At 38.5% G+C, this 72,089-nt stretch overlaps 2 protein-coding genes across 3 annotated transcripts in view; one reads left to right on the plus strand and one right to left on the minus strand.

Annotated features, from left to right (window-relative positions):
* The first annotated feature begins 12,477 nt into the window (after positions 1–12,477).
* On the plus strand, positions 12,478–45,555 carry LOC143039383 (beta-1,3-glucosyltransferase). 2 transcript variants are annotated; one of them, XM_076209313.1, is made up of 13 exons: positions 12,478–12,566; positions 16,572–16,633; positions 18,510–18,569; positions 19,692–19,783; positions 21,299–21,372; positions 29,099–29,210; positions 31,715–31,845; positions 35,294–35,468; positions 35,839–35,974; positions 37,582–37,723; positions 38,869–39,013; positions 40,106–40,231; positions 41,859–45,555. In XM_076209313.1, exons 2-13 carry the CDS (start codon positions 16,615–16,617, stop codon positions 42,123–42,125), a joined length of 1,479 nt encoding a protein of 492 aa, XP_076065428.1. In that variant the 5' UTR covers positions 12,478–12,566; positions 16,572–16,614; the 3' UTR covers positions 42,126–45,555. The 2 variants fall into 2 exon arrangements, with proteins under 2 accessions (XP_076065428.1, XP_076065438.1); XM_076209323.1 differs by having other exon boundaries at positions 12,481–12,575.
* A 22,376-nt stretch (positions 45,556–67,931) lies between these two features.
* Positions 67,932–72,089, minus strand: part of LOC143039386 (uncharacterized) — a 290,661-nt gene continuing 286,503 nt past the window's right edge. Inside the window, exon 7 of the mRNA XM_076209339.1 lies at positions 67,932–72,089. This exon is cut by the window's right edge and continues 2,616 nt beyond it. Coding sequence (XP_076065454.1) covers positions 71,996–72,089 — 94 coding nt within the window. The 3' untranslated portion in view covers positions 67,932–71,995.

Here is a 72,089-nt window from a genome sequence, read left to right on the forward strand (position 1 = left end):
ACATGTATATATTTATTGTACGAGAGAGACAGCTAGGAAGACCCTGATACAGATGGAATAACATTGTTCAAGATGCAAAATGTCCTATAACTTGTGAAAAACCCAGATAAATGGCAGATCACCGACGACAGAGATAGATGGAAAGGTTTGGTGTATGGGAAAACATGAGAGACAGGGGTGGAGAGGTAAACACAGAGAACAGTTGATTTTTTATTCACTGACGTTCCGTCTTTACCAGGACTATTAACTCTTTTTCTGGTGTAAATTGAATCGCTATACCTCCATATATCGATAACGACAGCATCATGTCGTTCTTTCCTAATGTGCTTGATGCTGGTCTATTCGAGTAGCTGAGGTGTGGTTAAGGATGATACAGAGCGTTGCCATGGTGAGACTGTGTTTGGTTCTTAAATAATAATTGAAACTAGTGTCACGAGGAGGCTTGAAATTCTGCTCTCAGTTGTCGAAAAAGGAAACGGCGAATTCTTGCTCGTTTGTGAACGCATCCTCTCTTGCAATTTATGCAGCTTGTGACAGTTATTTACTTACTCTTACTCTGTTGGTTGTCAGGCCGAACGGCCCTTCACCGCTTTCACTATGCCTCTCCAGATGGTTCTATCCTCTGCCAATTCTCTCCAGTCCTCCCTTGGTGCCACCCTCTCCACGTCCTTCCTTACTCCACCCATCCATTTGTACCTGGGTCTCCCTAATGGTCGCTTGCCCTCTACTCCTTCCATCACCTTCATTGGTAGTCTGTCTACCTCCATTCGGACGCAGTGTCCAGCCCACCTTGCTCTTCTTTCTCATATTTCATCCTGAATGTACGGTTGTCCGGTCTGATCTCTAAATTCCCTGTAGTTACAGCACCATTAACGTGATCATATTTGGATGGTTTTGTTAGATTGTCTTATATTATCCTCGAAAGGTGAAGAAGATGCCACGTACCTTATTATGTTCCTTCATATTTGGGAACTTATCTCACGTGCATTTCTTTAGCCAGATGCTGCAGACTCGTCGGTTTAGCTTAGTAACGTGTTCTTCCATTCCCTTAGTACAGAGTCCTGACCAAGTCCGACTTGAAACCAGGTCACTGAACATTAACAGCGTCTTAGATGTGTGAAACTAACTCAACCGGTTAGTAATACTGGTGACACACCCGTCTCATTGGTTCTCCCGTCTTTTTATTTTCTTATATAGTTCTGGTTCTACCGTATGTAGATATCAGACAATCTTTTGTGGTACTTGGCTTCCCTGTCCACAATGTCTCCGCTAATTGGGGCCGACAGCTTTGTGTTCTCTAATCGCTCTACACTTGTGTGTCTGCTTGAAGATTCTGCACATGGTGATATGATATTCAAGATCCAGGTGAGAGAAAAAGCACAGTGCATTTCTCATACTGTCTATACACGTGTTGTTAGATTTGGTGCGCTTTGTTATCCTAGCTAAAGTGCCTGAACCAGCCTCCTGGTGTGAAGAATACCTCTCTCTTCTGAGTGCGTTCCATCTTCAACTTGTATCCAACCCATTTGTGTCATTTCTCTTGTAGTGTGAACAGCATACATCAGATTCTTTCACCTTCATTAAGACCTTCAATGTTCATATCTACAATTCCTACCAGTTCACGAGAGACAATAAACTGCCAGGAAACAATTTCCAACCTGTCCCTCCTTCATACCTCTCTATTACTGGCTATCATTTGGGGTTTACACCATCCAGTTTTTTTACAATCCACACAACTGCCAGCCAATAACATCACTGTGTGATACATCAGTTTCCTCCGGATATCGTCACTGATGTGGCATAGAGTGGACACACCGTCTCCTGCGTTCATGCATGAGCAGTTCCGCACTGCAAAGTTGAGGGTCCGAGCAGGTACCAGACGCGCAAACCACGGGGAAAAAATACTCTCCATACCTCACCCGCACCCACCCTCAGCCAGCTACTCTCTAACGAACTAAGCGCGTCGCTCGAGCCGGGAGAGAAAAAAAGCGGGAAGGAGCACACTCAACATGCCCCCAACAGATCGCCGCGCCCTCCAGCGCAGGGGATGTAGCTCACAAAAGCGTCTAATCCTTCCGTCGAGAACCCGGGGAACCGGACGATTTGCTTCAGGAACCAGCGCACCCTGTCGAAGTCACATAACTTCTCTCCTCATAACGACTTTCCCGAATTTACGGTAAATAAAACAGAGAATCGAAGAGACACGATAGACATTATGAGGTAACCATTTAAAACAACTAAATGAAATAATTAAATAAGTGCTCACATAAACTTATACTGCATATATATATATATATATATATATATATATATATATATATATATATATATATATAATATATATATATATATATACAACACTGAATGGGTCCCAGTGATACATTTTAACAACCACAATGCACTTTAATTCTAAGCCATCAACATCGGGAGACTAAATGGAAGCCACAACCAGAAATTGAAATGTGGTATTGCCAAGGACTCAAACTCAGCTATCGCATGACAAGTGCGCATTGACTTACCAACTATGCTATCTTGATAGCGTAGTTGGTAAGACAATGCATACTTGAGATGTGATAACTGAGTTTGAGTCCTCAGCAGTACCACATTTCAATTTCTGGTTGTGGCCTCCATTGGGTCTCCGATGTTGATGGCAATTAATTTTAATTACAAACCATTAATCAGATAATAAACATAAGTACTATATTTCATACATTCTATGAAGATGAATATCATTACATTAAACGATTATATATATATCAAATACAAAAAAAAATCGTAAATGTACATTTCAGTCCATGGTTATACATTAGACTAATATTGACTATATTAGTCAAATATATGTTAGATTGAATTAATCAATGTGCTGGTGGCGTAATCGTAAGTGTGCTGGTCTCGTGTTAGCTTAGTCTTGATGTTAAATATAGCCTCCCTCCCATCAACACATGTGATGCTGAACCAGGTGGCCGACCCCTGCATCGGCCGGTCATGTTACCGCATGAGGTGGAAGCACGAAGCAGGAAATGCAGTCGACATGCTAGGTCAGTTCCCGCTTAGGTCCCATGGGGCCATCAGCAGCAGTTCGTTGGTGGTCTTGGCCCCATGCGCCACAACGTATTCATAGATGCAAATCATCTTTGTCACATCTTATACGCTGTCTATTGTTAGAAGTTATACAATAAATTTTTACTTACTTTTGTAGTGTAAAAAAACTTAACCTTCCCCATCAATTGGATACATGAATGTTGCCAAAATATTTTTATAACAACTTCCAATATTCCACATCTTCTATTCCTCTCATGATCTTTGCATCGTCTGCAGACATGCCAATGTAGCATGTCTTACCTTTCATCATATCATTTACATATATCAAGCACATTGCAAGTGCTAGTGCTGACTTTCGTGTGACTTCTCTATTTATCATTCTCCATCCTGACATCTTGTTCTTGATTATTGTTCTCATATATTGTCTTTAAGGAAATAAACACTTCATCCAATCAAGTACATCATCTCAAAATGACCAATATGCTCCAATTTCCACAGTAGTCAATTCCAAGATAGTGATAATCAACACCGTGTGAGATCGAAACCTTTATTGGTACGACGTTTCGCTTGTTACAGCTTTCTCAAGTACAGACATATGGCAAACACCCTTCCACCTACCACTCACCCCTCTCTGATAACCTCTCCCAGTTCCTTCCCCGTCGGCCTATATGTACTCAGAGTGTTTGCCATATGTCTGTACTTGAGAAAGCTGTAACAAGCGAAACGTCGTACCAATAAAGGTTTCGATCTCACACGGTGTTGATTATCAGTCTTGTCGGCTTTTGCCTTTGTGTTTCAATTCCAAGATACCTTGTCGAAGGTCTTCTCTAGGTACAACTAGATACAATCTACTTATCCCTCCTTCTCTTTCAGTGCATCAATGGCCTTTGAGTAAAAGACGAATAGGTTTGATAGTCACAACCTTTAATTTCTAAGACCTAATTAAATTTCTGGTAAAATGTTCATCTTTTCATTTATTGTTTATAATTCTCTCACGCAATTTTGCTGTCATGCTGCTCTGGGACAGCGGTCTGTAGTTCAGTGTCTCTTCACTTCCTTCTTTGTGAAATGATATCCAGTTAGCTATTTTCCAATTACTTAGTACTTTTCCTTCTTTCCGGTCATTCTGGCAGCAGACAGACTTTTGCATCCCTCTCCGTTGTGCTGTTTCGGTAACAAAGGCTCAGTTTCTTGTGCTTCACTGATAAAGTTTCTACAATATATTAATTATATATATATATATATATATATATATATATATATATATATATATATATATATATATATATATATTGTCTGTATTATCTCTGCAAGAAAGGGTTTAGGCCAGTGGATAGGTCGATCTATCACCTGACCTCAGGTACCAAATACTCATCTCCAAGAGTGATTGAGTTTTCGAAACGTTCTTCAGCTACATCGGCAACATTAGACGTGAAGACAGCCTCTCCCGTGCCCTTTTATTTTTATCACCGACAATCTGTTTCAGTCATATTCGTGATTCCTCTCGTTAGCAGTTATATCTTCTCTCTTCCATACTGGGCGCTACTTTCCATTATACATAATCTGTCCCCAGGCTACCTTACTCATCTTTTCGACATGAGAAGAGGTCGAGAGGACAATCTCTTTATGCTAAGCAAATGAGCTTGCAATCAACGGAATAGCTAGGTGATTTGCCGCCTGGGGTGGAGTTTCAACTTCGTCGTCTCTGATGTTACTGGTTGGCAATCCAGGAGATGCCCTTTCCCAGCCTCATTGCCTTCTAGTTCTTGTTCACTAAGATACGAGTTTTTTTTCTCTTATTCTCACTTATTTTTCTTAACGCAGCACCATTTTCTTTCACTCGTTCAATCTGGATACTGGATAACGTATACATGTGATATAAAAATGGAATGATATATAGGTTAAAATGAAATATTCAAGAGAATAAACTAAAATTAAGAATCAGTAGGAAATATTTTTTACGAGTTAAAAAGTTCCAAATAAGGCTAAAGTTCCACCGTAGAACAATGATGGGAACTAAACATAATTTTCCCATTCTCTAATTTGACTAATAACTGACAGTGACATTTGAACTTAATTTTACTTTGCCGTTTGCTGCCCTAGTACCAGTATTTTATCTAACAGAGAAAATATAGTATTACAGAAAAATTTAGATGCAGAAATAGAGAAATGAGAACTCTACATTTGGTGTCCCTGTTGGTACTGATTTGTTGGAGGGCGATAAACCTGGTTTATATACATTTTTGTAGAATATAACAGAAAATGAAATAACCGTTTAGATGCTCATTGCTCATACAGCTACAACTGTGCTAGACTTTTCTTAAATTAATTTAAAAATTAATTATGAGAATAATTTATTTACTTCAAGAAATTTCATGCCGTCACAAGTGAACTGTAATATGAAGTCATGCCTGCTGGTATTATTATATTCTAGACTTATTTCCGAATACTCCAGACAGTTGCACGATATATCTGAGCGATAATATGACACACTGACCAGTGCACCGTAAAGGTACAAAGATACAATGAATTTCATGCATTAAGATATTGTCAATCTGATTAATTGTTGATTCAGTTGAAAATGTGGTAATCAGTACACAGAAATTAGAGTTCAATACCACAGGAAAAGAAGAAGAAAGGTTATATTTACAGCACCCTCACTGAGCGAGTCACTTCCCCCATCTTGCATTGTTACGTCACTGCTTAGAATCAAATGAAAAAATTAATGAGAAGCTAATCAAGTGATAATTAGTATGGTTTCTGGAGTGTAGATAATAACCATTCAATTTGCATCATAATGAAGTAGTACACCAGGGTATGATTACTCTTCCGTAAAAGATTTTCATTACTGCTGAAGTGACAACAGATATGGAATCTAATAGTAAAAGTATCTGGTCATACTTCCACAGTATGTTCCTGAATTAAATATATATATATATATATATATATATATATATATATATATATATATATATATATATATATATATATATATATATATATATATACATTGAGTATTGATTCAATGGGCAATTTCGAAATAATAGTATATATATATATATATATATATATATATATATATATATATATATTGAGTATTGATTCAATGGGCAATTTCGAAATAATAGTAAAGTTAATCTGGAGATAACTGCAAGGGAAAGGACTGATAGTTGTCACTATTTAGAACAATGGTTCTTAACCGGTGGGGAATTCCCCACTGGTGGGGAATGGCGGAGTTGCCAAGTGGGGAATGACCGGTCGGACAGAAGAACGACTGTCTTTTTTTTTTTAATCGATGTGTTTTTGTTTCTTTATGTTTGTTTCTGGTGTCTTCTTGTTGTCACCGATGCTGTGGTGGGAAATGGAGAGTTGGCTCACTAAAAAGTGGGGAATTGGAGAAAAAAGGTTAAGAACCCCTGATTTAGAAGATTGGCTTGCAGTGTATGCAGAGTATGCACTCTCCACAAATTTTACGTGCAATATGAGTGGTACATGCGGAGGTGTGTTTACTTAGTCAGTTTATGATGAATAAATGCACGAGAATGAAATAGTTTAGTATAAATTAAGACGAGTGGAGCATGTATAATAAACTGCTGCCAATTGAAACTCATCGTAGCAAGAAAGTGATAAAAAATAAAAAGTGAAAGTTGGGGCGTCCTTACCAGCATTCTAGAGTATGTACATATACAGGTGATGTGCGGAGGACGATAAAGTTATAGGAATGCATGGATACCAGTGACACAAACGGAAATTTTGCAATGAACGAGATGACCGAATACAGAAGAAAAGGATAATGTAGACTGAAGACAAAAATATTAAAGCCAAACTCTAAAAGAATATACGTGAAGGAAGTAGGAAAAGCGTATGCGAATCAAGCAAATAATGTTACACGCGCTAACGGTAGAAAACAACGCTGTGTAAGCTCGGCTGCCAGCGTTCTCCGACACGGAACTTGGCATGTAGGCATGTACAATCATTGTAAACAGTGGGTAGATATGATTGGATATATGAAACATTATATCACATTGGAAAGAAGGCTACCAATCGTTGTGTATATAGAAAGGTTACCATATCTAATGAGCGAACATAAAAAGTTATAACAGTAATCCTTTCGGCATGTTGATCCGTTGTTGTTATTATCGTGATTCGTTGACACACATTTTCATTCAGCTTGGAGGGTATCATCGAAGTAGACGACTCATCTTTGAAAAATCTTTGGGTAAAGTGACGCCTTTCCCAGATTTTATTCTTGTAATGCCAGATTTATTTTAGCGGGGAAGGGGTGCAGTGAAAGAGTTAATCGCAAATGTAAAATGGACAACGAAGCACTGGTCATGAAAATCATTATGAAATGAAACCGGAGAGTAACATGGAAAAGAAATGCATGAGGGAGAAACTGCAGGATTAGCAAAGAGAAAACGGGAGGGGTATAAAGTAGGTAGCTGGGTTAAGGAAAGGGAAAGTAGGAAGGCTCGATGATGACCGACTGGAATCCTACCGGTCGGGAGGGTGGATCAGCGAATTTGTTGTAAGTGTCGTTACCTAAGTGTACTATTTTTTTGGTATGAACCCAGACAATTTAGTTAATTTGGGAGAAACTTTAGCTTGAATATTTAGCATGGCAGCTTGGTGAGGGTATATCAACACGTTCTTTACTTAACGATAAGTCTATGAAGACATTATTAACTACGAGTATATGGTCATTGCAAAAATTCACCTTAGTTTGACCCATTTCCAAAATGGAACGTATATGTTTTTCAATATCTGGGGCTCTACTCAAATTGGAATTATAATTCTCATGTCGAAACATACATGTCACTGTCAAAAAAAAAAAAAAAAAATAGAAAGCACTGTAGACATGTATTTACAAATGAAGGACAAATTGTTCATCATTTCCTATTTCCAAGTGAACTAAAATGTTATCATTCCCGTTTCTAATACCTCTGTTTAGAGTACTAATGTATTTTACATAAAACTACTGTTAATTTCTAGGTGAAATATCTTAAAGCAAATTGTGGTGTATCATCAGCATGTTTCTAATTTCTTTGACTATAGAACAGGATATAATGTACATCAATGTACAAAATATATTTACTTAATGTAGTTTGAGCATTATGCCACGCACTTTGGCATAATGTTCACATCGACGAAGTAGCTAATAGGTTACCATCAGGCGTTTTATTCGCTAATTCCTTTACGGTATCATTGGAATAAAAACAATCACCGAATATCCTGATCTGAAGCGATGAATGTATTTAAGATACACTGACAACATCTTCATTAGTACCTCGAAAGATCAAGTTACATTATAGACACTTTGAAACGTAACTCTTCCTTTAATTTCATCTACGAAACAGGAACGCTTACCCTTATCAAAGGACCTGGTCCACTTGAAGACCAGCAGCTTTTCTACGGAAATCGACCAATTTCGGTTTTGTCTCGGCGCCGCATTGTCATCAACTCTCGTCAAGAAAGTCTTCACTTGTTGCTCGTCCTGGTCCGTCACCAACTGTAAACTAAGACAAGTATCCCAAATATTAATTAAAAACAGCTTTACAAGACTTGTATTTAAGTCACAAAACATTACATGGTTGTCTTCTTGGAGAACAAAAGCATCACTAAGACGCACCAGAAATTCCATACTACTACAGAGAGTGCATGTCCTTGAGTGAAACAAAGTCAAAAGAGAAGTGTGAATTTGAGTTTGGGAGCGAGATGGCGAGGGTGTCAGGAGTGACGAGTGGATGAGGAAAGGAAGGAGTGACTCTGCTGGTAACTGACGAAACAGTAAATTGCGTGGAGTGGAGGGAAGGGTCTTCGAGATTTTAATGTGAGCAAAAAGGTAAAATTGGGAAATGGAGATATGGACTTTTGTGAGTGCCTGCGGTCCTGATAGTGAAGAAATTAAGACTATAAGGAATCTTTGTTAACTAATTTAGACGAGTGTATATAATTTTGTGAGGAAAGTAATGTAAAGGTGTTAGATTCAGGGTGTCAGGCAAGAACTATAGTTGAGAGAAGTTATGAGAGAAGTATAAAGGAAGTTGATGATCGTGAATACACCGTTGAACAAAAGAGATCAAGATAAATATTCGTGTGAAATGAAGGTGGGAGGGACGGTGGTTGATAGGGTATTGATGGATTATGTAGTGGTAAACAAAGGGAGAAGTGGAAAAGGTCTGGATGTAATTTTTTTTAAGGGAAGAGAACAGGTGTTTGTCATACCATTATCTGGTAGAAGGGAAATTAAGAGTGTGGGAAAATATGATGAGGAAAAGGAAGGGGAATAGAGAAATGCTGAAGGTAAACGAATTAAATGAGAAGGATAAAGAAAAAGGGCGCCAGGAAAAGCTTAGAGAGGTATGGGAGGTGATGAGGGACAAGAGAAAAGAGGAGTAGAAAATGAATGAGTATATTTTAAGGAGGTAATGAAGTGCGAAATATGGTATGTGGGCTGAGAAGCTTGAAAGGGAAAAGGAGAGGCAGATAATGGTAAAATGAAGAGGTGAAACGTGGTAGTGGAGGGGAAGAAATGGTTGGATACACAGAAGAACTAGTGAAACATGAGAGATACAGAGAGAAGAGAATCAAAACACAAACTAAGGGAGGCAAAGAAGATAGCAGATACATAAGATAATAAGAATTTGACAAAAAAATTAAAAGAACAAAACTATGTTCTAAAAGGAAATGAAAAAGAGTGAGGATGTTAGCTTAGGTAAAGAAGGGAACATAAAGGATACAAACAAATGTTAATAGAATTAAAAGAAATAAGATGGGTAGTGTATTTCAGAAGTTTACTTAATGTGGAGAAGGGTAGGGACTGATTAATTGGGGCAGTAGAAGCTAAGAACAGGGCTGTGATGGGAGAGGAAAATGATGGGGTTATAGGAAAAGACGATATACAAAGAACATTAAATGTGATGAAAGCTGGTAAGGTTAGATGGGTGCTACGTAGAGTGTTTGACAAAGGGAGGAAAAGTTGTAGTGGATTGGCTAATGAGGCTGCTTCATGTGTACGCAAATGGGGGTAATGTTCCAGAGTACTGGAAGAATGCTTACATAATTCCACTTGGCAAAGGTAAATTGGGCAAATTTAAATGTATTAAAGGGATCTGCCTGTTAAGTATGCTTGGTAAAGCATATGGGTGTTGATTTGGAAAGGAACAGAGGGAGTAATTGGGGATGAACAGTACGAGTTTAGGAAATGAAAGATGATGCGTGGGTCGTTCATGGTAAGAGAAATTTGCGATTATTATTATTATTATTATTATTATTATTATTATTGCAAAATGTAAGCACATTTTGGGGGGCATTCATGGACTTTCAGTACCCCATGCGGGGGGGGGGGGTATTGACTGATTGTTATTGTAGAGGGGTGTACGGAAGGAGGAAAGGGGGTTAGGGAATTTTCGTTCTTTATTTGCATGGGTTAGGACTGAACGTTTTTCCACATGGCATAGGAGGAAAAGTGTTAGAATGGATTAGAGCTTGGATTAGTAACAGAAAACAGCGGGTCACCATAAATGGAATAAAATCTAGGTGGGGCAATGTTACTAGCGGGGTCCCCCAGGGCTCGGTTTTGGGTCCCTTATTGTTCATTATGTATATAAACGACTTAGACGATGGGTTAAATAGTGATGTTAGTAAGTTTGCGGACGACACTAAAATAGGACGCCAAATTAGGTCAGGAGAAGACGCCCAGATTCTGCAGGATGATCTTAATAAACTGTTAACATGGTCGGTGAAATGGCAAATGAACTTCAATATCTCTAAGTGTAGCGTGTTAAACGTAGGGCTACACAACCCCAAAAATAGATACAACTTAGATGACACGTTTTTAGAAAAATCTGAGTGCGAGAGGGACTTGGGAGTTCTGGTGAGTCCGGACCTTAAAACCAGGAAGCAGTGCATTAGCGCCAGAAATAAGACCAACAGAGCATTAGGCTTCATTGCTAGGACGGTAACGAATAGAAGTGCAGAGGTAATTATTAAACTCTATCTAGCGATAGTTAGACCCATCCTTGACTATGCGGTACAGTTTTGGTCTCCGTCCTACAGAATGGACATAAATTCACTAGAATCAGTACAGAGAAGAATGACCAAAATGATACAAGGACTCGGAAATTTGCCTTACGAAGAGAGGCTTAGGCACCTAAACTTACACTCTCTGGAAAGACGCAGAGTGCGGGGTGATCTAATAGAAGTGTTCAAGTGGATCAAAGGCTATAACAAGGGTGATGCAAACAAGGTCATCATAATAAAACAACAGGGCAGTACTCGCAGTAATGGGTATAAACTGGACAAATTTAGATTTAAGAAGGAAATAGGCAAGAATTGGTTTACAAATAGGGTGGTCGATGAATGGAATAAACTTATTAAACATGAAGTGAGCGCTGAAACTATCAGCTGTTTTAAAAAACAAATAGAAAAATATATGGAAGGGTATGAAAGGTGGTGATGGAAACGAAGCTTCCTAGTGTATGCCTTATGGTCTTTTGCAGTCTCCTTTATTTCTTATGTTCTTATGACCCGAAGCCGCATAACTATTCACAATTACATTGTGTTGGGTCAACGGGTCAAGGTGACCATACAAGTATGTGCGTCAGGCGTCAGATCGCAGCGCCACGTGGTCAATACAATGCACGCCGTGTGGTTTGTACATTATGATGATTAACATGCAGTAGTGATTCCTACATGGTAACATGAGGGAAATGCTTTGATGACCGTTTTGGGGCACCTTCAGGGATCTGAGTCACCCATCATTTGTCTGTGGCAGATTAAACTCTGTTCATAGAGAATTATGTTACTTTTTGTACTACGATTGTCTCTCCTCTATGCTGTTCCTTGATTCTTCCTCTTCATATCCCCGGTGGTAAGGAAAAAGAATTCTCCCACTGTGATTTCCATGCTAGCCGTAAAATGTGATAAAATGGAACGGAGTGATGGACTAGGGTCCATGCTCATACAGAGTGCAATACTTCTAGTCCCATGTCGTCGCCTTACTACACTAATGGGAATCACAGTGGCAGACTCCCCCCCCCCCAAGCACAACAAACGTCATTATTTGCCTTAATTGGATATACCAGCTCAGTCCTCTCTAGGATTACATGCAAAGGAATATTTCGTATACAACATATAAAAGTTAACTACATCCATGACTATTCTAATGAATCCAGGTGTACACAGTTTTTAGTTTAGAACTCTGCCTACGTCACACGACATAAGGCAATACATAAACGTTGTGTTGGATCGGAGCCGTTAAGATGAAATATTTCGTCACATATATATTCAATATTAACTACAAGGAAATCTATTTCTTATGTAGAACTAATGAAGTTGAACAAAATGTGATCTTTTTTAATTTTATGTTTTACTATTTGGTAACTACATGACCATCGATGAAAGATTGGTATGACTCTTGTAAATACAAAAACAAAAAAGTAATATAAACAAAGCTTGAAATTAGAGAAGTGGAGGTCTGGAGAGTAAAAAATTATCTACTATGAGGAAACGAAGTATATAGAGTAAGCAAGGTATAGGTAATATGTTATGAATAGAATCCTAGCATGATGACACGGGAAGGAATAGGATGACATAAAATGATAAAAGCAAATGGCAAACATGATGATGATAAAGAATAGAAGTTGAAAAGATAAATCGTAAGATCATAAGACTTAAGTGAACATTAAATTGACAGCACAGTTTGCACTGTAATGGAAATGCTATTTCCTTGTGTTTATTTTTTTGTGTTGGATATAGGTTCTTGTTGAAAACTTTATTTTTTGTCTAGACCCTTCCAATACTTGCATCTCTGCACCCATAATATGGGAAATAATAGGATTCAGGCAGTAATCACTTGACATTTCTTTTTTTCACAAACATTTTTTCTTCAAAGGGAACTGTTTTCTGCAGCATGTCAGAAACAGTAATAGGTTATTTAAGTTTTTGATAAGATTGATTTGTCACAACCAGAAACATACCAGTTTTTTTGTTCTTTTAAGGTATCGAGACAACAATTATGCTTCCAAACTTAAACCTAACCTAACCAAACCTTGTACATACATACATACATACATATACCAAGGCTTTTTCCCCCTTCCAAGGGAGGTAGCCAAAAAGGGAAAGGCACAAAAACACTCCCACCCATTTCATCCCTAAATACACTCCACACCCCTCCCACCCTTCCTCTCATCTGAGGAAGTGACATCGACATCATCTCTGTTGCTCTGTCTCTGTGGGTGTATTGATAACAAATTTAGGTGTGCTTGTGGTATCAATTCAATACTCTTCAAAACAGATTAAGAGCAATTATTTTTTTCTGATTAACTGAAAATAAATTTCCTATGGTAGATCTCTCAAGAGTAACAAGAAAAAATATTCTAATTACTATTTAGAAGTAAAAAGTATATTGAGTAACAATTTTGTTGATTTAGCAGTTCAATAATACTTGTTCATTTCCAACAAGTTGTAATTGAATATTATTTATTTTGAGAAAATGGATCTTTACAAAGGGGAAAAGTGAAACAGATTGCCATCCAAAACCCTCTACCCATTACTATATGAGAAACTGTCCATCAGCATCCAGGCCTATCAAACAGAACCCAGATCTAGTAGTTCATTGTCTCAGGTTTGTCTTGCTGTAAACAAAATAGAATTAACCATCCTGAAAGCAAGTTAAAGACACATCCCCAGAGGCTACAGAAAAAACTATAATCCTAAATTCACACACAAGGTAGTCTCGTTAAGGAAAAAAGGAATAACTTAAGAAAGAAACATAATCTAAAATAACAAGAAAAAGAACTACTAAGGCAATTAAACAGTAACATTACAAAACAAATTAATAACAGACAAAAGAGGAAACTGGGAAAAACTAATAAACAAAATAGATGGAAATACTGGCAACAGAAAAATAAGGAGAGCTGTAAAAACCATAAAAAAAAATCAAATCTGAATCTCCCCCCAACCATGAAGCAATGTGACATCATCAACAAACATTTCTTAAAAACAAGTTTCAAGCTGACCATACAAGAAACCAGGAAAATGATTAAAGAAATACATAAAATAAAAATTCAACAATGAAGCAAGCCCAGACTAGTAAAGACACAGAAGGAGCCATAAACTTAAAAACTCCAAAGTTGAAGGTCCAGACAAGATTTCAAACACTTTAGCCTATCATAAGAATCTTAACTGATATTTGCAACTGCTCCCAACTAAGCAACAACATCCCAAACATCTGGGAAAAGAGCTCATACAATACCACTCTTGAAGCCAAACAAACCACAGAAGGACTTTGCATCATACAGACCAATCTCACCACTACCTACAATATTCAATCTGATAGAAAGGTTGGTTGCAGCAAGAATAAAATCAGAAATACCTACCACCCCCATCAACATCGTTTCAAGGAAGGCCACTTTACCAGCACTCTACTCACAAACATCACATAACAAGAACTACTATCTACAATATCTAATCTGATGGAAAGGTTGGTTGCAGCAAGAATCAAATCAGAAATACCTACCTCCCTTAATCAATAGGGTTTCAAGGAAGGCCACTCTACCAGCACTCTGCTCACAAACATCATACAAGAATCTGAAAGATTCAATAAGAAAAGCTTCAACAGAAAGAACAGTTATAGTTGCCATTGATATAAACAGCTTTTGACAAGGTACTCAGACAAATACTATCCAGAAAAATGATTGAGACCAATATCCATAACAATGACAAGAAATTGTTAACAACTTTATAGCAGGAAGACAATGCAGAGTAACCCAAAACAATTATATCTCAAGTGCAAAAGGACTATACAGTGAGTCCCTCTGGGTGCAATACTTTCACCATTACTGTTCAACCACTTCATGAGTGATCTGCCAACTCCTAACCCAGAACTAAAGACCAATGTTCTCTCATATGCAGATGACCTGACAATAATAATCCAGCAGAGTTAATACAAAATAGTAGCAAGACACGCTCAAACATACTTGGACAAACTGGAACAAAGGCACAGAAATAAGAGGATGGAAAATTCACCACAAAAATCAACAGTAACACTGCTGACTCCAGCCAGTCATTGGATGGCCAAAGCCTTCCACTGAAAAGGAACCCAAAAATTTGAGGTCTAACATTTGATATCCATGTGAAATTCAGCCCACATATCAAGGACATGGCAGTAAATCTCAACAAGAATAGAAACCTGTTGAAATCCATCTCTACCACAGACTTTGGGAAACAAAAATAAACCCTAATAACCATCTATTAACAGTTTATAAAAACCACCTTAGAACCTCCACAGCATGGTTCCTAACAATCAACTAATTAAACATAATGAAATTACAAACTCTGCAGAATGGAGCACTGAGAGTAATAACAGGATACACCAAAACCACACCTATAGGACACTTGCACCGAGAAACCAAAATTCTCCCAATAGAACAACACAAAAATGGCAGGAACAACTCTACACCAGAACACTAAACTGCACACACCCTTCAAACTATATTTCACAAGCAGTACCAACAAAATGCATCAAAAAACTACAACCTACTATCTGAACCACACAAAACATATTTTACACTCAGCTATCTGGAGTAACATAGATAAAGAAACAGTGTGTGCAAATACTATTCAAGATTTTAAGAAAAATCTTGATGCTGAAAGATACAAAGATGGGTCACCATGAGCATAGCTCCCTTCCTGTATAATACAAGTAGGTAAATACAAGACCTTCAAGAAAGACCACCAAGCTCAATGCTACAACATCCCCTAGATATAGAATTGATTAGGAAGAGATAAAGTATGGGAAAGATGGAGAAAGAGAGGAAACATTAGGTCAAAAGAAGAGTGTAAGATATCCAGGTATAAGTATATAAAGAGAAGAGAGGGATTTTAAGGAAAGTATAATCTGAATGTAAAGATGAACCTAAGCTGCTCTACCAATTCATTACTTGTAATGGTAAACTGAAGTACAGGAAAGGAGTCACAAAGTTGAAAATGATGGACTAATGTATCAAGAAATTAATGGAGATATTGTATGAAGAAGATACAGTGGAGATAATGTATTCAAAATATATGATTGAGATTAGTAAAGAGGTGGGAAAAAAAAGAAGAAAAAAAAATTAGGGTCCCTGAAGGATATCAAGGAACTCATACTAGTTGGCAACTGCTAATTACATACAAACCTAGTATTCCATACAGATGTATAAACTTTTGGAGTAATGTAAAAGATGAAATAGCTGAATGAAAAAAATACAAATGAATATGAAGCAAAGTTTGAATTGGAGATATAGAGGTGGGGCCTAAGTGTCCCTGTACATTGTAATTAGGTTTCTACAATACCAGTAAGTGGAACCAGAGGTAGAAGGTAAGGAAAGTTAGGATGAGGAGTTTATGGCAGGAGGCACATCCTATGTGTTTTTTCAGCCAGAACATTTGGTATTCTCCAAAGTCTTATTTTAGTATATTTACAAACTTGTGCTTCCTGCAGCCACAGCCTTTTGGGTTTGCTAAGTGCTCAAATTTTTAATTTTCAGGTTTCCAAAGATGTCTATAGAAAGATTTTGAAGCAATCCTGAAATGATGAAGGGACTGAAAGGTATTGAACAATTACATTTTTTGTATGAGCATGTTTTTGCTTCTTGTGTATTGTCTGCAAGTTCCATAGTTCATTATTACTCTTCTCTGATTGATTATTATGCCCCAAGCCCAGTGGTTTTAATCACATGTATGTTTATTCATTTATTATTGTGTTGATATTTATCACAAGAAGTTTGTACACATTGCCTGCCCCCATTTATCATTAATTTTTTAATTATTGACCCCATTTTGTAATTTTTTTGTGAGTATAATTTCTTATTGATTTTGCTTCTGTTTTCTAGTTTTTCATTTTTTCATTTTGTATTGTATTAACCATGTGTTCTTTTCATTATCTGCACTTCATGTATATTGATTCTTTGCCAAATAAATTTATTATTATTAACTCTAAGGTCAAGTTTAATCTGTTGCTCTAGGTCTCTTCAACAGGAGATCCATGGGTCCCAGGAAACTGACAATGGCTATTGGACAGACCCATAACTCACATAGAGAAGAAATATTACATTGTTGTTTAGGAATACTTAGTGTAGGGCAATGCAAGGTGAGGTGCTCAGTGCCTCTGTGGATTGGTTTCATCTGAGGCTGTTTGATTCTGTAGGCATGCTTATTCTGTACTGGCATTGTCTCAGAGCTAGATGGTGTCTTGAATGCAAGCATGCTAGTGTGGTTTTTGCTTCTCTTGAGAAGGATTTTTCTGTGGGTCTGGTGTCATGTGGGGTTTAGTGGTTTGTTTTGAAGAACCTGTTTTGAAGAACCTGTTTTGTGATCTGGGAGTGAATGTGTTTCTGTGTGGATGGTACAAGTGTTGTTGTATATGTTTGGGTAGTAAGCTGCTGTTATTTTTTCATTCAGCTGATTGTGCTTGTGTGATGTACTAATATGTGTGAGTGGGGTTGAGGGTTTTAGGAGGATTTTGGTTTTTAAGAAGTGGGTGGTTATAGGTGTGTCCTGTTACTATTTTGTATAGTTTGGAAAGTTTATTTTGCTGAATGTCAGAAACCAGTCTGGAAGTATAGTCAATTGTAGTTCTGATGAATTGTTTGTAGACAGTAATTAGAATTTGTCTTCTTTTTTCTGCATGAGGGGATGGAGAGGGGGGGGGGGTCACCAGTTAAGTGAAGCTGTTATGCTGTGTCTTGCTGCATTGCTTCTGACCCAGGACAGTGGCTGGAATATATGGGTGACCTGTCATCCATGAGGAGCTAAGATGAGAGGGAGGAAAGGGTGGTGGATGAGAGTGGAATGAGTGGGAGTGAAATGGATGGGAGTGGGTACCTGCCTTTTGACTTGGCTACCTCCCTTGTAGGGGGGAAAAGTCCTTGGTACATAGATTCTGTTGTTTAAGTCAATGCTCATAATTGACTATAGTATGATTATTTTTTTGTTGATTTTTTATCTTTGACATGTAGGTCGAAAGTCATACAAGTATCAAAAGTAAGGACTAGAAATGGACTACTGCAAGTAGTGGTTTTTCACTCTATGGATGAAGAGATGATGAAAAAACTCGTGGAATAGCTTAGAAGGTGATATAGCCACAAGCTGGAACAATACATGAATTCAAATCTAAATATGATAATTGAAAACAAAAGATATAGAATAAGTTAGAACTTTACATGAATTTGAGGCTAGGTATGATACATTGGGGAGCAGAAGATGGGACTAATGAGTATTGCTTCTTTCCTCTATACTATAAATAGGTAAATACAGATAGGATAATGGCCAAAAAGTATATCTATATCTATATAATATAAATTGAAAGATCTTTTGTGTAAATGATGTTAGTCCTAATTGCTGTGTATTTGTTTTGTTGGACTGTTATGTATAGTTAATAAGTGCATTTTTGCACAATAAATTTACAACGACTTTAATATTTTCAGTTTGCCTTTTGTGGCTTTGTGCAGTGCAAGGGATTGCTGCTGACACAAAGGAAGGAGGAGGTATGTAGGGAATTTATATAATGGAAATTTAAGTAATTATCCAGAATACCAGTATCTTATAAGATATTTTATTTGACATGTACTCATAATTTCATATCTTGTTTCAAGATATGTAAGGAGAGAGAAGTGTAGTTATTTAATTATATAGATATATATTTAGTTACAACTTGTAATAGGTAATGGGATGTAATAGGAGAAAAGAATATATTCTTGCACAATGTTCGATATACTAAGGACATTTTATGACTTCTCATAATGTTACCCATCCTCTGTTAATTTGATTTCCCTTCAATTTTAGCTCCTTGTGAATGAATGTCCATCCCTATACTCCACCCACTGTATAGGTTAGAAGTAATGAATCAAGACACAGCATTTCCCCCCCACATTAAGGTTTACACCCCATTGCATCATTATATGATGACCCTTCCTCTCTGTTCACTCATGAGAAATACAGAGAAAGCAAGAAGAAATCCCTTCAAGTTGTGTCAGTTTATCATCCATTCATAACCATTCATCACTCACACCTCTCCCTTCTCTGCTCAGCAGACATTCCCCTTTTACCCAAGACCCCCTTTAACCCCATCCATTCGTCCATCCCATTCTTGGACTTCCCTTTAAGTTCACTCAGTCTACCTCAGCCTTCCACATCCTTTCTTCACTCAATCTTTACATATGCCCAAACCATTCCAGTATTTTTTCATCAACAAACTGAAAGACAATACATTGCTGCATGCCAGACCACCTGATATTCATCCCTCTGAATCCTCTCTCCCCCGAAAGGACAGAGTCCACTTGGCCAGACTTTGGTATGGCCATCATCCAGCCCTTCTAAGCTACCAGAAGAGGATGGATGACCACATCACAGATAACTGTCCAGGATGCAACACTTCACCCCATACTATACAACACATTATGGAAGACTGCATTGTACACAATCATGCATGCCAACAAGACAATATACACTCTATAAGGGATTTGTTGGAAAACCTTGTTCCAGCTGTGGCATTCCTCAGGGAGACATGACTGCTCAGCCAGACAGTCTAGGGAACAAAAATAACAACAATAACTCTTCATTGTTCTACATGTTAAAGTTGAATGAGGTAATATTTATTCATTCTACAGGTGACCTTGTAATTGTGATTCTTGACAATGATGCAGATGCAGCATTCAACCTCAGTCAAGATATTAATCTCAAGGCAGCTCAGCATGACAAGGTGAGAATTGGTTGTAGTACAATTGCCATTTCTGTTATGACTTGATGCCTTTTGTTTGGTGACTGCATGTAGGGGAATTTGATCCTGTGGCCAGGCTTCTTTTGTATTGGCACTTTCTGAGAGCTGGATGGTGTTATGAACATAAGCTACTAGTGGGGTTCTTGTTTCTTTTTATGGGGGTTGAAAACAGAAAAAAAAGAACATTGAGGAGTCCCCTAGGTTAAACAAGTATTTGTGAGACAAGGCTCTTTGCAAATAACAACTTTTCACAAGTTGTTGGTATCTCTTTTTCAGAGCCATTGTTCTATTGTACACATTCAGGTACAAGTAGATGTTCACCATGGGTTTACTCACAGGACTGTTGCTCAGCAGTCATTTACTCAAAAGGAAAATGAAATACAGACATTAGTTTGGCGAACAAATTTGTTTCAACAAAATTATTTGTCTATATGTATATACCAAAGACTTTTTTCCCCCTATAAGGGAGGTAGCCAGACAATGCATGCATCCACTCCCACCTGTCACCCATTTGTGTACCTTTTATCTCAGCTCCTTTTGGATGAAAGGTCATCCCTGTCTCCTGCTCACTGCCTGGGTCAGATGCAATACAGCAAGGTGTAGCATATCCACAGCAGAACCCCACCACTTTATTTATATGGTGGCCCTCCCTTCTCATCCCCTCACTTGAAATTAAAGACAAGGAGAAATCCCTTTTTGCATCAGTTTATAGTCCATTCACAACCATTCTCTACTCACACCTATCTCTTGCCTCCTCCCTTCCTTGCTCAACAGACATTCCCTTTATATGAAGGCCCTTTCTCCCCATCATCCTTCTCATTTTTAGTATTCCCCTCAGGTTCACTTCACTTCAGGTTCATTTCATTCTGCCTTCTGCAGTCTTTTTTTTGCTAGTCTTTCCTCACTCACTTTTTGCATGTGCCTAAACCATCCCAGGATTCTTTCATCAACCCTATCTGCTTGCACAAAAATATACTGTAATCAAGCTACAAATAAACTTCAACACCACAATCAAATACATCACAGCTGCTTCAGTTCCTACATAAACACAACATACATTTGGCACTAGTAAAAGAAACTAACACTACAGTCCACACAATATCCAACAGCTGGGAAAGCCAACACTCAGTAAAATGGTGGACCCATAACACAACTGCATACAATTCTTTTAAAAAAAATACTAAACATACTTACAGACACCACAACTGAAAAAATTCAAACTCAGATTCATAAGGCTAGACATGGTAGTTATTGCCAGTGAAGTTCGGAAATGATGAAAAAAAAAATGTGAATATTTTGTAGCATATCAAGCCCTTGTATGAGGATATCTACACATTTTAAATGGTTATTACTGTTAAGCATGTCATTGTAACTGTTATTGCATCAGATATATATTAGTTTGATTTATTGACACACAATAATTATTTGCTGCAGTTACTTCTTTATCTAGTGTAATTATGGATTATATGGAAAAAATAAATTATTCCAATATTGCAGGGCTGTGTTGTTCACATTGCCAGCCAGGTTTGGCCAAACACTGCTGCTTGGGCCTACAGTCCAGTAATACCTAGGCAAGTATTTTCTTAATTTATCTTATTGTATTTACTTAATTGTAATGCACAGTAAAAGAAATGGTGTCTCATCTTTGTCTCCATTGATTAGTCATTCATTCATTTGGGAGCATTTGCCAGGGAATGCAAAACTTCAAACAGATGCTGTCACCAGATCCCTCAGTCTCTCTGGTTAAGCTCCCATGCAGCCTCCCTTCCCACTCTAAACAAATCTTGACAGGCTCCAGCCATGGATTCTGCGAGCATCCTCTTTGTCTCCTTCATAGAGGGTTCTCTCTTGTGAAGACAACCCTGTGAGTGGGATCAACATCAGGGAAATTTGCCGCTTGACAACATTGCTGCAGTTGATGTTCATGAATTATGGTAGTAACAGGCCTAGACTGAATTTCACAGTATCGGCTCTGATTTGATACAGAGTCATTCCATTCCCTATGAAAATATCTGAAGGCACTTGTTACCAAGTCAACATTCAATGTCCATGTCTCACAGCCATACAGCAAGACTGGGAGAGCAAGTGACTTGAAGATTCAGATCTTAGTCCTGCATAATTATTGATGATGTAATCCATTGGTTGAGTTTGTCCACAACACTATGGGCAATGCCAATCCTTTGAAGTGAATCCTAACATGGCCCACAACTGTTTTGTACTACACTATCAATGGACAGACTGAACGGTGTCATCCAGGAAGGCCCCAAATGCCTGGACTTTGTTCTCTCCTCCCAGTACAATGACTTGAGGGGCGCAACCAGGACCTCCAATGACTCCTCAAAAAGTACAGCACCATCAACAGAAACAAGGTCACTGACCTTAGGATTGCCAGTAGATGCTCCAAAATGACACTGATCAACAACTTTGTCCATTACCCAGTCCCTAAGTGAGGATACACTCTTGCTTCACTCCAGAATTAATAGGAAAGAAGCTGGACATGCATCATTTATACTTTGCAGCATTCTTTGTCCCAAAGTTTAAGTCAGACATCAAGTCAATAATCTTTGCAGAAATCCCACAAATCCACAGAAAATCCCAGAGCACTGGGTAAAACAGCATCTTGAACTCAGTATAGGCTGCAAGAAATCCCTGTTGAAGCTCGTATCAGTGCTCCACAAGAATGTAAAGTGTTAGGATCTGATCAGTTGTTGACTTACCTGGTGTGAATCCAGATTGCTCAGGCCTCTGAAACTTTGTCAGGTGTGAACAAGTTTATGTTAGCAACAGATGAGCAATTACCTTACCTGGTACACTTAGTAGTATAATAATGTGGTAGTTATAGATTGGGGTGACAAGACTTTTTCCAGTACTGGACTGCCAGGCTGCAGACAGTACCACATGCAGCCTACAGAGTGTAGCCTTGCCTCTGGCTTTCAGCAACTCTGCACTGATGTTGCAGATACCAGCTGCTTTTTCACCCTTCAATTCACAACCTCTTTGATTTCTGTCAGAGAGAAAGGAGATTCATCTATTGGTTGATCAGCAACTGCCACCTGAACACTGTCAAGGAGAAGCTGCCCCCTTGGAGGATCACCCTTGAGGAACTGCTCAAGTACTTGGCAAAGGGGTTACACTCCTCCACACTTGACACTAGTTCGCCATCATATATTATGACTATGTTCCTCTGGGTCACAAATTTGGAGCAGAGTTTCTTCAGGCTTGAGGTCATATGCATTGAAATAGCTTATAATATCCTCAGTGATTCCCCTGACATACCTCTCCTTATCCATCCTCATGAGAGCTCTAGTCTGCCATTACTGAGTCCTGTATTGGTCCAGGTCCTCAACCATTCTGACAGCATGGCCCAACTCTATACTTTCCAATGTATACCTCACATATTGCCACACAACTCGACCTTGGAGGCTCTTCAATACACTCCTCTACAGCATTCAGAGTTTCATGTTTGAAGGTGTCCCACAGTTCTTCAGGGTCCTCAAGAGTGCCATGTACTTCAAACCAATTAGAAATTGCTACTGCATACTCCTGGGTAAACGCATCATCCCTGGGCTTCTCTATATGAAACCTAGGTGGGTTACATCTTGGGATTTTCCTGCAGACTGAATGTTGTGACCACAAGTCTACGAACAGTTCCAGAGAATTCTGCATTCCGATAAACCCTGCAGTTCTGTGCTCATAACCAAAATAGTAGGACTGCTGTAGGTGATTAATTGCTGATGCAGCCTGAGCCATAGGTTTTGGAGTAGATTTGTATATCTTGATTTATTAAAATTTTATACTGAGTTATCCCAAATCACAAGTTATCCGGTGCTGAGATATCAAGTGTATATTGAACTGTATTTGTGTATATCAATCAACCTGTTGCCCCAGGTTGCAAGAGGTTCACAGCTCTCGGGTAACAGGCAGTGCTCATTGAGTGGGCCCATAGGACACTCAAGGAAGAAAGTTGTGTTGTTGTCTTGGGAATGTTCATGTGGTGCAGTGTAGGATGAATTATTCACTGTCTTCTCTCTGGTGATTGCATCCAGGGCAATTTGATTCTATGGCCAGGCCTATTCTGTGTTGGTACTGGCATAGAGCTGGATGGTGTCCTCAGTACAAACATGCCAACATGGTTCATACTTCTTTTAGGAGGAACTTTTCTGTGGGGTGTTGGTGGTGACCTGTCTTGAAGAACTTGTTTAATGATCTGGGTGTGAATGTGCAGCAGCTTGATTTAATTGATTAATTTTGGCATAAATTCCTTTTCCATGATTGGGTCTATCCATATACATGGTCAAGATCTTGTAACAATTTATAGCATGTGTATATGTGTACTGGTAGCTAAATACAATACTGTGCATCACAGAGGTGATTTGTGATTTGGTTTAACTTTTCCTTTATACATGCCAATTATAGTATGACACCAAAGTGGCAGGTGGATTTTTGTGAGAAATAAAAGTTCAAAACATTGTGGGAAATAAGAATTCTTAACAATAAAACAGCTGTTTCAGGATTGATGACGCCAGCTACCTTTGATGATCCGTATATTTGAGGTAATTTGTTTGGATTTTTCAGGTCAGTTTTTATACTTGGCCTTTAAAATTGCTCCTGGTTTTGAGGTGTTTTAATTATTTTTGGTATTGGCTTCTGTACTCAAATATGCAGTAGTTAAGTAGACAGGTGTTAGAATTCTTTGCAAAAGAAAAAACTTATTCATGTGTTCTGTTTGGAATAAGATGAGCTTTTTCTTGCTTGTATCAATACAGTTTCTGTTATTGCCGATGTTCAATTACATTTTTTGTACCCATCTATATCAGTGCATTAATTTAGTTTGGTCCACATTTGTTTTGACTTATAATATTTGCAACATGTACACATAGCTATCACACTATATGTTGCAATTCTTTAATGTACATGTATCGCCACTTCTGATAGCATTTTTATTGTTACATATTCAACGATGTGTTTTTTTCCCTGTGCAGATGGGTCTCCACTGGTATCTTCTGTTTGTTGTATTTTTTTGTAACATTTTTATTATTTACTGTGCCATATTAGATTTATATTTTAGCCCTCCGTTATCATTGAAACTTATTTTTCATAACCAACGTATATGTCTTACTCTCTCACACACAACATTGTTTTCATTCCCATTGTTCTACAACACTACCAACCACACACAGCATATTGCAGCTTTCTGTCTTATGGGTAGATGTGAAAATTCACTTTGGGGGAAGGGTGCAAAGAAACCAGTAACAAGGGAGGATTACATAATGTAATTGCAGGATTGGTGGAACGATTGGGTCCCAGATGTATTTACCTAATTGTAGTATATTGGAAAAAAGCAATGATCATTGGGTCCCATCTATTTTTTTTTTTTTTTTTTTTTATCATATCTAGCCTCAAAGATTGAAATGTAAAGTAAGAGGGAAATATGAAGAGGTTTGAATTGAGACTGTAACTGGAAAGGTAGTTGTTGAGAAATGGTACTGACATTGGCCAATGGAGGAAATGTGGAGTTTGACCCTGGTATTTATTATGCAAATATTATGAGTAAAATTGAAAATTTGTACCAGAAAAAGAAGAAGTCTGAGATGAATGATTTTTTAAGATACAGTACTTGTTAATGATATAAAGAAAGCTAGGAAGACCATGACCACACTAAATGACAATTTCAGCATAAGAATCTCATCCACTGCCCCAGGTCTCTGCCAGGAGACCCTTAGATCCTAGTGGCCACTGGATTGGCCCAGAAGTTGGAGATATTTTGTTGTATGAGAAAGGTGAGAGTAAGGCAGAGTAGGATGTGTTCTATGTTCTTTTTTGTTGTTATTGCATCTGGGGCAGTTTAAGAGTCCATGGCCAGTACTGTTCTGTGTTAGTATTGTTTACGTGTTGGGTGATGGTCTGAATGCAGTCATGTCAATGTGGCATTTGTTAGTCATGTGAGGGATCTCTTGGTTGACAGTATAACACTGGTGGGAAATTTTAACTGTGAAGAGATGAACTGGGAGGAGTGGGAAATGGGACTTAGGTCTGTCATGATGTGTGGATATTTATACCCAGTAGTAGCATCATTCTGGAATATTCTGAACATCATTTCATGATTACCAGAACTATTTTGCTTTTGCACCTATTGCTTAACAGAAAATTCATGAATCATTAATTACACACAACAGTAAAACCACAATTAATATTTATAATTAGCAGTATGTGTGTATGATGACTTTTAAACTGCACATGTCTATAACAATTAATGATTAACTACATAGAATGTAAAAGGTGGAAACATAATTAATATTCAATCTGGCTGAGAAGAGATAAGAGAAAAGATTAGATAAACTGGGATTGCCACACTAGAAGAGACAAGAGACAATGATGATATGGCTGCTGTCTAGAATCTTGAAAAGTGTTGAATTTTTTTAGATGGCAATATTAAGGGGATATAAAGAAGCTAAAAAAACTAAAGATGACGGAATATTTAAATGATGTAAAAAACTACAGCTTTCCACATATATAAATTCGTTTATGGGATGAATTAAAAAAAATAATCCAGGCAGACAGCATAAATTAATTTTTGATGAATGAAAGGGAGACCTCAAAAGCATAGCAACAATCCTAAATAAAAAAATTAGGTAAAAATAGGTAAATGTATGTAGGATAGATTCAAACACAAGCCATCACAACACACTACACACCACAATAGACATAATCAAGGCCTTTAAAACTGTAACAACCACTTCTCATAGACAAAATATATGAAATATCATTGCACACTACCAAATGATGACAGGCATCCACATGGGGAATATGTATCAGGCATTTCATGGACCAAAAATATATCTAGTGTAGTTCCACAAAGTTCTGGTCCCTCACCCACACTGTTCAACCTAATCATGCACAACATTCCAACACTTGATAAACGCAACATACACATTGCATCCTACACTGATAACATTATACATGTGCATATACTACAAGCATGAAGTAATGGCTGCTCACTTTTAGACATGCATAGACAGACTAGAGTATAAGGTAATGACTAACAGACTGAAGGTAGCACCAGCTAAACGCAAGTCACAATTCTTATTAGTGACAGTTTTGAACACTATTGAATTATATCTCACACTAAATAACATAGGCAGCCCACAGATACCATATACCATGTACATATACCAAAAGGCCCTTTCCATCTGTATAAGGTAGATGGCCAGTTAAGGCATGCATCCACCCTTCACCCACCCTACACCCATGTAACACACATTTGTTTTTTATTTCTTAGCCTTTTGTAGATGAAGGGCCATCCCTGTTTCCTGCCCACTGCCCAGGTTATAAATAATGCAGCATAACATAACACCTCCACAGTAGGGCCTGACAGCCAAAGCTGGTTTATCCCCATCCCTTCATTACGTGGTGACCCTCCCGCAGACATACCAAATAAAGACATTTGGCATCACATACAGAAACTCACTGGTATTTACACAAAATATAAAATATTATACATAAATATAACATGTCTCAACACTGTCAGAATGACCACAGGTGTAGACAAGACAGTGACACTAGTAATGATAATTGTCGCCTTGAATTTTACAGAGTGGAAAACCCACAACTCAACAGTAACTGGCAATGGTCCATGGGCCCACCTACAAATCTCTCTGGGAAGATTCTTTGTAACTGATGTCTGTGTTGTATTGGTGTGGGACTGTTTCTGTGTCACTGTCTGAAAATATTGGGAGGAGGGGAGCCATTGCTGTTGTTAGCTCTCCATGTGTAAAATGGTGTAGGAAACACAGTTGAAGTATGTAGAGATCCTGGATTGAGTTTAGAGATAGTGTCAACCTCTCAAGGTTGCACCACCAGCTAGAGTGAGAGGGTTGACATGTTTTGAAAATGAGCACCTCTGTTCTTTGTCTGGCAGAACCACTATAAGCAGGTACCTGTTATGGGTCCCTCAGTGACACCAATAAACTAATATATAAACAATACATAAGATCTATGGTAGACTGCCAGTCTGGCATAGGCAACACCAATTGTAAACACACAACACAAATTACAGGTCACACAAAACAAAGCACTGCAAAACATCACTAACTGCACACAGGCAGCACCTGCAGATCTCCTACATGCAGAGACCAAATTTTTGCTTTCTCACAAAGATTTTGACATCTGCTAAATAAGATTCACAGCATCATCACCCTACCATAGAGACCACCCAACAACACACAAGTTTGTCAGACCCATGAACACTACTACAAATAACACACAGTTCTATCCAACCCCACTAATGGTAACATGATTATGAAAAATAGAGCTCTATCTAATCTAGAGCCATCCTTACTCCCAATACAAAAATTGGGAATCAAGCTTTTTTTTGTGCAGAGTATACCTAAATAAACATCAAGGTAACAACCACACAACACATAGGATACAAATTCAGATGAAGCATCATAGCTGATGACATATGCCCACTCTACCAGGCTGTCTCACATACTGCTCAGAACTGGCAGTGCACAAACATGAACATAACATATCTGGGATGGAGGACTTCTGCCAGGAACCTGAGGGGTTGGTTGGTGTCCTCCATAATTTCAGTGTCATAGGGACCAATGATGGGTACCTGCCAGCAAGATGGACAGACACCAGATAGAATTATCTCCCTGCTACACATTTCCAAAACCCATTAACTGCCCCATCACCATCTGGAGATGCAGCCTCAAGGGGCTGACATTTGATCTGGACTGGGCCTAATATCTGTCAGTTTCAGTTATATTTGTTCCACTTTTTTACACTAGGATAGCTGACATTTAGTGACTACTCCTCTCCTCATACTACTAGCAACTGGTGACACAGAAATAGCCCCATACCAATACAACTCTGCCAATAGTCCAAAGTTTTTTTCCATAGAGATCTGTAGGAAGGTCTGAGGACCAATGCTAGGATCTATGGGGCTGTGGATTTCCAGTCAGTGAAACTGGAGACAATTTTTTATATGGTTATTCCAGTGTCATAACTTGGGCGTGTAGGACTACCTAACAATAATAACAACAACAGAAAAAAAAAAATTGAACCATCATTTCTGCCGTGGCTGGTATTGTTATGCTATTGTGATTCTTAATGCTATCACTGTATCTTTATTTCATATTTTTCTTTCTCAAATTATTGATGTCGAGGCTGTAGTATGTTGATGTTTTTAGAATGTAGTTCCATCAGTAGTGATAAAACTATACTGTTTCTCCTATGTTGCTTTTCCTCATGCAACTTTTTATTTCTACCATGAAAGTACATTCTATCACACAGTTTGTATGAGCGGCATGGCAGAAATGCTTCCTGGATTGTATTTGTGCAAGAGCATGTGCAAATTGACTATGATGGCCTAGTAGCTGTTTTGAACAAGCACATGTTTGCAAAGGTAAGAGCTGTGCCCTTGTTTCATTATGTACTTGACCTGTTTTGTGTTAGTAGAGGGGTCACCCATATATTTTGCAAGACTTTCTTAAACTCAATAAAGTCACTAGGTTCACTCATATATCTCCTGGCTGCATGGTCTTAGATTTTATATGTGTATTCATGGCATTGTAAGTTGTCATCCTCCTTTGCCTTTTTCCCTTTCCTTTTGTTCTATACAAGGGTTATAACATAGAAGAAACAGAGAATTGGCCTGGCAACAGTCACCAGATTTCAAAAGTGAAACCACTATGCAGAAGACTCATAACACCCAATACTACACTCACCTTCAGTCACTCTATATGGACAGTATTTCAAAATCTCATTACTGTGTGACTTATGGGTTGAACAGGTGGCCATGGCTGGCTAACTGGGTGCTGTGGTCTAGGTTGATATTGCCCAAGCTGGGATCTTACACAAATTTAAAATGAGGTATGATAATTTACCTAACTGTATACTACAGTTAGGTAAATGCAGCATATCCAAGGTGGATGACCTCTAGCCCAACCCCAAAAGGGCAATCATTTTACATCATAGCTAAGGATCATAACCCATTGACACTGAGGGTTAAACAACAACACATGTTAAGTTCATTTAGTTGTAGACTCTGTAACTGGGTGGTTTCAGAGCATGGAATAATAGCAGATATGGATTTTCATGAAATACAGTATGTAGTGAAACGTAAGTGGAGAGAAAAATGAATGAAATTTGGGATCAGTCAATCCATTCCCCAGGTTCTCTTTTGCTGGTTTAGCCTGTAAATCATTTATAGAAAAGACTGAGTTTTTATCAGGAAGGGGAGATTATAGGACAGTATAGTGTAGGGTGCTCTGTATCTTATGTGTAGTTTTTACATCTAGGGCAATTGGACTATGTTGCTAGGCCAATTCTGTATTTGTACTATTTCATTGTGGGTACTGACCTAAATGTAGGCATGACAAAAATACTTTTACTTGTTTTTTGAGTGCTTTCTCTAGTTGATATCAGGGAGATTTTGGTGAAATATAGTATAGAATTTGGTGGTCTATTATGGAGTGAATGCATATTCAGTGATCTGAGTGTGTACGTGCTTTTGTATAGATGTATTGCAGAATACTTGGGGCAGAATATTATAGATATTTGAGTAGGATACTGCTACGACTGTTTTTATGTTGTATTCATTGGGCTCTGTGTGATGTACTGTAAAGTGTGGGAAGGCTTGAGGGTGTGCTCAGACCTGTGTATCTATCATTTTCATGTGCTGCTCTATGGGAAGCATATTGGCTTTTTAATGGTACTTTACTGGTGTTGTTTTAGGGGGCCAGTTATCCTTGAAACTATATTTTATGTTATTTGTAGGATATCGTTGTATTCGTAATTGTTGGATACGCTGTGGATGCATACTGTGATGCATTTCTTTCCAGTATTTATAATGCAACTGTATGTTTACTTTCTTGTTTCTTTTCATAGTGAGGTCTTTAATAGGTGGGATAAAGGTTGTGTGTACTAATTGCGAGACCCAGTATTTTAGAGATTTTGTTTAGTGAGAGAGGTTAGCCATGTAATCTGGCTGTTGAGTGCTTAGCTTCTTAGATTCATGGAAGTTGTGTTATTGATGTCATCAAGGATTTAAAAGGGAGTGGAGACATTTTGTATCAGTCATGATTGCATTTTAATGAAGTAAATATGTGCATTTTTGTCTTATTTTGTAGTTATGGAATGAGGCTATTATTGTTATATTGTTGCATAAGTGGCAGGTTTGATGTGCGTTGGGTTTAGTGTGGGAGGTCAGGAATAAACAGTGTCTGTGGTACTATTGTTTCTTAGGGAATTCCATTGTACATTTTTTTTTTTTTGTCCCTGATCGTGGTTGTTTTGTGACACTGCACTCAACCATTTCTTGTCACTATTGTGCATACCTGTTTATATACTCTTTCTTGATGGGATGTGTCTATGAAAAAAAAAAGTTTGATAGCCCATCCGCTATTGTTGCTATCAATGGAATTAAGAAAAAAAGCTTTATTTGTTATTAGATTTTCTTTATGGGGAAAACTGTGCTTTCAGTAGGCTAGACTATTAATATCACTAGTGGAGTATCATAAATGGTGTTCCATTAACCCCTTCCATATAATGATGCTGTCAGCATCATGAGGCACAAGTGTATATAAGAGGATGCCAGCATTGTTGTCTTGATTATATTTATTTTGTAGTTGTAGCCGAGTGATCCCCATATTCTGTGAACAGGCTTGATTGCGTCTTCTGTGGCTATTAACGTTCATGGTTAAAGAGAACAAGTAATACAACTTTAACTTTATATTTTATAATGTTATTGTGATGCATCATCGAATCATCATACATCAGGCAGCCTAATGCTGCAAGTGAGAATTTGACTTGTATTGAATAGGTTAATGGAAAAAGTTGGTTGTGTACATTCATAATACATGATGGAGTGTTATGTATATTAACAAATGTTTTTAAACCTATTTTCAGGATGACTTTATTGGGTATGGTCTCTCTGATGAGGAGCCCACCATTATTCATCACTTTGCCATGCCTGAAGTGCCTCTCTTGTTTCCAGACCCAAGAACAGGATTAGCAATATCAGTTGGGTTATTAAGAAGGTAAGATCCATTCCACTAATACTGTAGGTTGTTTCTGATGTTCTGAGGGACTTTCATGCAATCATTTAGGAGAGGATGAAAAAGACGATACTACATAATGTGCAGCACAGGTCATACTTTTACTGCAAGATAACATGTAGTCAGTACTTTGGGGACTTTATTAGGGTGTTCCTAAGGACCAGAGCCACATATTCATCTCTATTAGACTAAGATCTCTACTCAAAAGAGGAATGATGAAATGTTTTTGTACTACTGTTGTCCCTCCTTTATACTGTCCCTGCAAATCTCTTCTTTACCACTTCTATGATTCCCTCTTCCTTGGTGCAGTAGTGTCCAGTAAAAAACCATTTGCTCTGTATGTCATGACAATGAAGAGAGGATGGCTTTACCCCATGAAGATGGTAGGTAGTTATCCAAGCTCTGCCACCAACATCAAATGGACACAACACAACATACCCCACCTCCTCAAAGACTGGGCCAGAGTCACTCATTTCTCTTTCCTAAACAACTCCCACCTATCTTCTTTTCCTATATTCCTGTTTTTTCACATAATGAGGTCACTACCTCAGTACCTGCCCTCCCACATCATCTATTGGCTGACAACATAGAAACCAAATCCATCAACAACAAGGGAGTGTTGCATCCCTTAACCAACTGCCATGTTCTTACTCAGCTGAACTCCCCCAGAAATCAATCCAGCAGAGAAGTCACTCACAAGGCTACCAAGAGTGGCACTGCTGCCTATGCATTTAGATCACCAGCAAAGTTGATGGAGTGAGCTTGAGAAGACTGAAAATGAGGTGGATGGACAGGCAGAAGAGGACACCAGATAGGAATGTCTGTTGAGCAAGGAAGTGGGAGGGCAAAAGAGAGATACGAGTGGAGAGTGGTTGTAAATGGTTGAGGAAATAGCATGGCCTGATGGTATTTCTTCACGTCTTCCTTGAATTTCTTGAGTGGACAATGGTGGGTGGATTGTTTTGTAATGAAGTAGTCTGGGACCAGTTTAAACTGTTGGGTCCTGCTGTGGAGGTACTGTGTCTTGCTACATTGCCTCTGACTTAAGCATTGTAGTGGATAATCATGGATCCATGAGGAGCTAAAATGAGAGGGACAGTGAATGGGTTTTTGGATGTGGGTGTATGTTTTGACTTGGCCACTCCCCTTATAAATTAGAAAGGTCCCTTTTGTTGTATGTGTGTATGTACACGTAGCCTCTCAATCATGAACACAAACTGAACATTGGGGGATGGTGTTCTAACGTGACATTATTTATTAAGAAATTTTTGTATATACCAAGGTGCAGTTGGACATAAAAAAAAAAAAAATTCTTTTGGTGTTGGTCAAGCAATGTACCAGAGCACTGATTCAAGTTAAATGCATTTGTAACCAATAATTGTATAACCTCTGTGTTTTTTACTTCTAGTTAACAAGATCAAATCATTATTAGTAAACCAGAAGGAGCCTAAAAGAATGAGACCTCAGTGTAAGTGAAGGACAAAGTTAATTGAATAAGTCAGCCTTGAGGTTCTACTGCAGGGGCACCAGGCTCTTCTGTAGGGGACATTATAGCCAACATACCTTTGCCATGGTGGCTTATTCTAGCTTGGCAAGATTGCACTGTATGTATGGCATGAAGTGCATAAGAAATGTATGGACTGTTAGAATGACTGTGGTTGTGAATGTAGTCTGGTACCGTTGTAATGAGCATGGGCATGCTGATCAGGTGCTGGCATTGACTTGTAACATTGATCTACAAAACCTTTGATGTCTGCTTGGTATTATAGTGTTGGATAACTCTGTATTACCCCTGGGGTTGAATCAGGATTTTTATGTCCAAGATGGAGATGCCAACTTGAGAGCCCATTTTCCTCTTCAGGATCAAAGCAAAAATGCTAACCCCTACCACTGGCCCCTTAAAGAAATACAGGTACTTCTTGAATTATTAGAGGGGTGGCTTAGTCAAGGCATACACCCATCCAATATCCATTAAAACAGCAGTAAACTCCAACTGCTCTAGATGCAGGCACCACACAGAAGATACAGATCACCTCATTCAATACTTCCACACTTTCACCATAGCCATAGCAACACGGTCTCCTTTCTGAGTGACTTGTGGGCTGAATCAGTGGCCATGGTCAGTTACTTTGGGGTTACAGTTCTAGAAAGAGAGACCTTGGGCAGCAGATTGATTTATTATGTAAACTAACACCATCAACCTAAAATATATTTCAGCAGCAGCGGGACACTCTAAGAAAAGATGATGAGTGGTTAACAGTACCATATACTTTTCTGGACAAGTCTTGATATTTACCAATAATGATTGTAAAGTACTATGAAAAACATTGAAATTCCAAGTAATCTGAGCATTATTGAACATGAAATACTAATGATGGCAACGGACTGTTAACAACATCCATTGGGGTTTTACTTTTGCAGCAGTGCTTACTTTAGGTTTAATTGGGTCATCAGATAATGTGCCCTATTGAGCATGATAGCTCATCAGCTGTTGTTCCATTCAGGCCATATTCTATGTTATTGTCAACGTGTCTATGTAATAACCAGATTTCACTAAATAGAAACCTTTGTTTTAGCAAATTTCTGTGATCCAATCCAAGCTTAGCAGTTTGTCAATTTGGCTTTGGTATTAATGAACACATTAAAGTGGAAAATAGGATAACTGTTACTTTGCATTTAAGCATGAAATGCTTGTGGTTTGCTTTCATTGTAGCTGCCTTGCAATCGCCCATGATGCTGGCTTTGTTTACATCAACAACTTCTGTCCAGATTCAAATCTATAATCACCATGTCATTTGCTGATCTTTGAGTTCCCATCACAAAGGAAAAAATAAAACTGAAGCAGTTTGATTTAAATAAAGATTTCTCAGAAAGACATGATACAGTAAATTTACCTGTCACTTCCAATTTGGGGTTGCTATCTGAGAATTCTTTCTCATTTACTATTGAGGCCACATAGTAATTGTTTTGAGGAGGGGATCTCAGTTAGGTTATATTCTCCCCTTCCCATTCCCAAAACCTGTCATGAATACTCTAGGAGACAATGAATTTTGTATAACAAGTTGATCTACTAAGCTGTAGTGAGCATACTAGTTATGACGTGTTCAAAGAACAGTGTTTCTAAGTTTCACTCCTGAACCCAGATGAGTGCAAACAGGCCTTGTTGAGTGACTCATAGGAGGCACTAATGAAATATTGAAGCAGTATTTTAACAAAGTTAGGTGAGGAGGGATGTATAGAGGCAGTTTCACATGATTAGCAATTAAGAACTAAGGGAACTCAAAGCTTGACAATTGATGAGGAAAAAAAACCATTTTAACTGTCATAATAGTAGTCATGTATGTTATCTTTCATAATTTTCATTTAGTATTTTAATTCAGTATTATTTATATTTCAACCTAAGAAATTACAAGTTCCATTTTTGTTTCAGGTTAAACAAGAATATAATTAGTGGGAGAAAGTTAGCAAAAGATTTTACAATTGATTCAAGTTATGAGTTTGCCAAGATGATTAGAAAGAGTGGAAGCTTCATGGTGCATGAAGAACAGTTTTGCATAAAACAAAGTGCAAAATGTGTTGTTCTTATGAAGCCTCCAAGGGATTGTGTGAGTGTGATGAGAATTTTTTTTTTCAAACTGTTAGTTTATCAAACTGATAAATAATTGTATTTATGGTGTAAAATATAAAGTAACAGGTACAAATTCCACAATACAAATTACTGATGGAGATGTGGTGATTAATGTCTACCAATAGGTGGAGTTGTTAACTCTGTCTCTTGAGAAAGACAAATTACAACCATTTGAGTCATGTTATTCACTTAATAAAGGGACTTCCAGAGTCTTGTATTTCCCTTCCCTTGTTTTCCTATACCTGTCTGTACAAATTCTACCATAGCACCATAGGTTATTTGGAATTTAAATCAGTACATTCTTCACAAGTTGAATGGGTTTTAATGTTACACTTTGGTTTCATCAGGGCCCTCCAGTTCCATCAGAGAATGTACACTTTGCTGTCAAGACATGCTCAAAATTCCACAAGGAGCGTTTACCAGTTGTTCAAAGTACATGGCTAAAACACACCAATAACTATGCACTCTATAGTGAAGTGGAAGGTGAGTGTTGGTACAAGGTCCTACCCTGAAGTTCAGGGAATTTTACCATGAAGAAAAAAAAAAGTATATATATTTACTCCATTTCCAGTTTCTCCCACCTCCATTGGGCATGTATATAACATTCCTAACACTCTTTTACATTCCATATATATATATCATTTATTTATTCTATATGGGTGCCATCTTGTAGAACCTTCCAGAGGTTGCACTGCCAACCAGGAAAGAATAGTGTCAACAAATATAAAGCCCTCTATGCAAGAAGACAAGAGTAGACAAGAACATCCTTTTTGGTTACATAAATTCCTTATCCATTTACTACTCTCTATCCATTTCTATCTTTTGCACTATCTCTTCCCTGCTCAACAGACACACTCTGGTGCTTGGCCTTCAAGCCAAAAATTCCATAAATCAATCAATCAACAGACACTCTGCTTGCATCCAGTGGCCCTCTTTACTCTGTCCATCTACTTCATTCTTGGTCTTCCCTACAGGTGCACCCCATCCACTTCTGCTTTCCACACTTGCTGGTTGTCTTTCTTCACTCATCCCTTCTATACTTCTAAACCATTTCAATACTTTTTGATCTACCCTAGCAACCAGCTCTCTTTCAATCCGCACACTCCACCTCTCTACATTTCTTACTCTGTCCATCTTCATTACACCTACCATATTCTCTGAACATTTGATCTCAAACACATTTAGGCTCTTCTCCTCTGCCTCCAAATTCCATGTCTCCATTCAATGTAATGCCATGGATATATCATTCCCTCATACTCCCTTCTCTTTGTATTCTTCCCCATATACCAGTTTCTCACAACACATTTCATTCCTCTGAGACATTTACTTTATTCCCTTACATTATAATTCACCTCCACTCCATTCTCTGCCCTGTGTGACTTCAAATACTTAAAGTAAAGCTCTCCTTTTGCCTTTCACCCTTTAAACTCACAACCTAACTCTATCATCACTCCATGTACATCTCATCACCTTACTTCTGCCCACTTTTACTTTCAGCTTTCTCCTCTCACACATCCTCTCAAATTTTGCCATAACACAAGTGCTGGAAGTGCTTTGATAAAAAAACATACATATATATACCAAAGGCTTTTTCCCCCTGCATGGGGGGTAGCCAAAAAGAAAAAGGCATAGAAACCACTCCCACCTATTCCATGTCCTATATATTCCACTCCTCTCCACCCTCCTCCTTCCCTCTTATCTTGGCACAAAAAAAAAAGGATTACTGAAAAGAATGGTCATGGTAATAGTAGACATAAACAGACATTCATAACAATGACAAGGAATGGCCAACAAAGATCCTAGCTGGCAGACTGTCTCTTCCCCTCACTTTAATTTTTAGTGAAATATACAATAACTATATTACTGATAAAATAGTTCTCTCTCTCATTTGCATTACAAATATACATTTTATATACATTTTTGGCAATTCGAGTTTGATGACAAAATTGGAACATTTTCAGGACCTAAAGGCAAAATAGTGAAAGATAACATATTACATACAACCACAGTACTTTTGTTGTTCATTGATCATGCAGTTTTATGATGCACTCTTTTACTTGTTCAAGCTTAATACAATCCTTTCCTTACAGATGAAGAATTTGGAACAATAGATATTGGGATTCCAAACACAGAGCATGGTCACTGTGCCAAGACAATGTTCATCCTCCATCAAGCTCTCAAAATGCCGAATCTTCATTGGCTTGTGGTTGTTGATGATGACACTCTTCTAAGGTAGATGACGAATACAATTAGAGACTACATATATTTATCTGTCTATCTGGAGTGTATTCAGGGATGGAATGGGTGGGAATGATTTTATGCCTTTTCCTTTTTGGCTACCTCCCTTGTAAGGGGGAAAAAGCCTTGGTATATGTATATATGTATCTATCTCTCTATGTTTGCTTCAGGTGATAGGTTGTCATTGATTGTGATAACTAGGTACAAGTGGTGGTTGGCAAATGTTGCATTAAGAGACCTAGGTGTACCTCTCTGTTACCTATCTATTCTGTATACCAAGAGCTTTTTACCCCTTTGTAAATTGGTACCACATCTGCTTATTTCCAATCCCTTGGTACCTTTCCTTCTTCTAGTGAACTAGTTATCAAATTGTATACTTTGTTCACCAATTTTTGTCTGCATTCTTTCAGTATCCAATTTGATATTTCATCAAGCCCTGAGGACTTCTTTGTTTCCAACCTTTCTAACAATTTAAGGACTTTTTCATTTTTCGCTGTTATGTTATTTATAATGTTCACATTTTCTCTACTCTTTTCTCTCTTAAACTCTTCATCTGTATTGTATACTGACTGAAGGCTTTTTTTTTTCTTAGTTTGCTTCCTACCCTCTGAGGGGAGTGCTTGGAGTGATAGGGGAGTACTTGGGGGGGGGGGGAGTGGATAACTCCATTATACTGTAATGGATAATCTAGCTTAACAATCTCGCAACCCTTGTTTCTACACCCTGTAGTTTGTTATACAGATGGATTACTGTACTAACAGAATTGGCTTTGCTGCAGATATCAAATACCCTAGGTGGAATTGACACATACAAGAGACATTGTATTTTATACTTTGGCATCCCTCACTCACTTTCCTGACTACAACAAAAAAATATCTCTTCACATGCTTATGGGCTGAACCAGTGGCTGTACCCAGTTTTGTGGAGGCGTAGGTCTCCTGTAAGGGAGAACTGAGACAGCGGATTTATTTATTGAAATGTGTAAAGCAAATCTATGCAACAAAACAGTTAAGGTGATGGAATAGTCTGAATGGGCAGTAAAGGGTTAACTTGATATAAAAGACAAAATATTATTTGTGTTTGTACCCATAAGAATGTTTTCATTGATTGAATAATGGTGTGGCTGTGTTGTTTTCCAGTGTGGAGAGGATGTTATCCACTTTGGCCTGTTACCCATCTGAAAAGGGAGTGGTGGTGGGCGAGAAATATGGCTATGCATTGTCATCACCCCATGGCTACGAGTACATCACAGGAGGAGGAGGCATTGCCCTCAACAGGGAAGCGGTAACATAGACACGTCTGTTTTGTTGGTTATGTACAGTACTACCTCTCATTAATGGACTAAAAGGGGGGTAACGGTGTCCATTGATGTGAATAATCCGTTGATTTGGAGTGGTTTTTAGGTGGTATAGTGATTGCACAGCACTAAACAACAGCACCGAAAACACAGCGAAAACACCGCAAACACAGCTAATTAACGTCCATTAATGAGAGGTCTCACTGTATTGTGTGATATATTTGGTTCCATTCTCACCACACGAGTACAGGAACCAGGGATCTGCGCCCAGCAGTGACTGCCGCTACCTTGGCTGTCTGGATGCATAGGACAAAAATTAATTTTTTTACCTTGATGAAGCACCTAATAACATAGTGATTTATGCATGGTATATACCTTTCTATGGGGTATTGACTGCAACCAAACTGGTCCCCAGCCTGGCAGATAAACCATACAAGGAGAGACTAAAAATAGTGGGTCTACCAACTTTGAAAGATCAAAAAGAAAAGGGTGATATGATTACAGTATTCAGGTCATCAAAGGGGATAGATTGCATGGAAAGAAGAGGTCTTTTGGTTAAGGATGGGAGGACTTTAAGAGGTCATGGGAACAAATTAAGAAAGACTGCATGTCTAAAAGTTGTGAAATAATAAATAAATTTTTCCATATGCATGTATGAATACTTGGAATAGCTTAGAGGGTGATGTAGCCCAAACTTGAACAATACATGAATTAAAATCTGAATATAATTGAAAATCAAGGATATAGATTAAATTGGAACTGTTAGGTAAATACATGTTATGGAGTACCACTATGCAAAGTTTCATGTTTTTATCACAAATTGCAAGATACTTTAGATATTCTAGACCAATTGCCACACTATTAGGCCTCACTTTGTCAAATGAAATAAGCCGATATTAGTCAAAATTAAGTATGTAAAGTGGGTCATCATGTAAAAAGTTTTAAGAAGTTGTGATGAGAAAATTTCTAACTGGTCATTGAATATGTTTTACATTTGAAGAATCTTTTATTTAGGAGCATTAGAATCCTATTTCATAATTTATTTTCTCTTTGTAATTTTATTGTGTGAATACAACCAGGTGAGGCAGGTGGTGATGTCTGGCCAGTGTAAATGCCCCAGTCCAGATGCTCCTGATGATATGATGCTGGGCCTCTGCTTTCGTCGTCTTGCCATCCAGGTATTACACAACTGGGACTTTCATCAGGTAAGCACTTGTACTCAACTAAAACCAGGATAGTGGTTGTCATTATTACTTTTTATGGCAACTGCCAGTTAATCTTGTTCAGGCTCTGTCCTTCTGTCATTTAAGGGTTAAATCTTGTTTTGATTAACTCACATATGACAGAGATTGTCTTCATATAATTTTTCCTGCTGTTGCCTGATAACTTTATTTAACTGGAGTCCACCAAATAATTTACATATCTTCAACCTTAGTTCATTCTCATTTTAGCAAAATAGTCTTCATATATCTTCCTAAAAGTATCATGACCATCAGTGTACCTCATCCTCCATTAACAAAATACAATAGTTAGGTCATTCTTAGTCTTTATAACTGACCACCAAACTCCCTACCCCATCAACCCCTTGCCCCGTCAGACATTAGTTCCACAGGAAAATCCCTTTGCAGAGAAGCAGGAACCACACTAGCATGCTTATATTTACCTAGATATAGTATACAGGGTTGGGACCAAACTCATGGGGTCCCTTCTTTGTCTCTATTCATCAAACTTTGCTCTAAATTCATTTTTGGTGTCTGCTTGGTTTATATTTTCATCCAATTCAACTTGTTAAATAAATCTACACTTGTATGTGTAAAGCTATACTTCCTATCATCTTGCAAATAAGTTTGCTTTTTTAAATTTTCTATTATGACCTTTTGTTGATCTTTCATCCCATGATAGCATTTCCCCTCTGTCCATTTTTTAAACCTTTCTCCTATTGAATATCATTATCATATCACATCTCTATATTCGTTCTTCCAGTGTAGATAGTTCTAGTTTTTTCAGTGTTTCCTTGTATGTCTTGTCATTATAGTTACTATCCTTAATCTCTGTCTGTCTCTCTCTTCTTCCTAGTTATAGTGAAAATGCCTCTTTTGTATATTTCAGCCTAGGATGAATCAGATTTTCTGAGATTTTCTTCATCATGTCTCCTTCTATTTTTCATCAAATTATAGATCTCTTCTGTTGTTTTCTTTATATGACATTCTGGTGATAGATTGCCTCTGATTAGAATCCTTAAGTCCTTTTCCTCCTTTACTGTACCTTTGTTATTAGTTTATTTCCCATAACTCAGGTCTGTGGTACTCCATCAGTCATTTCTCTCCAATCTAACCTTTCACATCTCACCACAATTCTCTGAAGAAAGATTAGCAAAAGATGTGTGAATGGCAGAGGTGGATGGAGTGAACTTGAGGATGAGATGGATGGATGGGGTGAAAAGGGGCTTTGAGCAAGAGGGGAATGTCTGTTAAGCAGGGAAGGGAGAAGGCAGGGGATAGGGGTGAGTGGAGAATGGCTGTATATGGATGATATTTTCTCTCCATCTATATTTTCTTGAGCTTTCCAAACATCGAGATTGGTCACATGGACTAGATGTTTTATTAATTTATTTACAGTTTGATTATTGGGACTGGTATATGAATAATTTGCAATAGCAAATAGCATCAAATGGAGTAGTTTCAATCACAACTATGAGTAGATATGTTTTAACCTTTCTTGTTAACACTAAAACAATTTCCTTTTTCACAGCACAAGACCTAATACATAAAATGAAACATGATTTTAGATGTCTACAATCAGTCATTCATTATTTAATTTCTCCATTTCCAGGCACGGCCATATGATTATGCAAAAGACAGGTTGGAAGGGTCTAACCCAATTTCTTTCCACAAACACTGGATGATTGATCCTATAAAGGTTTACAACACCTATCTCAGTAATGTAGAGGCTGATTCAGAGCAGGGTATATCTGGTAGCAAGTCCAGAAAAACTAAGAAGAGAAAAAACAAAAAAAGTAAAGAGAAGCCAAGAAAGGATGGAGAGTCTTTTGGCAATGGAGAGGGGGACCACACAAATCATGCACATGTTGAGCTATAGCTTAGAAATGTTTTTGGCAGCTGTACCTTTCATATTTTACAGTATCAGAAATTAGTCTTTATGTAGTTTAAGGTTTTGATAGTTATTAAAGGAGTAAATCAGGGTTTATAAAATAATATAGTGTCTTATAATGATGACAATCATTCCAAGTTGTTGTGTGTTGCCTTAAGGTTCTTTATTTGAAACGTGTGGTTTTGAGGTAGCTGGTAGTAGTTTTTAGGGTTACTCATCTTGCAGAGAAGAAATATTGCACTGTTTTCTGTTTTGTGTGCATGGAGATAATAGATGGTTTATGTTATGTATCTTTGTGACGTGAGCATCTTGAACACCTGGTGCCTGGGAGCTACATCAATTTGATGTTAACATTTTTAAGAGAAGAGGGATCTCAATCCTTCATCATTGATGGCCAGTAACACTGTTAAACCATATCACATAAACAGATTTCCAATACCAAGGGGGAACTTCAGGAAGACTGAACGATTTGACACCCGAAACATCTCCCATTCCAAGAATTATGACATATCCATGTGTTGGGTAAGCTGGGTTATGCTGTGGCAGTTTCAAATAGTTGTAAGGTATTAAGCACTTTTGAGAGTTGTAAAGAAGTTTTGGGTATCAAACATACATACATATACCAAAGGCTCTTTTCCCCTTACATATCAAATAGCTGAGGATTATCTTTTAGTCAAACCCAAGTCAGTGCCAAGGAACATGTTGGTGGAGAAACTAGCTGTCATTGAGGAGAGTTGAATAACATGGCCAGCAAGGAATGGGGCCCTGGACTGAAATGTGACATATATACCTGATAGCAGCCCATTTACTAACTGATTGGGAGCACTACTCTAGAGCCATTACAGAAGAACACCATCTCCTTGAACACAACTCTCACCCCACTTGAAATGCACTTTAAGTATCTGTACTCTCTAACAGCATTATGAGTGAACAATTCATAATACAGATAAGACTAAATCAAGATGAGTAGAATACTTCAAATTCTTGATTTTGAAGTTCCCACATGTGGAGTCAGCTACCAGTATTGTCACAGTATCTTTTCCCAACTACTGAAATCAGGATGGTCTCTGACAGGGGAAATATAATAGCTAATGGCCTCTAGTTTTTTTGTAGCCATGTGTCAGACTGATGTCATCTCAATAGTGGTGAGGTCTTGTCACCCAAATATTGAAAGGAAAGGGTAGTGGAGATGACTGCAATAACTACATAACGTCACAAATCATTTTTGACAAGATATTTGTTTACATGCCTCTGGCCAGAACACAAGGTCATCTATTGTGCCAGGTCTTTAAGCAATCCCATCAAACTTAAGGAATCCACAGCTGGCTGTATCCTGTCTCGTTGTATTCTTGTTAAATGCCAACTTGAATTTTGGCAGAAGCTATACATAATTTATGGCAAACTCAAGAAATTGTATGATTCATTTTATAGACACTGGATTCTGAGGCTGCAAGGAGCATCTTGGTCTCATTTCTGGCCAGTAAGTAGACATAGAAAGTGCAATGAAGTCAAATGGAGGTATATCCAGCTTTTTCTGTTGCCTTTTGGAGTTATCAGTCCATCTATTGCCCTGGTTCTCTCTTGTAGGAAACCTGAGGCTCTAGGAAACTGGCCATATTTCCAGTTCAGTCTTTAAGTCGCTTATTAAAGAGATTTTGTGTTGCTGTCAGAAATAAATGATGGACAGCCTGTTGCCAGGCTGATACTGTGTTGGTGCTGTTTAAGTCTGGGATTGTCACCTAAACAAGGTCACCTAAACACTGACACTTGTCTATTTTGGGAATGACTTATTTGCCGGGTTGATTTTTAGAGGAGTTTGATCTATTCACTTGGTTGGCTAATACTCAGCAGTCAAAGCCTCATTAGGGGAAATTCATGGATTTCATATCAGGGCAGCCTATTTCAGCCAGCACACTGGCCCTATCTTTTAAAAGATGGATCTATTTGAAGTTACAGAAAACAAGTGTTGAGTTGTGCACAATAAGCAGCTTTGCTTAAGAACCTGTTGTACAGATCTCCCATGTTATCAGTGGAGGCTATATACCTTACATACTTGTTGATACCCAAAACCATCAATACTTATTATTGTCAGGTAGGTACCAGCTGATTTCAGTTTTTGTTATATTACATACCACCATTATATGTAGCTTATGAAAGAATGGTAGGTCATTGAAAAACAGTTTACATATCACATTGAAAATGCTTTTATTGAATGAACAAGTATATAGAAATCAAGAAAGCTTTGGAGGGTTTTCATGACTTGAAGATTACAATACCTGGCAACTCTTTGTCAGTGTGGTGGTGTGTGATACCCTACACCTTTGCTTTCACACTCCCTTTCACTTTCGGTTTCTTATGGACGTAGATTTCACCACATTTCAAGATTTAAATCTAAGTCACTTGGTAGCCTTATCACTGTCTATGGAATGGACTGAAGAAGTGTTTGATCGATGTTTGTGACATTTCTTTCTTCATAGTCATGTGAATGTAAGGCTGCATGACACTATCAATCTCATAGTCTTAATGGACTTGTTTGAACGAAGGATATATTTTAAACAGGTGATCAGTGAGGGTCTGTGATATTCATGCTTCTCTAAGGTTGGTGAAGTTCAGTGCTGGAGATATCTCACTTTTGTCTTGTTTAGCCTCAATTTCAACTTGCTTCTGTTCCTCAACAAGTATTTCCAATTCTTCATCACCAAATCCTTCACCAGAATGGCCCAGAGGTTAATCTTCTACTACCCTAGGCTGTAAATCCAGAAAACTATCCACCAACTTCTTGAGCCATTTTCATGATACTTCATAGTTTGAGTAAGTACAGCAGATGGAAATTTGTAAAACACTAGTAGCCGATTGAAGTCTGTTTTTCAGTGCACGAGGGTGTTTTGAATGGTATAGAATTTTGAGCTTGGTGTGTGTCCTGCTGTATTTCTACACATCTTCATCACATGATCATTAGATGCTTTAAATCCAAGAGTGGTTTGTTTCCTCTTTATAAATAAAAGTTTTGGGGTACATTTTCTTCCACCACAAGCCTGTTTTGTCAGCTTCAAACACTTACTCAGGTCTTTAGCCTTTTCTTTTATTGCCTCAGCAAATTAACTTGAGTAAGAGTATACTGCTACATGATCTGCTGATGCAGGCCATACCTTTTCTTATCATGATCAAACCAATCCTTGCTGGATCCAGACTATTTGTTCTTTCATGCACAATAGCTGTTCTCACAATTTAGCCTATCACCATATTTTTCTTCTTTACTCACTATTTTCTTGTTCATGGTTTTCATTAACATTGCATTCACCAGCAGTGTTAACGAGTTGTTTTGGTTTTTCCCTTATGAATTTGGAGTTGAGTGATACATGTCAGCAGGTTAAGTCTTCTATCCAAATACAGTAGACCCTCGTTTTACGCGGGGGTTAGGGCCCCGGCACCCCCGCGGGAAACCAAAAACCCCGTAAAATTACGCCACTGAAGGAGATATACCAAAACAATCATTAGAACCCTAATAATTTTATTTCCACAATGAATTGCCATATTGAACAAAATAATACAATAGAAAAATAGGAAAACAATACAATACAAACAAAAGAACAAGAAAAAACAGTGCATGAAATGAATATATGTAGAAGGGGTAGTAGTCTAGGTAGCAGTCTAGTCGGACTCAGCATCAGAATTAGCTGGACCACCACGTTTCTGTAAAAACATGGTGATGGGCAATTGTACTCGGCGCTTTTTCATGTCCTGCAAAACGGCTTTGTAGGGCGCCATAACACTGTCGATGCCATTCTGCGCCGCAATTGCCCTCACCATGGATGTGTCAGTCTCATAAATGGCAGCCTTGAGAGTGGAGGCCTGTCGTATCAAGGCTGCCAATGAGTCCAAAGTTAATCCTTCCTGTGGCTGGCTTTCTTCTTCAACATTGCCCTTCTCCTCCTCCTCCTCCTCACTGGCCGACTGGACGAGTTCCACCAGTTCCTCCTCAGACAGCTCAACTGCATGGCCACGAACCAGTTCCAGAACCTCTTCTTCCTCCATATCTGCAAATCCTTCACCGCCAACTTCCTTTGCTAAGGCTACAGTCTTCTTCACCTGATCAACAACCACGTTCTGAATTTTCCGCCTTCATGCCCACAACGCCAGCAAACGACTCATTTACAAGAGGTACTCAACACAAACAACTTGCTGAATCTTAGCCACAAAACTAATTGAGTCAGGTAACTCGATTGATTAACCAAATTAAAATGAAATCTATTTTATATTGTCACAATAATAAATTTAGAAAAAGAAACAATGATTAGCTGTCACCTATATATATATATACAAAAACCCAAAAACCCAAAAATCCGCGTAAATTCAAAACTGCGCATAAAAAATCCGCGTAAAACGAGGGTCTACTGTATCTAAGTCTTTTTTCAATATCTCTAAGGTATCATCTATCACATACATAGTCACTTTTGCTAATCATGGTGTGCACACAGCCAGAGCATATTTAATGTCTTTTTCCTATTGTTTCATGCCATGAACAATTGATTTGTTCATGCTATAAGTGTTCACGATTGCTTCTTAGCTCATTTGACTCCTAACTCACCATCCTACTTCCACACAGTGGGAAGTGAGAAGCTCCTTTTAGGGCAAAGGCCTGTCACTTGTGGCCAAGTTCCTGGTATTTTTTCAGGATGATGTTGGGTGACCTCCCTGCCTGGCCATGGCTGTTGGGAATCAACATAACAAGCCAGTAGTGGGCCTGGGACTTGAACTCATGACCCCATTTCTTTTCTACATTTTTCCTTCTATCATCTTGGATCTAGTACATAGTAATAAAATGGTTCTGTAGGAGACTGGGTTTCTATTTGGTTTAGGTTTTATTATGAGTAATACATGTGCTCTTCTCTAGATTGTTGAAATTTTGTTGCACATCTTGGAGTGGTGGAAAATACTAGCATTTAGGCCAAGGTCTTTGGTGGATGTTTGAGATATTATCTGAGGCTTCTGTGTGAGATTTTTCAATTTCTTTATTATCCTGTCCACTTCTTTATTAGAGAAAGGGGTTGGGACTGGCATGTGTTTAGTTTGAGTTTTCATATCCCTGTAGCTATTTTCCTATATTTTTGAATTATGGGCTTGAAATTTGTTTTGGAAAAATAATTGTTAATTATATTACATTGCTGTTTTAGTGAAGATATTTTACCTTGGGTTGTTTCAACTGTCTCATAGGTAAAGAATGGGTTAATTTATATTTTATAATTTAATGGGTTTATTACATTAACACAGTTTATTGTTTTCCTTCTGTTTGTTGTACTTGTGCTTTTTCCCAGTTTTCTTATTCATTTTGTGATGCTGTTTAGTTGTAGTAGCTTTTTCTTGTTCTGTGATATATTATATATATATATATATAATGTTGTATCCTTCTATCATCTTGGATCTAGTACATAGTAATAAAATGGTTCTGTAGGAGACTGGGTTTCTATTTGGTTTAGGTTTTATTATGAGTAATACATGTGCTCTTCTCTAGATTGTTGAAATTTTGTTGCACATCTTGGAGTGGTGGAAAATACTAGCATTTAGGCCAAGGTCTTTGGTGGATGTTTGAGATATTATCAGAGGCTTCTGTGTGAGATTTTTCAATTTCTTTATTATCCTGTCCACTTCTTTATTGGAGAAGGGGGTGGGGACTGGCATGTGTTTAGTTTGAGTTTTCATATTCCTGTATTTTTGAATTGTGGGGTTGAAATTTGTTTTGGAAAAATAATTGTTAATTATATTACATTGGATAGATTTAAATGAGTGCATAGAGGGTTTAGGAAGAAATGTCAATGTAATAGTACTGGGAGACCTTAATGCTAGAGTGGGAAATGGTCCAATCGATGGAGTGGTTGGGAAGTGTGGAGTTCCAGGAAAGAATCGTAGTGGAGAGTTGATGGTGGAAATGTGTCTAGAAAGAGAGTTGATGATAGCAAATACAGTGTTTCAGAAGAAAGTCAAGCATAAGTAGACATGGGAGAGGGTTGTGGATGGAAGGGTGGTAGATAGAGCGCTAATGGATTATGTAGTGGTAAAAAGGATTGTGATAGGAAGAGTTAAGGATGTACATGTGCAAAGGGGAGAAGGTGGGGGAATATCAGATCATTTTTTGGTGGAAGGTAAGTTGAGAGTGGAGGATAGGTGGAGAAGGAGGAAAGGGACAAAAGGTAGGGAGGTTCTTAGAGTGAACTCCTTGAATGAAAAGGAAAAGGAGAAGGAGTACGAAAAGAAGCTGAAGGAGGAGTGGGAGGGAGTAAAGGATAGAGCAGAGATGGGTGTGGAGGAGGAATGGGGATGGTTCAAGGAGGGAGTCTTAAAGTGTGCAAGGATGGTGTGTGGAACAAGAAGGACAGGGGGAAATAGAAGAAAGGGTAGTGAATGGTGGGATGAGGAAACAAAGAAGGTTGTAGAAGAGAAGAAGCAAGCATTCACAGATTGGTTACAAAAGAGGACAGGGGAGTCATATGAGACGTACAAAGAAAAGAAAAGAGAAGTAAAGCAAAAGGTAAAGGAGGCAAAGAGGAGAGCAGATGTGAAATGGGGTAGGAGTATGACAGAAAATTTTGAAAGTAATAAAAAGATGTTTTGGAAAGAAATTAAGAGAGGAAGAGGAGGCGAATCAAGTAGGGAAGAAAAGGTAAAAGGTACAGATGGAGAGTTGATAATGGAAGAGATGGCAGTGAGGGGAAGATGGGCAGAATATTTTAGGGAGTTGCTAAATGTGAAGGAGGATAGGGAAGGAAAGATAGCTGCAGTGGGAAATACGAAGAAAATGAGAGTGATGAGTGAGGAGAACGGAGGAGAAATAAGGAAGGATGAGGTGAAGGCAGTTGTAAAGATGATGAAAGCAGGTAAGGCACCTGGTCTGGATGGATGTCATGCAGAATGTCTGAAAAAGGGAGGTTCAGTGATGGTGGACTGGTTGGTGAGATTATTTAATGTTTGCTGGAGAGAGGGTAAAGTACCGGAGGACTGGAGTAGTGCCTGTATAGTTCCTCTTTACAAGGGAAAAGGGGACAAGTGTGAATGTAGTAATTTCAGAGGGATTAGCCTGTTGAGTGTAGTAGGGAAGGCTTATGGGAGAATCTTAATTGAGAGGATTAGGAGAGGAACAGAAGGAGTAATTGGTGAGGAACAGTGTGGATTTAGGACGGGTAGAGGTTGTGTAGATCAGATCTTTGTGGTAAGACAGATATGTGAGAAAGCTATAGGAAAGGGGAAGGATGTTTTTTGGGCTTTTATGGATCTGGAAAAGGCTTATGATAGGGTAGACAGAAAGGCACTGTGGGAGGTTATGCAGATTTATGGGATAGGAGGAAAGCTTTTGGGAGCTGTCAAGAGTTTTTATGTGAGTAGTAGAGCATGTGTTAGGATTGGAAATGGAGAGAGTGAGTGGTTTGAAGTAAAGGTGGGACTTCGTCAAGGATGCGTTATGTCGCCCTGGCTGTTCAACTTATACATGGATGGGGTGGTGCGAGAGGTGAATGCTAGGGTAGTGAGTCAGGGATTGGAGATGGTTAAAGAAAATGGAGAAAAGTGGGAGGTGAGTCAGCTGTTGTTTGCGGACGACACTGCGCTTGTGGCAGGGTCAGAGGAGGGATTGAGGAAGCTGGTGGCAGAGTTTGGGAGAGTATGTGATAGAAGAAAGCTAAAGATAAATGTGGGTAAAAGTAAGGTGATGAGATGTACAAGGGGTGAAAGTGGCAGTAGACTGGAAGTGAACATTAAGGGAGAGCGACTGGAGGAAGTGGATAGTTTTAGATACTTGGGTGCAAGTGTAGCAGGAAAAGGTGGAGTGAAGGTGGAGGTAGAATGTAGATTGAGAGAAGCGAGTAAATGCCTTGGTGGTTTAAAGAGTGTAATGAGAAATAGACATTTGGGAATGGATGCGAAGAGGAGACTGTATGAAGGAGTGATTGTGCCAACAGCACTGTATGGGGCAGAAACGTGGAACATAAGAGAAGAAGAGAGAAGGAGTTTGAATGTGTTTGAGATGAGGTGTCTGAGAAGTATGGTGGGGGTTACTAGGCTAGATAGAGTGAGAAATGAGGAGGTGAGGAGGAGAACAGGGGTGAAAAAGGATTTGGGAGAGAGGGTTGATGAAAGAATATTAGGATGGTTTGGACACATGGAAAGAATGAGTGAAGAAAGACTAGTAAAAGAGGTATGGAAGGCAGATGTGGAGGGAGTGAACATGAGGGGACGTCCTAGGATGAGGTGGATGGATGGGGTGAAGGGGGCTTTGGGGAAGAGGGGAATGTCTGTTGAGGAAGGAAGGGAGAGGACGGAAGACAGAGGTGAGTGGAGAATGGTTGTATATGGATGATGTTGTGACTGCATGAGGAGGAATAGGCGGGGGGGTGGGGGGGGGGGGAGTATGTGTGAGTAAATTTTGACGCAGCCCGAAGGGATTTCTCCCCGTCCTCTCCTTATATGCAAAGGGGGACGGAGAGGGGGGGTCGCCGATTAAATGAAGCGGCCTTGCTGTGGATGTACTGTGTCTTGCGACACTGCTTCTGACCCAGGGCGGTGGGCAGGGTTCAGGGATGACCCGTCATCCAGGAGGTGCTCAGATGAGAGGAAGGGTGGGAGGGGTGTGGAGTGTATTTAGGGATGAAATGGGTGGGAGTGTTTTTATGCCTTTCCTTTTGTGGCTACCTCCCTTGGAAGGGGGAAAAAGCCTTGGTATATGTATGTATGTATGTATATTACATTGCTGTTTTAGTGAAGATATTTTACCTTGGGTTGTTTCAACTGTCTCATAGGTAAAGAATGGGTTAATTTATATTTTATAATTTAATGGGTTTATTACATTAACACAGTTTATTGTTTTCCTTCTGTCTGTTGTACTTGTGCATTTTCCTAGTTTTCTTATTCATTTTGTGATGCTGTTTAGTTGTAGTAGCTTTTTCTTGTTCTGTAATATATATATATATATATAATGTTGTATGTGTGTATGTATTTACTTAATTGTAAGTTACAGGAAAGGAGCAATGTTCATTGGATCCTGTCTACTATTATCCAGATTGATCATATCTAGCCTCAAATTCATGTGCTGCTCTAACTTGATTGGTATCCTTGATTTCCAATTACCATATTTAGATCTGAATTAAAGTATTTTTTGAGCTTGGTCTATATCAGCCTCTAAGCTATTCAAAGTATTTATGCTTCTATATGGAAAACTGTATTTCTTCACATCCCTTAGACATCTGGTCTTTCTTAATTTGTTCTCATAATCTCTTAAAACCCTCTCATTCTTAATCAGGTGATCTCTTCTGTCCGTGTAATCTGTCACCTCTTTCTCTTCGATCTTACAAAGTTGGCACACCCAGTGCTTTTAGTCTTTCCTTATTTGGTTTATCCACCAGGCTGGGGACCAGTTTGGTTGCTGCTTGTTGTATTCTCTCAATCTTGCTTATATCCTTCACTCTGTGTGGGGACCATACTACTGAAATATGTATTTACCTAGTTGTATTTACCCATTCTATTTTGCGAGAGAAAAGCTATGCTCGTAGGGACCCGCAGTTGTATCTTTCCGCATCCAGTTCTTTCTTAAAGTCATGTATATTTTTAGCACTCACTATTTTCTCTTTCAATTTATTCCATGTATCTATCACTCTATGTGGAAAGCTATTCTTTTTCAGATCTCTTCTGCAACTGTCCTTAAGTTTCTTCTTGTGTCCCCTTGTATTTCTTCTGCCCCATTTAAGTAGATCATCCCTGTCAAGGATTTCCATCCCTTTCATAATTCTATAAATGGTTATCAAATTGCCTCTTTATCTTTTTTACTCCAGAGTTAATAAGATTAGTTTGTCCAGTCTTTGTTCGTATGTGTGCATATATATATATATATATATATATATATATATATATATATATATATATATATATATATATATATATATATATATATATATGTATATATGTACATGTGTGTACTTACCCAGTTGTATTTTGCAGAAGGAGAGCTGTGCTCGTAGTGACCCACTGTTGTATCTTTCCACATCCAGTTTTTCTTAGTCATGTATAGTTTTAGCACTCACTGTTTCCTCTTTCAGTTTGTGTATTTACCTAGTTGTATTTACCTAGTTGTATTTTGCGGGAAGGGGAGCTATGCTCGTGTTGTCCCGCCTTTGTATCTTGCAGTGTCTAGTTTGTTTTTAAACTCATGAATGGTTTTTGCGCATACTATTTCATTGTCCAGTTTGTTCCAAGTGTCCAAAACTCTATGAGGAAAACTGTTTTTCTTCAGTTCTCTTCTATAGCTATGTTTTTTTATTTTCTTTCCATGTCCTCTTGTGTTTCTTTTGTCCCAGTTAAGTAAGTTCTCACTATCGAGTACCTCTGTGCCTTTCATGATTCTGTAGATGGTCAATAGGTCACCTCTCTCTCTTCTTTGCTCCAGTGTCGGTAACTCCAGTTTAGCCAATCTCTCTTCGTATGATAGGTTTGCAAGTGCAGGTGCCATTTTTGTAGCTGCTCTTTGGATTCTTTCTATTTTCTTTATATTCTTTTTGGTACTGGGGGACCACAATGTCGCTGCATACTCTAATCTAGGCCTTATCAATGTAACCAATATTTTTTTCATCATGTCTTCGTCCAAGTATGTAAACGCCACTTTTATTGATCTTAGCAAATTGTAAGTCTCCCCGACAATTTTGTTAATCTGTATATCATAGGACAGGTCGTTCGTGATAATTACTCCCAAATCTTTTTCGGATCCTACTTTCTTTACTTCTTTGGTTCCAATTGTATATTTTCCTGATATTCTGTTTTTGCTTTTTCCAAACTCCATTATGCTACACTTCTTAGTATTAAAGTCCACTTCCCATTTCTGACTCCAGTTCCATACCCTATTTAGGTCTTCTTGCAGTGCTTCACAGTCCTCATCAGTTTCTATTTTCCTTAGCAGTTTGGCGTCATCGGCAAAGAAGCTCATGTAGCAGTTCACGTCCTCATCCATGTCATTCATATAGATAGCAAACATTATTGGTGCCAGCACAGATCCTTGCGGTACTCCACTGATCACCTCTTTCCAGTCTGAATATTTTTCTCTGAGCACTACTCTCATCTTTCTACCAGTCAGAAAGTCCTCTATCCATTTTAGTAGGTTTCCCTGTATTCCTCCTATGTGTTCCAGTTTTTTTAGTAGTTTTCTGTGTGGTACTTTGTCAAAGGCTTTTTGCAAGTCTAGGAATGCACAATCAGCCCATCCATTTCTTTCTTGCACTATGTCTATTAGTCTTGAGTAAAAGCATATTAAGTTTGTGGAGCATGATCTTCCTTGTCTGAATCCGAATTGTCTTGGGTTTAATATGTCATTGTCTTCCAGATGTTTTACCCATCTATTCTTGATTATTTTCTCACAAATTTTGGCAATGGTGCTTGTTAGTGATACTGGCCTATAGTTGGTGGGTTCTTCTTTGTTTCCTCCTTTGTGTATTGGTACAATGTTAGCGTTTTTCCAGTCCTCGGGTATCTTTCCTTCTTTGAGTGAGCTGTTTATTAAGATGTGTATTTTGTCTGTTAGTTCTTCTTTGCACTCCTTTAGAATCCAATTTGCAATACCGTCCGGGCCATGTGATTTTCTGACATCCAGCCTTGATAAATGTTCTGATATTTCCTTTAGTGATGCTGTAAACTCATTCATGAGGGGAGATTTCTTGTTTTCGTCTATGTCACAATTCGGTATTTTCTCTCTGGTGAAAACAGATTTAAAGTGATTGTTCATGACTTCGGCCATCTCTAAATCTTCTGTGTATTCTATGTTTCCTTGGCATAGTTTCACCAATTCCTGTTTGTTTTTAAGTTTACCATTCACATACCGATAGAATAGTTTGGGTTGCTCTTTGCATTTGTCTATAATATCCTTCTCATGGTTCCTTTTCTCCTCTCTTCTCACATTAACATACTCATTTCTATAGTTAACATAAATTTGCCATTTGCTTTGTTTTTTGTCTTTTCTCCACTTTTTCCAAGCTTTGTCCCTTCTGTCTTTTGCCTCACTGCATCTTTTGTTGAACCAACATTTAATGTACTCTCTCTCTCGCTTTTGTCTTGGTACATGCCTGTTTACCCCTTCATTGTAGTTTTCCATCAATATATTCCATTTCTCTTCCACTGCTGTTTCTTCCCTGTAAAATATTTCCCAGTTTGCATTCCGGAAGAATGTCTTTAGTTTTGTAAAGTCTGTTTTGTTGTACCTCAGTCTTCCTTTCCTATGCTTTTCGTTCCTCTCTATGTCTATTTCTTCCTTTAGTATAGTTTCGATGAGTACATGGTCACTCTTTCCAATTGGTGTCTCATACTGGACTTTATGCACTATTTCAGGCTCTGTTGTAAATATTAGATCTAGTTTCGATGGCTCTTCATTATTTCTGTACCTTGTGTTTTCATGGACCCATTGGGTCATTGTGTACTCCATGGTCATATCTAGCAGTACATTGCCCCACGAGTCATCTCCTCCTTGCACTGTCATGCTGTCCCAACAAATTTCTTTGCAATTGAAGTCCCCCATAACTACCAGATTACCCTTACCCATTAGTATCTCATTGAGTGATTTTCTTGTGTCATCTAGCATTTTTTTATGTTCAATTTCTTTCCAAGCGCTTGTTTTTGGAGGCACATAAGTCACCACAAACTTTCTACTCTTCATATTCTTGCCTTCGACTTTTATCATGATCAATTCAGCATTACCTTTGCCCTCTGCAATTTTTGTCACCTTTAGGTCTTTCTTGGCCAAGAACATGATTCCCCCTCCCTGTTTCTTGTCCCTGTTTTTTATCCAGTAGTTGTATAAACCTTGTCCGATAACAGTGGATGGTATTTCACCTCTTAGTTTAGTCTCTACAATTCCCATTATGTCTGGTTTTGCTTCTAACAGATAATCATTGAGTTCGTTCAGTCCCGAAATTAGTCCGTCAATGTTGGTATAGGCCACTTTTAATTTTCTTCCTTCTCCCTGGTTTCTTCTTCCCTTGTTTTGTTCGTTTTGAAGCGCCATTGTCTTAATCTCAAGTCTATTACTCTCCACTGGAATTCTTTGCATTCTGTCTCCGATCTTTTCAAGTTTTTTTCCTTTGCTTCTTCTCTTAGCGCCCTTTCTTTTTCTAATTCCTCAGTACTCATTTCTCTTTTTATCCATATCTTATTGTATTTTTCACTCTTTGCCAAGTTACCTACTTTTTCAAATATGTCTTCTACTACCACTTGTGACCTTAGTTTTATCTTTAGAGGTCGATTCCTATCCTTAGTATAGCGACCAATTCTGTAAGTCTCTTCTAAGTCTGTGCCTGAATCACTATCTCCCCCCTGAATTTCATTAAGGATTTCTACTGCTGTCTCTTTTTCTTCTTTTTCTCTCATGTACCTCGCCAATCCTTGTTTTTCTTTAAGCCCATAAACCACAATACATTTCTTCCTATCTACTGTGTCCCTGACCCAGTTTGCTTTTTCGTTAATCACTTGAATGATTGTGTCTTTTGCATTATCTTGCATTTGCTGCTTGACTATTTCTTTGAAAGCAATTTCTTTATTTTCAATATTTTCTTTCCACTTCTTAATTTCCTGGATACTGTCCCCACCTAAGTTTTCTTCGATCTTTTGTGTCAATTCTTGGAATTTGTTGTTCACTTCTTGCTTTAGATTTTCGCTATTATTATCATTAGTTTTCTTCTTTTCATTTTCATTCTTCAGTTCATTTATGTCTCTTTTCATTTCTTTAATTTCGTTTGTAAGATCCAAGTTAGCTTTTTTCAGGTCAGAAATTTCGTGGTTAGTCTTAGATAAACAATCAATTAAACCAATGACCTCTTTTCTTAAGTCCATGATTTCATTTTCCCACCGAGTCCTATTTTTGCTCATCTCTCTCTCTATCTCTAATAATCTACTTAAGTTCTTTCTTTCGTACTTACCAAACCCTAAGAAGTCATTGTCGTAACACGTGGCGCTTTGTTCATTGTTTACATCGCGGTTCGGTGGATTGCCTCCAGATGGCTCTGATTCGCAACTGGCTTTCGAGCCGTTTTCATTCATTTTTGCTAATTTCGAGTTAACACAATTAACTAGCACTGCATAGATACCATTTCGGGCACTCACATTCACTCCCCACCCCTACAGTACAAACCAGGTTTTCCTTTTTCGTTGTAAATCCTCTCCTTCTTGGTCGCGCGACGACGAGCGACGACGAGCGGTGTTGTGTGTGTGTGTGTGTGTGTGTGTGTGTGTGTGTGTGTGTGTGTGTGTGTGTGTGTGTGTGTGTGTATAATAGATTATTGTCTGTGTTTTATTGGTGTAGAATGGTTTCTTTGTCACTGGCTGAAAGTATTGGGAACAAAGGAGCAGTTGCTTGGTTGTCAGTTTTCCATATTTGAAAATATTTAAGAAATACAATTGAAGATGGTAGAGAGAGATCAAAGGCCCTGTCCAAAGACCAAGTGTCAATCCCTCAAGGTTGTACGTCTGGATGGAGGTTAAGGGAATGACAGGTTTTGAAAATGGGCAGTTCCACTGTCCATCTTGCAGGACCTCTACATGTACCCATCATTGGTTCCTAACGTGGGAAAGAAATAGTGCAATGATTGCAATGTGGATAAGGGGAGTCCAGCTGAATGTCTACTTTCTAATAATATTATGTTGTGAGAACCAAAGCAAAAGTGTTGTCTGAGCAATATGGAAGAAAATCATTGTTAAAAATCTGTTTTGTCTGCTTCAGCTTATCTCTGCATACCCTACCCAACCACAATCAACACATTTATCCAGTATTTCAGTCAAATACTATAATATAGGCTTAAAACTAATTCTATATACCTATAGGTTTCTTCCTCATAATTAGGGAGGTAGTGTGATGGCAATTTAGGACTAACATTTGTGCCTTTGACATTAAACCAGGGCAGTCTTCTTAAAAATAGAATAAGAAATAGCGGAGCACTTAAAAGGCCACATATGCATAAGAAATAATTATTACAAGTAAAATATAAGGTTACATGTACAAATGCACTGCCCTCAAAATGCAATAAACATAGAATACTTATATATTGAAATGCAAACATATCTATAAAGTATAGATTAAACTAAAATCAAGGAATATAAACTTTAAGTCAAGGCCCTCTTTGATACAAATGGCTTTTGCACACATTAGGCATTAAAGTTTAATTTTTCTATATGTCTGTAACTTTTTTTTTTCATTAAATATATGGCATACTTACTTATTTTGTAACTTTTGAAATACTAATTTACACTAGCACAGCCTGATAGTGCTAAACAAACCAAAGATTTTTTATTTCTATTATTATTCTTATATCTTTTTTTTTTCTATTATTTATATTTTCTATCACAAATAGGCATATTGGTATTTGGAGGGGGATAATAGATGTGGCAACATGGCTGAAGGGGGTGCAGAAACTCCTGATATCTGCATGATATGCAAATTGCAAGCTTTTTTTATGTTTGAAGAAAATTAGTGATCATAGGTTTTTCCACTATGGTCTTGGATTATGTGTTGGACTCATGATTGGCAGCTGTTATGCTCCTAGATGAGAACTTAGAGCTCATGTATGGCCCAATCTAGGGTAATGCTGTGACCTTACACATACACACACACACAACTCTTTGCTTACCAGAGTTGGAATGTCGGCTTACTGTGCAGCGATGCTGAAATATTCAGCTCTGGGCAGGATTTGTAGGAATAATTGTGACAAGCGGGTGCGCACAATTGTGATCAAAGCAAACCCAAACAGCTAGGGGATGGAAAGGCCTGGTTGCTGTAAGCCTTCTGAGAGAATTTAAGAAAATCAAAGGATTTTAGGGGTATTTTGAGGCTATATGCACTGGGTATTAGAGCATATTCAAAGTTGAAATAAACACAATATAGTTAATTTCTTATCACGTTTAAGGTAGAATGGGAATATTAAAGAATAGAGCTCTTATAAATATGGAGTTAACAATCCCTTTGTTCCCCTTCCCTTTCCTTGAGCAAATGGCTCATAAGTACATAAAAAGAAATCACCCATATTAGCCATATGCAGTGTGTCCCCTTTGATGCGAATAAAAAGAAAATAATGTGCACTGTGTTATGGTCAAATGTGTAACTACTTCTAAGGAACAGAAAATATATTAGAATGATAGCATGAGGTAATGTGAAAAATATCAAAACAAAAAGTGTGAGAAAATTGTCTTAAATATATTTGTTAGGTTTTCAATAAAGGTTCACAAGATTTACTGCATTTATTTGATCATTTTTGGACAAAACCTTTAAAAATGTAATGACTGGTTACAAGGAGCAGAGAGAAGCTGTATGATAGAACTTTCAAATGAAGGAATTTATCTATGAATGTTGTGATTAAATATCACAATGGCACCAGTCCACTAAAATGGTTAAGTGCATTGTTTAAGGACACTTTAGTTTCCTGTCTCTAGTGTGACATAGCCAGAGTTCTGAACTGCACACATTTGGCTTAGTTGGGTTCAATTAATCGATCAATAGTTGCCTCAAGTTACACTACATGGAAAACCTGCAGCCCCATAGTGGCTGGTAACATTCCTTAGAATCTCTCATAGATCTTAAAGAACATAAGAATGAAGGAGACTACAAGAGACCATAAGGCCTACACTAGGCAGCTCCATATCCATCACCACCTGTCATCCCCATCCATAAAGTTGTCTAATCGTTTCTTAAAACAACTGACAGTTTCAGTGATGATTACATGATTACTAAGTCTATTCCATTCGTTGACCACCCTATTAGTAAAACAATTCTTGCTTATTTCCTTCTTAAACCTAAGAAACTTTGTATTACTATCCGTTTTGTAACAGTGTGAGACTTACAATGTCACTGGCTGAAAGTGGTATGAAGAGGAGAGCAGTTGTCAGCTCTCAATGTGAAAAAGTGTAATAGATACAATTAAAGTTAATAGAGACCTTGGGGCCAGTCTGGTGACTGTCAGCCTTCCAGGGCTGTACCTCCTCATGGCAATGAAGGGGTTGACAGGTTTTGAAAATGAGCAGCTTCACTGTCAATCTTCCAGGTGATACAAGATCCAATTATATATATATATATACAAGCCGCGGGCTTCGCCCTTTCCGGCTTCGCCGGGGGCTTGGCTGCGCAAACAGCGGTCATTGACCGCAGCGCTCCGAGCTCTAATCCCACGATAGGGATCCCGTGCTGGGGATCCCGTGTTTGGGTTCCGCCCCGAGGCCGAGGCCGAACCGAAGGGACATTTTTTCCTGGTCAGTTCAAGGGAACATGGCAACCACTGAGGACTTGTATAGGTTCTTGTTGCCCTGTAGAATAGCTTTTGAAATTTTTCGGTTAACTGTGACCCAATTCCAAAAGTGACGAAGACGCCTCTTCTTGTTTGCGTCGGATTCCGCGGGCATGGTGTCTGAATCACAGAACACGGTCGCCGGTCACATTCATGATGCAATCTACCCGCGACCGCGTATATGCGATTTATACCCTTACAGGGATGGCCCGTGTGACGGGGTCCGTGATTGTCCCCTTTTTGCCGGATCCCCGTTCAACTCGGTTAGGGACGTCGTGACATTGAAACATTTTGGAGAATTTTATTTTTCATTGTATATATATATATACTGTAAGCCCCTGCTGGGTATTTCATCTCTGAAAATCACGGTGATGATCCCATGATATATGGGAAAAGGGGGTTATTGCTCTATGTATAGCTGCAAGTCCCATCTCACCTGTTATTATGCCACTCCGAAACCATTTCTTGTTAAGGAAAACCAGATTTGTTAGACCATTAACTTTTGCAATTTTATTAGTGTTTAATCTCCTCTTGTTATATCACATAGGTGTGCACTTCTAAAAACTTACCATTGCCATTTTTTACTGCATACGTACGCGATAGAGCAAAAGAAAATTAAATATTTTGTAAAATATAATACATCATCGTAAATCAAATATTAAGTATGTAAAATATAAAACAGCAACGTGATATAGATTTTCTTTGCGGAAATCAATAACAAAAAACGTTGCTAAAAGCAATACACAAAAAGGGAGTCGCGACGTCTTCTGATGCAATTTTTGTTTTGATAGATTTGGAGGTCGAGGACGATGACCCTGATGACCTCTAGAATTACAGGGACCGCATTACAAAATGCAGGTTATTATAGGTTATTATAGACGAATTTATCATACTTTAATTTCTTCGACCTCCACACCTATCAAAAAAGATGGCATCAGGAGGAGTCGCCGCGATTCCGTTTGTGTATCGCTTTTAAGCAACGTGTTTTATATTTCCGCTAAGAAAAGCGTATATCACGATGATTTATTATAATTTACAAAACTAATACTTTATTTTCTATGGTCACTGGTGTATGTATTGAAGGAGCGACATAAGAAAGGACAGGAGTCTCGTGTCAAAGGAGTGACAACAAAAATTATAATTCAAAAGTGACGTTAAAAAATGTATAATATATTTTTGTAAAAAAAAAAAAAGAACTTGTTAATTAAATTGTTTGAAATTATCAATATTTTATTCCAGAAACTAGAATAATTGAATTGCAAAAAATGAATAAATAGATAAATAAATAAATAAAATAAAATAAATAAACTTTGGGGTGATTCAATCCGTCACACATTCCAGTTCCACTGGAAATTATTTTCTTCGGATGATGGATGACTTACCTCACAGCAGGGGAAGGCATTTCTACTGCGGTGATGCCTAGTTCATGTATAACTTCTTTGGCAATTATAGAATAATAGATGGTGACGAAGTGAAAATTTGGCTCTAATTTTGACTTCTTCAACAGCCTCCTCTACAATTGAACAATTCCCACTATTCTTGTCAGCATGGCGTGATTGTGTGCTTTACCCTTTGATACCGAGTTACCAAGTATTCAAAATTGTCGCACCACGAAGTGTGTTGCGGAGTCGTCCTAATGCACTGAAAACATTGCCATTTGTTGTTTTGGGATCGTTGATGTCGGTAGATGTGTCCTCTGAATGCTATCTTGTCTTTACCCATTTGGGATTTTACAAATTGATATTCATCCATTATGGACTACAAAACATTGAAAATTATATTTCACGGCCAAGTAAAGAACAGACACAAAATTATGTTGTTTCAACCGATATCTCCAGAAGCAGCCGGCGGTTCGGAATTCACGATCACAACTAAAATCAGGCGATTTATTTATAGTTTCGGTTAGGTTTCGAATAGAACTTTCATGAAGGTTTGCAGGGTTCGGAAAGCCAGTCAAGGTGTTCGATGCAGTGATCTTGTTTGTTCGATGATTATATCCAATATAGCGATAATGGTTTCTATTTGATAGTTATAATTTTTATTACCCAATTTACGCAGCTGAGGTATCTATTCATTACTATATCTGATAGTTTTCTTAAACGTGTGATAACCAGAGTTTTGGTGCGACGGCTGGGACGGAGGAATTATCATCAACAGTGATTTTCCGATTTGTTATTCATTTGATATGTCAATCCTTTGGATAGCACCGATATATATAATATACATATATATATATATATATATATATCTATATATATATATATACATATATATATTATATGTATGTACACGTATGTGTGTTTATGTGTGTTGTGTCCGTGTATGTGTGTGCATGGAACAAGGATTTTCTTAAATAAAACAACTAATCTATTTTAGAAATTTTATTATTATCATTAACTAAAAACATCTGGTGCCCCAGGACATTTATTCACGAGAGCACGTGTGGGCTGGTTTGGTTGTGTACAGTTACTTCTGCTTGTTTACTTTTGAAACATGTAGGTCGGTTTGTATTATATACATCATGTGAATCCTTGCGAGCACACATCTACCCATGTTTACATGTGCACATTCATAATTTGTGTTTTCGTGTGTGTGTTGTTATGTGTATGTGTGATCAACCATGTCCTTAGATCACGTGCTGGACTTGTGGTCGACCGCTATTACCCTCTGGATGAGTTCCGTAGCTTATATTATAGTCCGATGGAATGGGAAACACACACGCACGCACGCACGCACGCACACACACACACACACACACACAAATCCTTGCTCAATAAGTCGTGGTGACGACTCGCAGTGTCATGATTTTTTTTCCCATGCCTTGGATGGGGATCAAACTCGAGACCGCTGAGTTAGCAGTCGGAATATGGTGTGGTGTACCTATGACTGCCTATGCCTATAATTTGTAATAATGCGTGTGGATGTATACGTATGTGTACATACATGTGCGTTCAGTGCATGTCTGCTTGTGCGTATAATGTATGTAGGTGTAAGTGAATGAAATGTCGGATGCTGAAACTGTATACAATAATGAGATATTGCATTATTGGAACAATTTTAATTTCTAAAATTGATCATGAGTATAACCTTCTAACAATATAGGAATTGAATTTGTATATATCTCTGAAGGTTTCGAGAGGCTCAGTCATATTGTGATGTTGAGCGGATGGATTGGGGCGGATGCAATACAGTCAGCTGTGAAGGCGTGGCGAGCAAGAACATATCAGACGACGCGCTGGTCAAACGGTCATTGGAGGAAAGTGCGTTATTACGTTCATCTGGCATCTGATGATAAAAGTAATGACAGGATGCCATGAATTATTTTTCCTGCTTTTTTTTCATTAACATTTCCCAAATGGCTGATTTCTGTGACCAGTATTGCATCCAGGCTTGGCTGAGATGAAAGCGTAGAAGTTTCTGAACACCTCGAATACCTGATGCTTCACCACCTTCACAGAGGTGGTCATCGAAGGTAACTCCCAACAGTCTACCCGGTTGCTTTATTTTTTTATTTATATATATTTTTTATTATCTCTGGATAATTTTCCTTGCCAACTTTCCTAAGTATTTCTTGTATAATACGAATATGTTCCTCGGGCTGTATACTAGCTTCCATATATTTTAATCCACTCATTAAATTGATCTGGATCCCGTTGAAGTGTTTCTTACGTCAACATATTTTCATCAGCTATGCATCATTGACAGATCATCTATGCTTATCAATAATTTTTAACTTGATATTCCTGAAGCACCTAGGGGTGGGAGGGAGGATATATTTTCAAATGTTTGGCCACAAACCAAAAATATCAGTGGCGATTAGGATGGCTCACGATTCCGTTTAGTGTTGAAGTGGTCTCTAGAAGACAGCAGTGCATAAGTGTGGGTTACGTGAGGAAATAGGCTAGGAACTCTTCATGTAGATTGTGAACATGACTGGCCTTAGTAGCTTTTTGCTCGGTGTGTTTGCACATGGAAAATTTCCATTCCAAAGTTATCCTAATTCTTATTCTCGCTGAATCCATAAAAAATTTCATCCAGTTCAAGATCCTTCTGCAATTCCTACTATTTTCCATAATAGTTTTCTGTGAACTACTTCGCTTTTATGAAATCCAGATAGATACACTCCATTAATTTCTGTGCATTAGTGTATGTGTGCGAGAGAGAGATGTTCATCAAGGTCTTGGATCACATGTTGGACGTCTGACCAACATCTATTACCCTCCCCGATGCTTATATTTTATATATGACCCGATCTATGGGAAATGATGTGACCACAAACACACACACACAGGCACATACACGTACGCACGCACACACACAGGCACTTACACGTACGCACGCACACACACAGGCACATACACGTACGCACGCACACACACAGCACATACACGTACGCACGCACACACACAGGCACTTACACGTACGCACGCACACACACATACACACACAGGCACAAAACAAAGCGGAGTATCAGCTTGCAGTGTTATGATACTTTTTAGCCTCCGACAGGGACCAAGCTCAGACCACTAAGTTAGCAGGCTAGCGCAGTACCACTACACCACCAAGCCGGTATATGTGTGTGTGTGTGCCCGCGCACTGTGTTTTGTGTAGATCATGAACTCATGAATATGCGTATACAGTACATACGTATATATATATATATATATATATATATATATATATATATATATACATATATATAATAGAATGTATAAACATTATGTGTTCTCATATATATGTAGATGAAATTGTTTCTTACTAATTCAATGAATGGAATTGTATACCTTATTCTATTGTTGTACAATTACCCTAGTTGGAAAAAAAAGATAAGCCTCATCTTCAACGAGGATTCTGCGTCCCCAAGCAAGCAAGTTCTCCCGACTCGCCGCAAGTAGTAGGTCTGCTTTGGAGTCCAAGTTGCCAGTGACTAGCGGCCGCCTCGGCCCACTAACTAACGGTCGCAGGTCGAGGGGCGGGTGGGAGGAACGGACCAGTCAAGCCGACACATTTCGTGCCGAATTAAATTACCTCTTGCAGTGTTCGTAGGTAAATGCGAAAACACTATGTATAAAAAAGAGGCCGTGTAACAATAGATGGGATCGTCTGATACGTTGCGGGAAGTGTCTGTGCTGCACAGCGGTAACTGTCGATGTTTCTGCAGTTCGCCACATAATTTGCTACGACACGCTACGCTCAACAGCATCCATTACGAAACACTAGATTTTTTTTCTTAAATGTCCTTGGGATGGTTAATGATGAAATATGCGTGACCCTTTCACTTTGGTGTCTCTAATGTTTGTGTAGGCAGGTTCTACCGAAATGTGTTTTGAATTTTGTTTCGCAGAGGTAGTAAAAGAAATTCTGGTCAGCTAGCATTCACATCATTTCACAATTATTTTGCAGCACTTTTATTTGAGTATTTTCATCTAACGATTTCCAAAGAAGCTTATGTTTCATGGAAAATGTCTGGCACAAGTTCTAAAAAAAAAGGGAAAGAAAACGGCTGAAATCATATGATCGCAACCGGAAAACTATACATCGAATTAAGTTATCTGGCGTTAACAGGTATTTAAGGCGAGGGTAGCTAAGTCACAATTCCACAAATTCCACACTTGCCAGTCAGTAGGCGTAGCAGCACATTCACGATTATGCCCTCAATAGTAGGCCACACGGATAATGCGTACTTGTGTTTTCACTGGAATAAACTCAAATATGTTTACATTCATTATAACGTTATACTATATACAGACCGGTATTAGTAATTATTTTCCTTCGTCAGCTTTCTAGTTATCAAAAAGTACATATCATTTTTAGAAGTAAAATTCCATGGTTCGTTGGATAACTATTGTACATGGTATAAAAGTAAAATGAAGCTCAAGACATAATTCATGAAACACCAAGAAGTCGAGTAGACTGTGCAGTATCTTCACTTGAGAATCGAGACGGGTTTGATTATCATTTGTAACTAGAAGATAAGTCATTAGGCAAAGTCGCCATGAGCGGTTACAATGACGCTGCAATTACTTAATCGATTACATTTCGCCTTTTACTCAGCCTAAGAGATCGTTGACAGTTTGAACGCTTCTCATCTGGAAGAAGTCTTAGGAGAGTGGAAGGTCTCAGTTTTCCGTTGGAGGTGATGACGTTAGGTGGTCCACAGGTGGAGGTTCCTGCGTTTTATGGGCCCTTGCTTGCTTCCAAGGAATAGGATTTATTCTCGGAAATAAAGAGAGTTGTGGGTCAAGTTCCTCAGCAAAAATAGATCTTGTTGACCGCACCCTCCATCGAAGTGACACTAGTGACAGGATCGAGCAAAGGAGCTAGAGAATATGTTAGATAAGTCAGGACCCCTCTTGCGCCTGGCGATGGATGCCCCTGATCACATGCATGAAAAGGCGAGTCTCCGAATGTATGAATACACTTGCCCAGAGGAGGGCTGTAAGCTCTTTTCAATCTACACGAGATAAGCGACCGCTAATACACTCTGAATCGTGGTAGGATGTGGCCAGAAGCATCATCTCTGAGCTCATCGCAGATGTCACTACGATAGAGAGACTATGGCCAACAACACCGTTGTTGTTACTGAAAAGCCGGACTTGTAATGATTGATCACTATTGAGTCCGTCATAACAAAAGAACTACAAACCGTCATCGATAGGCAAGTCAATGATTCCTTTCTTTTCTCTTCCTCGAGACAAACAAGGAACTACATGGCCAGCGGAAGACCCACTGAATTCTATTACCTTCGACGCAAAACACCTTCCACTTCTTCATGAATTCTCCTAGAGCAGCACTGTCCAAACCTTCAGTGATTTGTTAGGCTGAGATGTAAAAGACAAATTGTAACTATAGTATTGCAGCATCAATGTGTCCTCCTTGAGAGGCTTCGTGGCGGTTCCGCCTAGTAATCATCCATTAGTTATAAATACTTAGTCCCATCACAAAAGCACTCATCGGCAAAAGCAGCTTTCACACATAAATATGATTAAATTTTCATACAGACTATTCTTTCTTTTCCACAAACACAAATTCCGTGAGAACCAATGGTTTGATCTAGATGGTTCCATTCCATTCGAGATATCCCCAATAGAAAACGCAGGACATTCTGTGTAACGTTTTAATATTGCTCCTGTTTTTTCAGAGATTTAGAGATTCACTATTGTAAGGATTGAACATCAATTACTAGGTCATACCTATCATCTCATGAATCCTCACCAATAGAAACTGTTTTACATATATACATATACCAAGGCTTTTTCCCCCTTACAAGGGAGGTAGCCAAAAAAGGAAAAGGCATAAAATCATTCCCACCCATTCCATCCCTGAATACACTCCACACCCCTCCACCCTCCCTCTCATCTTAGCACCTCCTGGATGACGGGTCATCCCTGCACCTTGTCCACTGCCCTGGGTCAGAAAGTAATAAAGTCTGAGGTCTTTGGAACGCATGGATGCATACCACTGGGAGCAGGCACTCGAAATTATATTGATCAGTTAAGAGTTTTGCACGTATTTGGTAGATATACAGTAAATTGATAGTCAGAACTAAGTAAAATGACACAAAACTAAAGTTCAAGTCCTAAGGAAACTTTCAGAATGGAATGGAATTTTCATGCGTTGTAACTATCAATAAGGCAACTTCCCTAATTGTTTGAAGCCTACCGTAACGCTCGTCACAATTAACACTTTAATGGCCAGATTTGAATGTTTATACTATTCAAAGCCTTGTGTGCACGATTTTACGAATTTATGACAGATGTTGGTGCAAAATCGTTGTTCAACTTTCTCACCTATATGACGAATTAGCCTGAAGAGAGTAAGGGCAGGAGAAGGCAGACAACAGAAAAGTGCTGGAGCGGCGACTCAACCTGCGCATGCGCAGCTGGTTACATTTTTTTTATTTACTAAACGGTATCCCACAGTGGCTCCCCGGTAAGCATGGGGACAATTTTGGTACTTTTCTTTTTTATTCAAACCCATGCATATGTATCTGTATATATATATATGCACACACGCATGATATATATTCTGTTTACCTGTCTATAAAAAATCACAAGGGAGAGCGCTAGCCAAGGCACACACCATCTTTTACCTGACTCACACTCATCCACACACCTTTATTTCCTATAAAAAATCCTTGTAGATAAAGGGCCTTCCCGGCCACCCACCCACTAACCCGGTCAGAAGCAACGCAGCAAGACACAACATATCCACAGCAGGGCCCTACTGCCGAGTGTGGTTTACCCCCACAGCCTCATTTGCGTGGCGATCCTCCCTCCTTGTCCCCTCATGACTAGATGCAGAAGACGAAAAGAAAACCTTTCTGCCACGTCATTTCATAATCCATTCACAACTACTCTCTACTCACACCCATCTCTTGCACTCTTCCTTCCCTACTCAACAGGCATTCTCTTTATAATCAAGGCCTCCTTCGCCACATCCATCCTATTCTTGGACTCCCCCTCTATTTCTCTCCATCCACCTCTGCCTTCCGCACTCATTTTGCTGATTTTTCTTCATTTATTCTTTCTATATGTCCAGACCACCCCAGTATTCCTTGATCATCTCTATCTGCCAGATCTCTTTCCCCCTTGCTCTCCTCCTTACCTCCTTATTTATCACTCTATCCATCCTTGTAACATCATGCTTCTTAAATACTTCATCACAAACACATTTATTCTTATCTTTTTGCTTCCTATAAATTGCAAGTCTATGCCCCAAACATGCTGTGGGCTCAATTACTCCTTTGTCCAATCTTCTCTTTGTGTTTATCCCTATATAGCTATTATGACTCTTTCCATTCCCCAATGTATCTACTTGGTTCTTTTACTCTATAACTTACCTCTACCTCAACCACTTCACTCCCAACTAAAGTAGATCCTAAATACTTAAAACTCTTCACTTCCTCCCGCCTCTCTCCTTTAAGACCTTTGGCACTGCCACACTCATCCCTTATATTCGTATATGTCACCAACATACTTTAACCCTCATTTACATATGTACTCTCAGCTTTATCCTCTCACATACCCTCCTAAAATCCACCAACAGCTGTCTTAGAGCTTTCTCAGACCCAGCCACAAACACAGTTAACCACATACAATAACTGTCTCACCTCCCACATCCTTCCATTCTCACCAACCATCTCCACCCTGGCGCAGCCTCACTTTCTTTTCGAACTATTCACTCTCTTCTTTCCCTACCCTAATGTAAGCTCTATTATTCTCGTAAAACTCTTGACTAGCCGAACACCATTCCCCCTATCCCATGTACCTGCAACACATCCCACAATGCCCTCCCGTCAATCCTGTCACATGCCTTCTTCAAATCCATAGCTCAAGACATCCTTACATTTTGTCAAAGACTTCTTGCATATCTAACCTCCTATAAATTTTTGATCCACGTGTCCTCTTTCTTTCCTAAACCCATACTGTTCTTCCCCGATTACTCCCTCTGTTCCTCTTCTAATCCTCTCAGTTAAAATTCTCCCGTATACCTTTTCAACTACGCTTAACAGACTGATCCCTCAAAAAATATTACATACGTATTTCCCGTTTATCCTTTATATAATGGAACTATACATGTACTCTCCCAGTCCTCTGGCACATTCCTCTCCCTTAAACACACATTAAACAACCCCTCTAACCAGTCCACTATAACTATTCCTCTCTTCGTCAGACACTTCACGTGACACCCATCTAAACCAGGCGGCTTATCATCTTTCATCATAGTCAATGCTATTTGTATGTCATCTTTTCATATAACCCTATAATTTTCATTCCCCATCACAGTCATTTTCTTAGCGCCTTCCACAACCATCATGAATCCCTCCCTAACCTCCACATTCAGCAGTTTTCTGAAATAATCTACCTATCTTCTTACCACCTATACTTCCATTATCATCTGTCCATCTGCACTCTTTACCTTTAACTCTCTCCATGACTCACCCCTCAATTTTTCCATCTCCTTCCAAGACACCTTTCTACATAATTTCTTAAATCTCTACTCCACTTTAAATAGGTTCTCCTCTTTGCCTTCCTCACCTTGCCCTTTGCTTTCTCCCTTCTCTCTGTACCTCTCATATGGTGTCCTACTTTGCAACCAATTTCCATAAGCTCTTTCTTTTCTTCCACCCTTCGCTGAATTTCCTTCTGTTCCCTCTCATCCTTTCCATCACACATATTATCTTTGCGTACTTTATCATTACACTTTCTTCTTGAAACTTATGTATTCTTCATATATTCTCGTTTTCCCCTATGCTATCCTACCTCTCACACTTCTCTCAGTGTCTCTAGGGATTTATTGTCTTTATCAATTTCATTTAATTTGTTTACCCTCCCCATCTCTTCTTCTTTCTCCTCTTCCACTTTTTTCTCCTCTCTCAATTTCCCTTCTACCAGATATTGATCTGACAACCCCCCTACTCTTTCCCATGAAAGCATGAACTACGAGAACACTTACATTGCTCCCTTTGGGTACCACTACACAGTACATTAATACCCTCTCAACCACTCTCTCTTCTACCATCCCTTCCAACGTATACTTATGCTTGTCTCTCTTATTGTGTATGCACACACACACACACACACACACACACATGTCGCTTTCACGCCACCGTGGAAAATGTATGCAAAATTACCACAGGAGAAAAGAAGCACGACAACAGTAAGTAGTTTCGTGTACTGCATCCTCAGCAGAGCATCAAAGACATAATTGTTGTGTGTAAATACACATCAGAAAGATACGCGGACAGAAGAGTACAAAAAAAAAAGGGGGGGAAATCTGGACATGGAAAGGAAAGTGGAAAGGTGAACTGATCATACCTCCCTCACTTTACCTGGCTACAGCAAAGTCACTCTGGCTGGTAAATATGAATTATGGGCTTTTCAAACTTAACAAGTTGTTGACCGAATCGTTTGTTAAGAAATACCCGCCAGATTGACCTAGTTGTAGTTGGATAAAGTGGGGGAGGTAAGGTCAATTCTTCTCTCCAAATTCTCTCACTATGGACATATTCTCCTACCTCTTTTATCCGCTTCGGTCGTTTTTCTTGATGTGAATTTCATCACAACACTTATGTCTGCACTATTCGGTTTGAGAATGTAACATACGAGAGTACTTACAATCTTTGATTTTCTTTCTTCTTGTGGTAATTCTGCATATGTATATATTCTACATATAAAAATTTCCTCATGAAGAGAAGCTTGTATTATTACGAAATACGGGGCCGTCACCATATTCGCCACTCGTCATTATAGAGATTTCATTTACAATCAGATTCGAATGCATTTTCGTTTGCATCCAGGGATTTTTTTCACGAGTGTGCATAACACATGACGTATCAGTGGAAAAAAATGGCTGCTTTCGCTTAATGAAGATGATTGTTATGAATACTGACTGACTTTGCATGAATATTCTGACCATGAACAATGAACTAGTTTTAGTTTGCTGCTTGGCTGGTCCACTCCTCCTTAGTTTGTGTTTGTTAGATTTTCTATCATCTAGAGGGTTATTATCATAATTAATATCCTGAAATAAAGAAACACCCTGTTAATGTGTGAACGATTTGGAATATAAACAATAAGTGCCCAAAAAAGCCCGTCTAATATAATCATATACATAATATATATCTATATATATTTGTATAATCACCTACTCAGTAGACTGAGACAGATCCACCTCTATTTACAAGATGAAGACAATCCGTACATGTAGATGGGACTAAGATCCTTACAGCCATCATTTGAAATAAAAACGCATCGCATTCAGGGACTTTTGCTGCCCGTTGAAAAGTTAAAGCTTAAGCTGGAGTTAGACTCAGTCTACGTTTTGAGTTTATATACAGACTTAAAGCTCCGTACCATGTTTCTCTAGGTAGTTCTATGTTTACCTATGTTTTGTGGTTAGATTATGAACGAGAGGTTAGAGCCATGTAGGTAAGTCACATCGGGAATTTCAGCTGTTACTAGAGAGACTAGATATTCAGCTGTATCTAGATGCACAAGAAGAAAACCCGTTACTGCTAAGTAAGACCGGTTAACTGCATGGAGGCCCATTACTTTGTGGTTACATAAAAAATAGAATACATTCATTACAAAACATTTATACCAATGAAAGGTCCTACCTACCAGGTATATGATCCATGTGGCTGGTCATATGTTAGGTACATGGTTACTATAGCCACTAGTTTACTAGAATTCTTGATGGAAACTTATATGGGTATTCTAGATTCATCTAAAACTGTCATGACATTATTGGTTGACAAAAACGCAACATCACAAAGATAAAATTCTTCCGAGACTTGGCGACAATACGAAACCAATCCACTCAATTTGGTGTCTGATTTCTTATCGAGAGCGATTAAGTACGAACTACGAAACAAAGAGATATATATATACTAAAGTACAGTGAGTTTGCTCAATGTGGGTTTCGATGTCATGAATGTAATGTAATTATGTAGCTGAGATCACCAGGTTTCTCTCTGTGAGTATTGTCTGATCTCCCTAGTGTTTCCTCGCCTCCTGTGATTGGTTTCCTCAAGCAGCATAAGCAGCAGCAGCAGCAGACATTCTTTCCTCACTCATCACACGATGTCCTTCGCTTCTGAAGACTTCGCCCCGCCGCCGTCATAGCCGACGCCTTCAGACGGAACATGTCGAAGGCACGGCTA

The sequence above is a fragment of the Oratosquilla oratoria genome, chromosome 2, assembly GCF_046742065.1.
Source record: "Oratosquilla oratoria isolate Oo_2021 chromosome 2, ASM4674206v1, whole genome shotgun sequence".
Classification (NCBI taxonomy): Eukaryota; Metazoa; Arthropoda; class Malacostraca; order Stomatopoda; family Squillidae; genus Oratosquilla; species Oratosquilla oratoria.

Coding starts and splice junctions, on each gene's coding strand:
- LOC143039383 (XM_076209313.1), top strand. Junction 35,975..37,581: donor ACTCTATAGTGAAGTGGAAG/GTGAGTGTTGGT, acceptor CTTTCCTTACAG/ATGAAGAATTTGGAACAATA. Junction 37,724..38,868: donor GATGATGACACTCTTCTAAG/GTAGATGACGAA, acceptor GTTGTTTTCCAG/TGTGGAGAGGATGTTATCCA.